The sequence below is a fragment of the Micromys minutus genome, assembly GCF_963924665.1.
Source record: "Micromys minutus genome assembly, chromosome: 32".
NCBI classification, from domain to species: domain Eukaryota; kingdom Metazoa; phylum Chordata; class Mammalia; order Rodentia; family Muridae; genus Micromys; species Micromys minutus.
The window spans coordinates 21897376-21968835 of NC_137967.1; the positions used below are offsets into that span (position 1 = coordinate 21897376).

Here is a 71460-nt window from a genome sequence, read left to right on the forward strand (position 1 = left end):
CATTCATAGGGTGTGGGGGATAAGAAACTAGAGAGCAATGCTTAAATTCTGTGTGAACTAAGATCTCCTGTCACGGAATCTCCTGTCACTGAATCTGTTCTGCTTCCAAGAAGGAGAAAGTGAGGCTCAGGAATCCTAAACCATTAAATCATTTTTTTAAAAAAAAGATTTTTTATTTATTACATCTAAGAACACTGTTGCTGTCTTCAGACACACCAGAAGATGGTTGTGAGCCACTATGTGGTTGGTGGGAATTGAACTCAGGACATCTGGAAGAGCAGTCAATGCTCTTAACCACTGGGCCATCTCTACAGCCCCTAAACCACTAAATCATTTTGTCTACTTTTACCTTTTTTCCTTGAGACGGCCTCTCTATGTAGACCTGTCCGTCCTGGAACGCTCCACATAGGCTAGATTGGCCTCAAACGCAGAGATTTTTTTGTTTTAAGACAACTCCTCATGTAGCCCAGGCTAGCGTCAAACTCCCTATGTAGCAAGGATAACCTTAACTTAATCCTCCAGTCTCCCCTTCCCAAATTCTGGGAGTACAGGTTTGTACCACTGTCCCCAGATAATGGGGTGTTAGGGACCCAACCTAGGGCTTTATACATGCTAGGCAATTTCTCTACCTACTGCGTCACTGCCCAAGCCCCATTCCAGGACTTTCTATTTACCCTTCTGCTGGAAGGCAGCGGGAAGGCACAAAAGAGGGGGGGGCTGCAAGGTTTTAGGGGTGCGCGGGGCGGGGGTCTGTCTGTGATGAGACAGCTGGGCCTAAAGCGCACACCGGAACTCTCAGTTTTATTTTTTCAGACCTAAGGTTCATTTACTCTGAATCAATTAGGGCTGGGGAGGAGGGATCTATCCCAATTGTCTGTTTCCTGATGCGTGCCTCAATTTCCCGGCTCGGCCCCTCCCAGCCACACTGTAACTGAACTACAGTTTCAACCAATTCTCTGCCTCGAGCCACCGCCCTGAGAGCTGAACCATTACGGCGTAGAGAAGGAACAGCGAGGGGCTCTCAGGTTACTGGTCCCAGGGACGCCTTCAATGGACACAACCCCGGGGGATCAAGAGAACAGTATGAAGTCTTGCGTTAAGGGTCGCACCCGTGGCCACAGTCCCCGCCGTGCTCCGGAACCTCGGTCCACGCGTCACCCTGCTCCCCCCACGCACTTGGTTTGCTCCGACTTCTGGGGTTGTGGGCTGTGCGCACTGCCCCGAGCACAGAGCTTGAGGTCCTTGTTGCTCGTGTGTCGGGTCCTCGCTTTGTGCGGGGATGCGACGAGCAGCTATGGCGCTCACCGTTCGAGTCGTGTATTGGTAAGTCCCGTGACCACAGTTTTCCCTTTTCCTGCTCCCGGCTCTTTGTGCCAGGAACTCCCTTCTCTGCTCCCCATCCTTTGTGCCAGTTTTCGCCCCCCTGCTCCTCGGCCCATTTACTAGGGTCTGATGGCCGAGTATGATGACTGTATTCCAGACCCAAAGGGTGGGACTTCCAAGCCGGTGGGATGGAGGTTACAGAGATTTGAGTCAGATTTCTGACTTCTGAGGGGTCTCACCAGTGAAAGTGGAAATCGATGCTTGGGTCCCCTTTGAACACGTGACTCGGCGCTGAAGGGAGGGGAAGGGTAGCATCGGGTTTCTCTGGGGACATTTTCCTCCGGGCAGGCTGTTTCCCTTCCCCCTCTCTGAGCAGCGCTAGGTTAGAGAAGGCCAAAGGCTGGCCTGCTGCATTTAGGGAAGTCTAAGATACATGGTGTGGTTAGGGGTTGACTCCAGAAAGCGCTGTTGGGAGGTCTGGGGATGCCCTGTACCTGGATTATAGTGTGAGTTAACAGTGGTCGCACCTCCCAGTGTGCACATGAAGAAGACTGAATCGAGTCACGGAGTGCGTGTGGTGTTGGTGCACACTTTAAATCCCAACATTTGGAGGCAGAGGCCAGTCTGGTCTGCTTGTTAGAGGCAGCCAGGGTAATGTAGTGAGACCCTGTGTCCCCAAAAGAAAAAGTAATGTGATACAGCGTTTGTCTGAAATGCACCCGGCTCTGGGTTCAGTTCCCAGCAATAAAAACAAAGCAAAACAAAAAATACTCTAGCTGGCCTCTGACCAGTGGGTGCCGGTGCTATTAGCCCCAGTCCTGTGCTTTTCTGGCCTCAGTTTCCCCCTTCTGTGGTGTGAAGAGGGTGATGATGTCGGCGCTATAATTGTGCCCTGCCAGAGGAAGGCGTAGGAAGGCCGGCCATTTTCTCTTAGTTTTTTTTTCTCCATCTGCCTCTGATACTCAGCTGACACGTGGTGATTGATCAGTGCCTGCTGAATGGCTTCCACACCCCTGAAGCCCCTTGAGGGCTTGCCATTCTGTCTCCATTTTACAGGAAGGAAACTGAGGCTGGAAATGAGGCAGGGCCAGCCTGAGGTCCTACTACTAATAACCCTGTCACTTGAATCTGGGCTCCCCGGTCCACCTAGCTGTGTGTGGTCTACTCGGGGGTGGGGGGAGTCTGGCCAGTCCCCAATTCTCAGAATGTCTTTCAAAAGCCTGCTTTGATACATTGAGGCTCCCGTGAGGCCACTGCACTAGATTGCAGGCACAAAATGGCCTGAGGTAGGGGATGTGGGGGTGGGGAGCTCATGTTTCATACTGGGTGCTGGGAGAGGTAGGGTTCCTGAGTGACAGCCAGTCGGGGGAGGGAGTGATTTGTCCTAAGTTAACTTCCCTCCCATTCCCTCCCTGCTGTCGTGATCTCTTTGCCATCCTTCCCCTCCTCCCCTCACCCTTGGCTCTCTTGTTTGGGGTGGGCTTTCTTTGTGTCTCTGCCCTGTCCCACACATCTTTGTGAAGCACGTCTTCTCTTTCGAGGGGCTTTGTCACCTCTGCATTCTCATCTGGGTCTGTCTTTCTTTACCTTTGTCTCACTGCTGTTGCCTGCCTCCCTTGGGTGCCTGTTTGGCTTTGGATCCTTGCTGCCCTGGTGGACTGTGACAACCCTGGATTCACCTGACAGTGGCGCTTGAGGCTATAAGCCCAAGGTGAGTGAAGTTTCTCAGGAGTGTCCTGAAGTAGGTCAGGGTGGGTCCGCCATCGGGGGATGTGCTGGGCCTCTGGTAACCCCACCCTCTCCTCTCCCTGTACCCTGTTTCCAGTATCTCCAGCTCAAGGAGAAGCTAGAACATGAGTTCCCTGGATGCCTGGACATCGTGAGTTTTAGAATGGGCACCGGATCGCACTGTCCCTTGTCTGTCCCTTGGGACTGGGAGGCAGTGGGAATGGGTTAGGCCATTCCTCTCTATCCTGTGACTTCCCCTCTTCACCCCCTGGGATGGGATGGAGAAGGTATTCCTGAGAGGTCATCTTAGCCCCCTCTTAATGTCTTCCTTCCTCAGTGTGGCGAGGGGACTCCCCAGGTCACCGGGTTCTTTGAAGTGACAGTAGCCGGGAAGTTGGTTCACTCCAAGAAGGTAAGTCCTGCCTCATAGGGGGTCAGTGTGGGCTGGGGTGTGTGTGTGCTAATTCAACTCTCCTCTCTCCTCAGAGAGGTGATGGCTACGTGGATACAGAGAGTAAGTTCCGGAAACTGGTGACCGCCATCAAAGCCGCCTTGGCTCAGTGCCAGTGAGCCCTAGAGGCAAGGGTAAGGGAGACTGCTGGGAGGTGGGGGTGCCACCTTGGGGTGTTGTATCTTTCCCTGTGTATGGACTCTCTGGGTAGAAAGGGGGAGATGGCCACATCCCTGGGGTCCCTGGAGCCAGGAGGAATGGGAGCCATACCCGGAGGGTTGCAGATGGTACTGGGGAGGGGATGGGGGCAGGGGCTTGCCTTAAGTGTCCTTCTTGATTCGGGAATGGAAGATGCTAAAGGAAGTCAGGCTTGTGGTTGTGGACGTGGCTCAACTGGTAGAGTGCTCACCTCCCGTGCAGGAAGCTCAGACTTCCCTCCAACGCAGACAGTGGTGCAGGGGTGAACGACTTACGCCTATAATCTCTGCACTAGAGAAGGCGGGGACCAGCATTTCCAAGGCTGAGGCAGGACTGCCATGAGTTCGAAGCCAACCGGGACCTCATGAGACCATGTCTGGACAAAACGAAACAATGAGGCTGGAGATTTGTCTCAGCGGTTAAGAGCACTGGCTGCTCTTGCCGAGGACATGGGGTCAGTTCCTGGTATTCACAGGGTGGTTCATAATTATCTACAACTCCAGCTCCAGAGGAGCTGACAACCCTTTCTGGCCTCTGAAGGCACGGCACACACATTGTGCACGGACATACATGCAGACAAACACTTCATACACATACAGAAACAACATGGAAGAATTGGCATGGTGGGAAAGGCCCGTGATCCCAGCGTCATGTCTCTTGCGTAGGCTCAGTCTCCAGCGCCACATGGTGGTTCCAGGGACTCTAATGAGTCTGACTTCCGTGGGCACCAAGCACTCAGGTTCTTACAGGCAGAACACTGAACACATAAAATAACACGAATAAATCTAACAACAGCAAAGTGCTTTGCACCTTTGACAGGACATAGGGCCGTGTGGGAGCAGGCCAAGGACCTGTGTCTAACCCTGCGTCTTCTGAGATACAGCCCTGTTCCCTCTTCACAGCACATTCTCAATTTTATTTTATTAGTACTGGGGATTGAACTCTCTGCCTCACACATGCCCTGCTACTGAGCCACGCCCCCAGCCCCTCACTGGGGGATTCTAGGCAGGGGCTCTACCACTGAGCCATGCCCCCAGCCCCTCACTGGGGGATTCTAGGCAGGGGCTCTACCACTGAGCCACGCCCCCAGCCCCTCACTGGGGGATTCTAGGCAGGGGCTCTACTACTGAGCCACGCCCCCAGTCCCTCACTGGGGGATTCTAGGCAGGGGCTCTTCCATTGAGCTAGCTTAATTTTTTTAAATTTTATTTTAATTTGAGACAGTTCTGTCAGGTTGGCTTAAACTCGGGGGAGTTTAACAAAATCTAGGGCTTCCTTTGGTTTTGTCTTTTGCCAGTTGCTGCCGCTGTGCTCTGAACTCGGCCTCCTCTGTAACCAGGTCGTACACGGTGGCCCGGTCTGAGCTCAGCTCTAGTTTCTGACTCCAAAATCTAGAAGATTTTGCATCCTCTATTCCTTACGTCCTCTCGGCCTTAATTGAGTATCGTGTCCTGTTTCCGTGGATCCTGTTTCCCGTGGACTACTTGTCTGCCCGCAGCTTGCTTTCATCGGGAATCTAGTTACAGTTTCTGCTCAGCCACACACGGTGGCTCATCTGTGGAAGGAACATTGAGAGGCAAAAGTGCTGTGACTAGGAGTTTAGGATGCTAACCACACCGGGCTCAGCCTTCCCCTTTATAGCCCCTTCTCCGCCTCTCAAGCTGACCGTTCCCTCTCTTTTCTCCGCAGTCCTGAAAAATGGATGGCCTTTCTTGGCAACCGCTTCATGACAGGAAGGACTGAAATGTCTCTAAGACCTGTGGTCTTTCCTCGATGTTCCTGCGGCCACCAAGTCAGGCCAGAGATGGATCTGTGTGTGGGTGCCTCCCCAGAATCGACCAGTGCATGCACCCTGCCCTGCCCTCCTGCCCTCTTCCTCGCCTCTCTCTGAATTCCCCCATGTCTCCCATGCTCCCTCCTGCTTTGGTTTCCCTTCTCCACCTCCAGACTGCAAGAAGATTGGCCACCGCGTTGCCAGGTGGTCCCGGTTGAATAAAGGTTGGCTGAGACAACAAGGGACATGTGGTTTGTTTCGGCTTGCAGTTTCAGGTCACAATCCTGGCTGGGGAAATCAGGGTAACAGGGACTTGAAGAGCCCGGTCACATTGCATCTGCAGGCAGGAAGCAGGGATGGGGCTGGGTGAAATGGCCCAGCAGGCAAAGGCACTTGCTGCCAAGACGTAGCTGAGCTCAGCCCTTGAGACCCACGTGGTGGAATGAGAACCGTGTGCTGACGTCCGTTGCCGGCTTTGGCGAGTCCACAGATGCACGTGCAATGTGCGTGCTCGCTCTCACACGTAGACGCCGTGCGTGCTCGCTCTCACACAGACGCCGTGCGTGCGCTCGCACACGCAGAGAAAAACTGGTCAGCAGAGTGAAGAACCAACACTGCTGCTGGTTGTTTACAGCCCAAGATCTAACTGTGGTTCCGGCCTCATCCCTCAGTGTAAGAGCACTGGCCCTCCTTCCAGACAGAGGACCTGGCTTCAATTCTCAGCACCCACAACCATTTGTAACTCCGTTCCAGAGGATCTGGTGCCCTCTTCTGGCCTTCTCGGGCACTGCGCACGCACATGGTACACATATATACAGGCAAGCACCATATATGTATGAGGATAAAGTAATTTTTTAACAGATGGTAATTCCTGTAGGCGCCAGAGGGGTCAAAGACACCACAGAAAAAATCCACAGAATGGAGCTTAGAGGGGCTCACAGAGACTGAACTGATGTTCAGGGAGCTTGGTGTTCTTGTGAAACTCCTAACGTGGGAGCAGGACCTGTCTCCCATCTTTGCTTGCTTTTGGGACCCTTTCCACCGACTGCATTGCTTGCCCTATCCATCCTTGATGTGAAGGAGGTACCTAGTGTTACCGTAACCTGTTAGGCCATGTTTGGGTGGTACCCTTGGGAGGCCTGCTCTTTTTCTACAGGGAAACAGAGCAGTGGTTGTGGGGGGGGGGAGGGGAGGGGGGTAAACTGTTGGGGTGTAATATATGGGAGAGGAGTTAAAAGGTGACCTTCCATAGGCATAGCTAGATCTCCATCTCCCAGAAGATTCTCAGTTTTCTTAAGCTGACAGACAACTGGCTGGCCTTGGATTTGCTATGTTGTCAAGGACAACCTTAAAGTCTAATCCTGCCTCTACCTGGATGGTCAGACCCCCTGGTATCTGTCACCCTACCCTCAGCACATCCCTAATGTTGACGGCTATGCAACACTTGGCCATTCTACCTGCTGCATTTTGTCACCCATTCTATGGGGACTTTATGTTTTGTTTAAACACCTGCGTTCGGTTCTTTTGGTACCAAGGCCTTGAACTGCTAACTACAGTGCCTTTCTCTCATGGCAAAGGACATGTGAAGACAGTTGTAAAGTCCACATTCTTCTGAATTGAGGGACCTAGTCCTTCCTCTTGTCAGGAAGGGCAGGGGGGCTGGAGAAGTTTACATTTTGTGTCTGAAACGGCCCAGATGCCACATATTTGGAGAAGAGGACTGGCCAGGGAGCTCGGGGTGAAGTGCTTGCCTCCAGGACCAAGACCAGCGTTTGGTCTTTAGCACCCATGTAAAAAGCTAGTCATGGTGTTGGTACATGTAGCGCTAATGCTGGTGGAGCAGTGCAGCCACGAAGTCCAGCTGAGTCGCTGAGCCCCGGGCCCGGTGAGAGAGGTCTCAGAAACAAAGCGGATAGCAGGCAAGCTGGCTGTGTGCGGAGGTGCCTGCTGCCAAGCTTGGTGGCACAAGTGACATTCCTGGGATCCATTTGGTAGAAGGAGCGCATCAGAGGCTTCTGACCAGTCCAGACTCCATGAGACAAGGACTTTAAAAAGCAGAACACAAACCTGGGACAGGGAGGCCGCAGGGAGTCGATAGGGGTGACTCTCCAAGACACCAAGCAGTGAGGATACGGAGTATACACTGGTCAGCTCCAGGACATCCAGTGGAGGGGTGGGGACAGAGACCCACACACAATGCCTTTGGCCCAAAATGTGTCCCGTTTGCAAGATATGTAGGGACAAAGATGGAGCAGAGACCGAGGGAATGACCAACCAGCAACTGGCCAATTGAACCCTATCCCATGGGCAAGCACCAATCCCTGACATTATTAACGATACTTTCTTGTGCTTGCAGATAGAAGCCTGGCATGGCTGTCCTCAGAAGAGAAGGGAAGGAGGCCGAGGTGGGGAGATATGGGAGTGAGGACAGATACTGGGATGTAAAGTGAATAATGAAAAAATAACTAACCCCACAAACCCTGAATTCTAACAGTGCCCACTTGTGGTCAGGCCTGGGAACTACATCAGAGCAGTTGGTACCACAAAGCCCAGCAACTCTTCCCTCTCCGGTCGGCCTATTTTAGAAGGCCTTGCAGTTGGAATCACAGTCTATAACCTGTTCAGATTTTCCACTTAGCAAAGGCTTCGTGGTACAGGCTTGTAATTCCTTTGGAAGCCAAAGGGCAAAGACCTCAAGTTCAAACCGAGAATCGGGCTCCAGACTAACACTCTCTCAACAGAGTAAAATGTGTTGGGGATTTAGCCATCTGACCTGGTGTGGAATACTTCCATCATTCTAGAAAATTCTTTTGGGAAGCATTCATTGATCCACATCCTAAATTTAACTTTTTTTTTTTTAATTTAAGATTTATGTGTATAAACATTTTGCCTTCATTTGTATTAACTGATTAACATGGTAACGAATGCGCCTGGTGTCTGCTGAGGCCAGAAGAGTATATCAGATCCCCTGGGACTGGAGTTACACGTGGGTGCTGGGAACTGAATCCAGGCTCCTTTGGAAGAATAGCCAGTGCTCTTAGCAGGGGAGCCATTTCTCCAGCTCAAACTTAGATTTTTTTTTTTTCCTCCCCAAGTAAAACAGAGGGCTAGTAAGATGGTTTGGCTCTTGCTGCAAATTCTGATAACCTGATACCACCTCCATGTGTGCCCTGGCTCCGGTGCTCCCCCCCCCCCCCCAGCGATAAATAAATAAAAACATTTCAAAGGAGTACTCTGGCCTCTGGGTTCCGTCCTCGGCACTGCAAACATAAAAAGCCAAATCTAAGCAAAAAGCAAACCCGAAGGACTTCCTGGTCTTCTGCCCAGTCTATAGAATCTGCTCTTGTCTCTGAGCCGATCTCAGGGTCTGTCAGGTCATTTAAGGGTTTTAGGCAAGCGCCAGTCCCTGCTCTCTTCCTCTAGTAGCCTGACACACGTTTGCCCACACCAGACCTAATTCTGTCCTCCCCCAAGCTCCCACCCCCATCCTTTCCTGCCAGTCTGGATTTAGAGGATTGTCGCATTTGCTAAATGGGACCAGACAGGATCTGAAAACCAGCTGTGGGGAAGAGCTAAGGTTGTGGAGGCCACTAGGGGGCAGCAGAGACTCTCCAGAGCCGCAAGGAGCTGGTTGTGAGAGCCAGAGCCACTTTCTGGGGTGGGGTGGGGTGTCACTGCACAAACGGACACATAAGCCATTGACTGAAGCAGCAAACACAGGGCTTACATGGATCCGCGTGTATGTTCTAGTCACCAGCTTTTAGTATGTTCATGGACCTCCCGGATGAGAGCGGGTGGGTGTCTGATTCGTGTACCCGCTCTTGGGAACTCCTGTTGGGCTGCCGAGCCCAACTTCGATGTGATAGTTTCTGCTTTATCTGATCACATTTTATTTTGTCATGTTTGGTTGTTATCTCTTAAAAGCCTGTTCTTTCTCTGTGAGAGAAAGGGGGAGGGGATGGAGGGGAGGGAACACTGGGAAGAACTGTGAGGAATAGAGAGAGGGGAACTATGCTAGGGTATATTGATACCTTGTGAGAAAGGGTTCTTTTACCTCTCTCTTTTCTCCCTCTCCCACTCTCCCCCCTTCCCCCACCCCCCTACAGGGTTTCTCTGTGTAACCCTGGCTGTCCTGGAACTCAATCTGTAGGCCAGGTTAACCTTGAACTCACACACCCACTTCCTTTTACCTCTCAAGTGCTGGGATTAAAGGTGTGTATCACCACTGTCTACTTCAGCTGGAGAGATGGCTCAGTGGTTAAGAGCACTGACTGCTCTTTCAGAGGTTTGGAGTTCAATTCCCAGCACCCACAGGGTGGCTCACACCATCTGTAATGGGATCTGATGCCCTCTTCTGGTGTGTCTGAAGACAGCTACAGTGAGTACTCACATACTCACATAAATAATTTTAAAAAGAATCTACTTTTAATAAAAGGAGAAAAATAAAATCCAAAATACTGTCAGTTATGCACACAGTGCACATAGAGACCCGTGCACGTGCAATAATAAATGCTATTGTTGTTGTTTTGAGACGGTCTTCATGTAGCTCTGGCTGTCCTGGAACTATGTAAACCAACCAGCCTAAAACGCAGAGATCTGCCTGCCTTTGTCTCTAGAGTGCTGGGATTCAAGGTGTATGTCACAATGCCCAACAATTTGTTTCTAAGATAAAATACTATAAGGCATAAATCAAGATGCTGGTCACACATGTGGGTAACCTCAGCACCGTGGAGGCCAAGGCAGGAGGATAGGGAGACCATATACAGCATCTGGAGATTGCTTAGCAGATAGATGTGTGTGCCTAAGTGGAAATCCAAGCACAATACAACAGAGAAAAACCTGTCTGCTCAAAACCCAGCTGCTACTTCAAAGAGGGCAAGAGGTGATTTATCCTGATCCAAAATTGAGTGTCAAGGCTTGGGGCTGTCTGGGACTGAGGTACAGGCTGTCTGGAAGAGTCAGGCACAAATAGCAGAAACCCTGGTAACCCGGAGGTAGAAGTGGAAGAATTCCAAATCAAGGTCACAGGTTGGGCTCTGAGACCCATTGTCACATCAATCAGAGCCACCGAACCAAACCAGACTGCTCAGAAGGACACAGCACACCCTGGAAGCAGTTATTGGAAGTTGCGTTTCTGGGGCTGTTGGTTGAACAGATTAAGCGTGACGGCCCTTTGCTTCAGCGCTGAGATGCCTCCGGAAGTATAGCTTTGCGACTCATGGGTACAGCTTGAATGCACACCGAAGGGTCAGGCCCCACGTGATGGCCCATCATCTTCCTTCCTCCTTCTTTCTAACCTTGGGCTGTCCTGGAACTTGCTCTGTAGACCAGGCTGATCTCCAACTCATAGAAGAGATCCATCCACCTGCCTCAGCTTCCCAAGTGCTGGGATTAAAGGAGTGCCACCACCTTTGAAATCTCTTCACCCTTGGGGCAGAGATGGGAGACCTATTCTAGCCAGGTATAGTTCACAATTATGGCACTGGAGGGAGACCAACCTGGGCTACGTTACAGTGTGTTCCAGGTAAGCTGGGACAGTGAGGCTCTGTACACACACACACACACACACACACACACACACACAAAGTCTTTACCGGAATGGTTATATTTTGCTTTCTTTTGAGGCAGGGTCCCATTCTTTGATTATAGACAGTCTTGTTGGTTACGTAGCCCTGGCTGGCCTAGAACCTAGACGTCCTACATTAAAAGTGTATGTCACCACACAATTGTACCCGGGAAGTTTAAACATTAAAAAACAAACAAACAACCCAAAACCAAAAATCTTTAAACTGAGCATGGTGGCGCATGAGTTTAATCTCAGCTCTGGGAATAGAGGTGGTCAGATCTCTGTAAATTACATAGCTTCTACACTAGTCAGGAATACATGACAGCCATCTTAAAAACCATAAACAAGCCCAGACCTGGTGGTGTATGTCTTTAATCCCTGTATGAAGGAGGCTGAGGCAGGTGCATCTCTAAACTCAAGGTGTTTATTCCCAGCATTTGGGAGGCAGAGTCTCTGGGAGTTTGAGACAAGCTAGGTAGGTCTACAAGAGACGTTTGTTGTTGTTTTGTTTTTTTGAGGTAGTCTTGGCTGGTCTGGCACTAACATCTGCCTCCTATAAATAAACTCTGTCTTTGTGTGTATATATATATCTGTGTGTGTGTGTACGTGTGTGTACATGAGCACGTGTGCGCGCACACGTGCGTGGATTCAAACTCAGGTCTCAATGCTTCCAAGGCAAACCCTCTCGTGCTGGAGCGACCTCCCTAGTTCCCACCGTCTTTAAACAAAAACAAATAGGTTTTATGCGGCTCACCAAACACCTGGTAATTCTCACCCTTCCTATTTCTGCGGTTCTCTAAGACAGTTCCTCATGCTGTGGTGACTCCCCGACCGTAAAATTTTATCTTTGCTACCTCATAACTGTATTCTTGCTACTGTTGTAAATGACAATGTAAAGACCTGATATTCGGGTCCTGGAGAGGTTGTGACCCACAGGTTAAGAACTGGTGTAGATGCTCTGCAGGGCCTTCCTTCCTTCCTTTCTTGTTGCACCCATCCCCCCCCAGTCCTTCTCCCCATCCCCTTTTCCGCTGAGAGGGTTGGGTCCCCCCCCCCCCCCCGTACCTCCCCACCTTGGTACATTAAGTGTCTGCAGGATTAGGCTCATCGCCTCCCACCAAGACCAAGGCAGCCCTGTTGGGGAAGGACGCACAGTCAGGCAACAGCTTTAGCGAGAGCCTGTTGCTGGGGACCCACATGGAGACCACGTGCGCTGCCGCACAATCGCATCAGCCAGAGTGGAGGGCAGTGGAGGGCCTGAGCCCACCTACTGTTCACAGCTCCTTAAAAAGGCTGGGAAGATGGGAGGACATGACTCCTGAATGACTGTCACGCACCATCGCACCATCTGTTGCTGTGTCCCAAGGCCCCCTTCGGTTCTGTGACCTGGCTGAGATTTTGCCGACACTGGCTTGGCAGGGATCTAAGAGGATTGAACTAGGTGAAGAGTTAGGCTGGGTCAAGGCCAAGGAAATGTGGTATCTGGACATCCTGCCAGCGGCTAATGAGAAAGGGGGGGAGGGGCAGGCATCAGCGTGGCTCTGTGAAGCCAAGTTTGGGGTTGTGAGCCTGTCATCCCCGCACAATGGAGGCTGAGGTAGGAAGACTGCCTTGAATTCAGGTGCAGCCCGCGTGGCTTGGCTGACTCTTCAGCCCATTGTTTTAGACTAATGTAACTTTTAAAAACTGTCATTTTTTAAATGCTGCGTTCCTCTGCAGGCGTTCCATATCGCTCCCCTGTTATTCGATGAGCACTTTTGCGAGCTAGAGGGGGTCTAAGGACCAAAGAGCTCCCGGGTGCTAGCGGTGGTGAGCAGCCTTAGCCAGAGATGGGAGAACAACTCAGTTTATCACAATTAGGAGGCCAGCCTCTCTGTCCCCGTCCATTTGGCAGTGACCTTGTTTCTGAAGGCCTTGCGGGTCTGTCACTCGGCCGAGCTGGCTGATGTGGATGAAGCCAATAGCACCAGTGGATTCATTATCACCCAAGCTCGTTCGTGCCCCAGATCTCCACTGTCCCGGGAGAGCGGGATTCTTAGCGGCACCTGCAGCCTCCCTTCTGCCCACTCTTGGTTCTTGGCAATACAGTGGCAGACAAATACCCATGTAAACTGCGAATTTCTCACACTGCCTGATGCATGGCAAAGGCTTCTGTGTATCAATGGGCACAGTTAAAAGATGGCCCCCGCTGGGGCCTTGTGGGTCCACTGGGATTTCATCCTGGCGAAGCAGCTCTCCATGATGTCAGTTCGGCCCACCCCGTGCTTGCCTGCTACTGGGTTCAGGTACATGAAGAGCTCTAATGATGTGGTTACCTTCCCAGGGAGCCCTTTTTGAACTGTATTTTAAGAATATCTGGGCTGTTCAGTGCTTTGGAAGGATCCGGGCTACTTTGTCCTTGGGGTTCTCGTCCATTCTTCGGGGGCTTTTGGGTACAATGGACATGATTCCATGTTGCTTCGAATATTATCATCGGGGCCCTGGAGGCGGGTGGTAAAACCCAGGCATCCTCCAGGGGGCAGTACTTTAATTTGGGAGCAGGGCAGTGCGTAGCAGGTGAGCCAAAAGCAGATCTGATTGCCCTCCTTTCCAATAGAATTCCTCAAATATGAGGAGACACGATCAACTCCCTCAAGCTGGGTAGCTTCCACCAGTTTGTGGGCTATACAGGGCATGGTGAGAGACTATAGGGTCGTCTATTAATCAGGCATGGTGGTTTTATATGGTGGGAGTATGTGTGTAATCCCAGCACTGAGGAGGTGGAGGCAGGAGGATTGAGAATTTACGGTCATCTAGCTGTGTGACTTTAAAAGGGGGGGGGGGGAGTGGGTCTTGGGGCCTGAGGGATAGCTCAGCAGCTGTGAACTACCAGAGGACTCAAATTCAGTTCCTAGAACCTTTAGCAGGCAACACACAATAGATTCTAACTTCAGCTCCAGGAGATGCAGCCTTCTGAAGACAGCTGCCTGCGTGCACACAACCTAACATCCCCACACACAACACCCCCCCCCCCACACACAGAAAGATTTCCTCGAAATCTCCCCAAACCTTCAATACCAGCATTCCCACAGGAGAGTCAGGGAGATCTCTGAGTTCCAGGCTAGCCTGGTCTATACAGAGACTATCTCAACAGCACACTCCTCAGTAGAAGATTGTTACGTTTCCTACACCTCAGGTTTCTCCCTTTGTCCTGTAGGTCTCTGTGACAACTGTATGTTTTTTTTCCTAGCAGGAGACCCTTATAGTAAGTAAGCAGCCTTGTCACATTGTATCTGCCACCAACCTCTCCCCAGCCTGTCACAGGTCCTTCTAAATCCTCACTAATGCGTCCTGTTTTGCTGAGGCCATGTGGCTTAAGAGGATTGAGTGTTTGCTAAATCAGAACAAGCCAGCTGTAGAGACTAAAGAACAGTCACTGGGGAGACAGAGGGACCCAGGGTCCTGGCGGAGCTGCAAAGAGAACCCAAGAACACAAGATGGACAAACCAGAGATGTAGACAGAAAGGAGAAAACTGTAATATATCTCTGACCTCCACAGAACTGCTGTGGCATGCGTTCTCACATAGAACCACCACAGGGCTCAGTTCACCCTGTGTCCTATCCAGAGACTTTTTAAAAACTCACACTGAGTGTTGTGCTTTCGAGTATGTGTGTAAACTCACACTGAGTGTTGTGCTTTCGAGTATGTGTGTTCCATGTGAACACAGCAGTTGGGCTGGAGAGGTGGCTCAGTGGTTAAGAGCACTCACTCCTCTTACAGGTCTTGAGTTCAAATCCCAGCAACCACATGAAAAAGAAGGCATCGGCCTATCTGAGAGTGGTTGGTGGTTGTAAACCAACATGTAGGTGCCAGGATTTGAACTCCAGTCCTCAGCAAAAACACGTGCTGGCAACGGCTGAGTAGTCTTTAGCCTCAGGTTTCTGCACCCCACTACAAAGGTAAGGGCACAGGAAGCGGCCACAGAGAAGGATGAAAATACGGCACTCAAACACAAGGAAAACGAACTCCACAGTGGGTAGAACTGAAAAATATAACCCAGATACAGAAATATACAGCACACGTTCTGATATGTATGTATGCAGTGTCTGCAGAGGCTAAAAGACATCAGATCAGTAACTAGAGTAACAGTTTCTAGCTGCCAAGTGGATGCTGGGGGTTTAATCTGAGTACTCTGGAAGAGCAGCCACGGAGCCATCCCCAACCCTTGTACATCTTTTAAAAAGATTTATTTATGTATGTGAGCACACTGTAGCTGTCTTCAGATACACCAGAAGCAGATATCAGATCTCATTACAGATGGTTGTGAGCCACCATGTGGGTGCTGGGAATTGAACTCAGGACCTCTGGAAGAGCAGTCAGTGCTCTAACCACTGAGTTATCTCTCTAGCCTCTGTACCAAGTTGTTGGGCATTTTCCTTATTTACATTTCAAATGTTTTCCCCTCCCCAACCCCTCATCTCATCTTCCTCCCCCTGCTTCTATGAGGGTGCTCCTCTGTTCACCTAGGCATTCCCAGGACCAAGGGCCTCTCCTCCCATTGATGTCCAACAAGGCCATCCTTTTCTCCCTGTGTACTCTGGTTAGTTGGTTGTTCAGTCCCTGGGAGTTCTGGGCGGGGGCAGGGGTTGTCTGGTTGATATTGTTCTCCCTATGGGTTACAAACTCCTTCAGCACTTTCTCTAACTCCTTCATTGGGGACCTGTGCTCAGTCCAGTGGTTGGCTCTGAGTATTAGGCTCTGGCAGAGCCTCTCAGGACACATCAGGCTCCTGTCAGCAAGCACTTCTTGGCATCAGTAGTAGTGACTGGGCTTGGTGGCTACATATGAGATTCTTCCTCACACGAGTCAGAATGGCTAAGAACAAAAACTCAGGTGACAGTCCATGCTGGCGAGGATGTAGAGAAAAAGGAACACCCCTCCACTGTTGGTGGGGTTGTAAGCTGTACAACCACTCTGGAAATTAGTCTGGAGTTTCCTCAGAAATTTTGACATAGTACTACCTGAGGACCCAGCTATACCACTCCTGGGCATATACTCAAGTCACTCCAGTGCATAACAAGGACACATGCTCTACCATGTTCATAGTAGCCAGAAGCTGGAAAGAAGCCAGATGTCCTTCAACAGAGGAATGGATACAGAAAATGTGGTACATTTACACAATGGAGTACTAGTCAGCTATTAAAAACAATGACTTCATGGAATTCTCAACCAAATGGATGGAACCAGAAGCTTTCATCCTGAGTGAGGTAACCCCGTCACAAAAGAACACTCTTGGAAAGAAGGAAGACCAAATCCTGAATGCTTCATTCTTTCTTAGAAGGAGGAAGGAAATACTCAAGGGAGGAAATATGGAGACAAAGTGTGGAGCAGAGACTAAAGAAAAGGCCAGCTAGAGACTGCCCCACCTGGGGATCCACTCTAGTTCCATTCTAACTGAAAGGAAATTAAATTCAAGGTCTAAAAAAAAAAAAAAAAAAAAAAAAAAAAAAAACTCTTGTAAGCTGGGGCAAAAAAGGTTAGTTTGTGAGCTTAAAGGCCTAGGACAGAGAACTTTGTAAAACAAGTCCTGGCATGCACAGCTAAACTCATTGTTAAAACATTTTTGTCTGGGCTGTCATTTACAACCGAGGCCTAAGTCAAATGAGCCCCTCCCGAATCTATTCTAATGTAAATTAGATGTTAACCACAGGTATCCAGACTTAGATAACCCCCTCCCTATAAAAACCTCCAGCTTTCGAACCTCATGGTCCGAACCTCTATCTCCTGCATGAGACACCAGAGACCTTACCCAATGAAACACGAGACCTTCTTGTTGCAAAAGCATGAGGTAGTTTAATGATGGAGCTCCAGGCCCATACACATCTCACTCTAGAGAAAGAGGTACCCATCACGAGGCTCAAAAGCTGGGGGATTTTATAGGTCAGAGGTTGGGAGAGAGGGTTGGGGGCTGGGAAGTACAAAGTTTACCCAACACCCATAGCCTTTAGAGCAGTTAGGAAGTCAGGAGACTGGTGGGGTGGATGCTTATCTAAGTCTGGATACAAGTGGTTAACATCTAATTTACTTTTGAATAGACTCAGGAGGGGCTCCGTTGTAAACAAAGCTTGGGCCAGCTTCTGCATTCCTATTTTATCTTTAAGGTCAGTTAACCTAGCCTCAGATGTTTTTAACCTTGGTCTTGGCTGGGCATGCCTAGACTTGTTTTACAGACTACCCCCCCCCCTTTTTTTTTTTTTTTGCCAATTTACATGAGTTTTTTTTAGACCTTGAATTTAATTTCCTTTCAGTGTTTTCCTTTGTTTAGTTTTGAGGAGACTGGGTTTCTCCCTATAGCTGCACTAGCTGACTTGGAACTCAGATTCACCTGCCTCATCCTCCTGAGATTAAAGGCAGGCACCACCCTGTTTGTGCAGCTTCCAGTGTTGAAGGACATCCAGGGTAACCTATCTACTAGGGTGTGAAAACAGAAACATAACATGTCTAACCTCAAGATCCCCAACCCATTCTGAAGTCTATCATAGGACATAAAAACTCCAGACTCTGTTGTGGAATCAGATTCAATTTACTCTGTTAGTAACGTGCCTTCCACAGACATAAATCCCAACAGCCCCCTTCCCTTAAAAAAAGCTCAAGTCAGAAATCCTGACACACGCCCTCCCTGCAGTATGAGACTCTTCAAGGGTTCCAAAGCTTCTAGGAGTCCAGGGTCACTTTGGGAGTTCTTGGGGTTCTGCTTGATGGTCCCTCTTGGTGTACAGTTCTGAGAGCACATTCTCCAATTCTTGCGGGGCCTTCCAGTCTTAGAAGGCCACTTGAGACGCATCTCATACTTATTCAAGAACCAGTACTGGAGAGCCAAGGGAACATGCAATAGATATTAAAAGAGGACGGATTGGAAAGACCATGAAAGCCAAGGCCAGCTGCCTAGGAACTCTGAGGTTGCCTGCTTGAAGTTTCTGTTTTCTTTCAAAGGGTAGGTGTATGGGGTGTGCACTGCAGAAGCTGACATCTGGAACTGCCAAAGCTGCAATCTGGGCTGACCGTTTTGGACACAGGCTCCATGGAGCCCAGGCTAGCCTACATTGGCTGTAATACCCAAGGTAATCTCTTTTCCTATTTTCAATATTTACTTATTTATATGAGTACACTGTAGCTGTCTTCAGAGATGGTTGTGAGCCACCAAGTGGTTGCAGGGATTTGAACTCAGGACTTCCAGAAGAGCAGTCAGTGTTCTTAACCTCTGAGCAACCTCTACAGCCCCGCCCCTCCCCCAAGGTAATCTTGTTTTTCTGAAAACAAACTACCCCCTCCCAACAAAAAAAAAGAAAGAAAAAAAAAAAAAAAAAAAAAAACAGAAGCTATCCCTCTTTAAAAAGCTTCTGCAGCTGGGTGTGGTGGAAGTTTCAGGACAGCAAGGACTAAGCAGAGAAACACCAAATAAAAGCCAATGAACTTTAATTCCTGGGGAATCTGTGAGTTGAAGGCCAATCTGACCCACAAAGTGACCTCCAGGCTAGGCAGAACCATACAATGTTTCTTAGAAACAAAACCTGTGTGTGGTGGATTAGACCCTTGTCCCTTTCTCAGAGCTCAGTAGGCAGAAGCAGGAATCTGTCCCTGAAGCTAGCCTGTTCTACATACAGTGATTTCCAGGACAGAGCAACCCTGTGTAAGGAAAATCATGCTCACTGATACTTCATTGTAATTTTGCTATTGTGATGAATTGTTGTGAATACCTGTGTTTTTGGTTGGACTGTTGTCACCCTTGGGAAAGGGTTGCTCAACCTTGAATCAAAGGTTGGACATCCATCCACAGGTTGAGAACTGCAGCCTTAGAATGAATGGCCACAATCTTCCCATCCCATAGGTGGTGTTGGGATTCTGTAGACCCCACCCCACAGTTTAGTTACCTGGCACTAGAAAAAAGGGGTTACTTGCCCGTCCTGTGTTCCTGCTCTTTGCTCTTGACCACCCCTTCATTCCCTTCTCCCCCTTTCCACTTGCTCATGGCTGGTCTCTGCTCCTCTATTCCTGTCTTCTGCCTTTATTGCCCTCTTACCTCCCCTCTCCATGGCCTGAATAAACTATTCTGTTACTTGTGAGGCCGGTCGCTCAGGGGAAGGGATTCCTTGCCCCCATGCCTCGAAGCCCCTCTGTGGAGGATATCCACCCTGCCTTCATCTTTTACCTAACACTAGTGCTGATGCTAGGGACATCATCTTTTTCTCAACATTCTTTTCAGGAGGCAATCTGTGTTCTCCGCATAGAAGGGTTTTTTTTTTTTTTGACCACAAAGGTTTTTGTCTGGATCTGACCTCAACTTGCTCCTGAGTCTGGTGGCCATGATCTTTCAAATCTAGATGTACAGGTATGATTTTTTTTAAAAAATATTTTATTTTAGTTATGAGTACACTGTAGCCCCCTTCAGACACACCAGGAGAGGGCATCAGATTCCATTACAGATGGCTGTGAGCCACCATGTGGTTGCGGGGATTTGAACTCAGGACCTCTGGAAGAACAGTCAGTGCTCTAACCACTGACCCATCTCTCCTGCCCAGACTTCCACACTCTTGCCTGGGCATACTGACACAGAAGAAGCAACTTTCAGGAGATAAGCCTTCCTGGCATCCCTAAGCTCTGCTTTTCCTCTTGGGAATTGGGATACCTACCCCTGCCACCAGCTTAATTTGCTTCCTTCCAGTCCCACCAAGTTAAACCTTTCAGGGGCATTATCTGAAGTCTTTGAAGAGAGCAGTGTGGAGGCAATCTAAGATTAAATCTCAGCTCCAGGATGGGCCAGCTCAGCTGGAACCCTCCCACTAGGTCTCCTTAGCAGGAAGTGGCCTCCAGCCAGGCATCCATCCTCAATCCTCTAAACTGGATGCTCCTCCTCCTCTGCCACACACCAGCCTAGCATCTCAGCCTGCTGCTGCTTCCCTTGTGTCTGGATTAACTAATTAACCAGCAACCCCAAGATCCCCCATAAAGTGCCTGGAGAGAGGGCTCAGGTGACTGCTCAGGTGACTTTGCTTCAGTTTCAAGACTGAGGTTCTGGGGACAGCTACAGATGAATCCTGGACCTTGGAAGCCAGCCCAGCCCAGCCCAGCCCTGAACTCTTGCCTCTTCCTCCTGGGTGCTGGGACTAAAGCTGTCCTCAGGCCTCCGGGGTAATGAATCCCAAGTCCAGCCTCAGTTTCCCCATCCCCACTCTCTCCTAGGATATGAAAACCCTGAACTGGACTGAAAAGTAAGAGATCTTTTCTTGGAAACAGCCAGATTTATTATTAATGTGCCATGTGTAGACATAAGACACAACAGCCCTCTGTCCCAGAAGTTGAAAAAAACATCAACAGAAAGCACACATTCTGGACATGAGGAGTGGGGAGGGGAGGGACAGCTGGGGCAGAAATCCTGTGACCTGCCACCCCTGCTTTGGTACCTAGAAGACAGCATGAGATTCCTCAGGGTTTCCAAATCTTTGGGCGCCGCTCCTCGGGCATCAGGAAGGGTGACCAAAAGACGTTGGGGCGCCGCTCCTCGGGCATCTGGAAGGGTGACCCGAAGCCCTTGGGGAACTTTTCAGGATCACACTTTGACACATCCCTTCTGGCAGAAGCACTCGGAACACAGCCCAGAGCTGGGCTTGGACAACTCCTTGGAAGGCAAAGGGAACATGGCAGTAAATATCAAAGTAGGACCTTGGTCCAGGTTATGACCCTGGAAAGGACTGGGGTGACAATGAAAGACAAGCCCAGTGACCTAGGGACTAAGGTTGCTTTCTCACACTTTTGTTACTGAGGGCTGGGGATGGTGGTGGTCTGGGCAGTTCTCAAGATCTGGAGCCCCTGCCCCCAGGCTAGGATCAGGGCTGATTGTTTTGGACACAGGATCCATCTATGTAGCCTCTATTGGCTGCAGAACCTAGGACAGTCTTCTGAAATAACTATTTCCATCGCAATAGCTTTAATAACAAACAAACAACAGGGTCTCTGTGTGCCCCTGGCTGTCCTGGAACTTGGAAATTGAAGACCAGGCTTGAAGGAACTCAAATGTCAACCTGCTTCTTCCTCTGTGCTGGCAGGTGGCTGGCACCACTGCCTGCCTTTCACTGTTTCTTAGACAAACAGCCCAGCCTACCTTCCACTTCCATTCTATAGGCCAGGAAGTGAGGACCCTGACTTCCTGGTGAGCTAGTCCCCATCTCTTTGCTGACCTGTAACTTGCTATGTAGAACAGGCTGTTCTCAAACTTCCAGAGATCTGTCTGCCTTTGATGAGAAAGATGTGGGCCACCACAGTAGTTCAAGCCCTCCTGATATTAGATCTTTGGGTGCACAGGGATAAGCGGAGGGGGGGTGGGGGGCACCCGAGAAACCTCCAGCCCCATGAGATCTCAGGGATCGGAGATGGAGTGCCACTTCTCATGTTGGGGAAGAGGAATCTCACCCTCATCTCTTCTGCTCCCATTTTGAGACGAAAGAACCCCTGTATCTTCGGGATACGGGAGGGGTCTTTCTTGACGTCATTTCTTAGTGCCTCTAACTGGTCACAGGTCAACTCAAAGCTGATATCCCTGCAGGCTGAGGAAAAAAACAGACAGATGAGAGCATTACTTTCTGCCCTTCCCAGGTGACAGTGATGACTAATCTTTAAAGGAGTCTGCCAATCACATTAACCTCAACTGGATTCCAGGGACACCGAGGTGAAAGAAACCCATACCCCTATACATGAGTGTTATTTTTAAAAACATAAATAAGCAGAATGATGTCTCAAAACCTAAAACCTTGATCCTAAGGGTGGGGGAGGGTCTTCCGGGTCTTTCTCTTCAGGGCCTCCCTTCCTCACATGAGGGTCCCTGAGCCCTCAATGGAACCCAGTCACTGAAGGGGACTGAGCCCATCAGCGACCGTGGATTTCTCCGCAACCATCGCCCTAACTGAGGGAGTGTGGTGTGGAGTGTGGAATCACTGTGGTACTCTATCAAAAAAAGTTGTCTGGTTGTGGTGCCCTGATCTTGTTTCTAAATACTCACCTGAGAAGCCAGGAGTTAGGCGCCGCTCCTCGGGCATCTGGAAGGGTGACCCAAAGCCCTTGGGGAACTTTTCAGGATCACACTTTGACACATCCCTTCTGGCAGAAGCACTCGAACACAGCCCAGAGCGGGGCTCGGACAACTCCTTGGAAGGCAAAGGGAACATGGCAGTAAATATCAAAATAGGACCTTGGTCCAGGTTGTGACCCTGGAAAGGACTGGGGAGACCATGAAAGACAAGCCCAGTGACCTAGGGACTAAGGTTGCTTTCTCACACTTTTGTTACTGAGGGCTGGGGATGTTGGTGGTCTGGGCAGTTCTCAAGATCTGGAGCCCCTGCCCCCAGGCTAGGATCAGGGCTGATTGTTTTGGACACAGGATCCATGTATGTAGCCTCTATTGGCTGCAGAACCTAGGACAGTCTTCTGAAATAACTATTTCCATCGCAATAGCTTTAATAACAAACAAACAAGCAGGGTCTCTGTGTGCCCCTGGCTGTCCTGGAACTTGGAAACTGAAGACCAGGCTTGAAGGAACTCAAATGTCAACCTGCTTCTTCTTCCTCTGTGCTGGCAGATGGCTGGCACCACTGCCCGCCTTTCACTGTTTCTTAGACAAACAGCCCAGCCTACCTTCCACTTCCATTCTATAGGCCAGGAAGTGAGGACCCTGACTTCCTGGTGAGCTAGTCCCCATCTCTTTGCTGACCTGTAACTTGCTATGTAGAGCAGGCTGTTCTCAAACTTCCAGAGATGCCTCTGATGAGAAAGATGTGGGCCACCACAGTAGTTCAAGCCCTCCTGATATTAGATCTTTGGGTGCACAGGGATAAGCGGGGGGTGGGGGGCACCCGAGAATCCTCCAGCCCTCCATGAGATCTCAGGGATCGGAGATGGAGTGCCACTTCTCATGTTGGGGAAGAGGAATCTCACCCTCGTCTCTTCTGCTCCCATTTTGAGACGAAAGAACCCCTGTATCTTCGGGATACGGGAGGGGTCTTTCTTGACGTCATTTCTTAGTGCCTCTAACTGGTCACAGGTCAACTCAAAGCTGATATCCCTGCAGGCTGAGGAAAAAAACAGACAGATGAGAGCATTACTTTCTGCCCTTCCCAGGTGACAGTGATGACTAATCTTTAAAGGAGCCTGCCAATCACATTAACCTCAACTGGATTCCAGGGACACCGAGGTGAAAGAAACCCATACCCCTATACATGAGTGTTATTTTTAAAAACATAAATAAATAAGCAGAATGATGTCTCAAAACCTAGAACCTTGATCCTATTGGTGGGGGAGGGTCTTCCGGGTCCTTCCCTTCAGGGCCTCCCTTCCTCGCATGAGGGTCCCAGAGCCCTCAATGGAACCCAGTCACTGAAGGGGACTGTGAAAGACACAACCATTCTCTAGACCAGACACTGAGCCCATCAGCATCCGTGGATGTCTCCACAACCATCGCCCTAATTGAGGGAGTGTGGTGTGGAGTTTGGAATCAGTGTGGTATTCTATCAAAAAAAGTTGTCTGGTTGTGGTGCCCTGATCTTGTTTCTAAATACTCACGTGACGCCAGGAGTTACGGGACTTCAAGTTTATGTCCTGGATTCCCTGCTGTATTTTAAAAGTCCTTCTACCAGTTTCCTCTCCCCTCCCCGCCACAATCACAAAACCAGATGCAGGAGTTTGATTAAACTCACCTAGCACACAGCAGCCAGGCTACTGCCCCGTGCATTCCTGTATTCCCTTTACCCATTAGCCGACAGGCTAGTCCCTGATCCTGGTTGAGCACAAATCATTACATTCAGTTTCCCACCTACACTTTCGTCTTTAATCTGCTCTACTGAGAGGCTCCTTTAACAAGAGGCCGATCCTCTTTCAAAAGACCCAGACCGGATATGCAATGCCCGAGTCCGGGGAACACATCCCGGCCCACCCCTCAGCATCTAGACAGTTTTCGAAGCCCAAACTCACTCAAACGTCGAGTTGTCTTCTCCTCGGTAGCTTCCATCACGACCGCAGATCACTTGAGCTCCCTCATTCAGTTCGAGGCTCTACTCTAGGATTTTAGTTTAAAGCCTACTTCCAGGCAGGGTCTACCTATTTAGGCCCCTCCTACATAAAGCCCCTCCCACAGTTATTTGCCTCTTGCCCCTCCCCTGTGCCTCCTGCCTGCCACGCCTTCCAAGGTTCCAAGGTCTTTATTGAGTAGCTACTTTGAGCTGGGAAAAAAACAGCCTTGGCCACACTGCCCTTAGCAATTCTCCAGATTCCACTGGGCAGCTGCAGGGCCCCAGCAGGATCTTGATTACATGAAATGGGCCTTCAGCTTGTCGGTTTCTTCCTGCTGTTTGCTTTATCTTTCTAAAGCTCCACTGCAAGATCAGGGACCAACTGTAGATCCTTGTCCCTGATGGCCCCTTCCCCCTTCACACACCCTTTCCCTGGTCCCCAAGGCTAGTGGGATTGTTCCTTTACATTCACAGGGTTCCCCTTGGTTTTCTGGACCTGAGAGGTTAGGAAGCTACTCAGCTTGGTAGTTTCTCTTTAAGGTGTGTCCCGGTGCTAGGGGCCGATGGGTCCTGGGTAGAACTGCTCTGTCCCCTCATGGGAGACAAATCACCTCTCTTTCTTTCATTGTTTCTGTCTGGTGTTTCAGACGGTCTCACTATGTCCCTCTGGCTTCCAAGTCTCATATCTGCCTGCCTCTAATCCTGGGTGTTTGGATCAGAGGCCATCCTAGCTTTCTGGAACTCTGGATGTAGCTGGATCCTGAAGAGCAGGTTCCCCCGCAGGAGTGCTGGCACATTCCAGGCTTGTACTATGAGACAGCGGCTATCTCTAATCCCTGGCTTCAGCTACTGAAGTTGAAAGTATGAGTTTTTGAGTGTGCTATTCAAGGGGAGACCTAGCAGTGTGCTAGGAAAAAAACACCAGTCCGTGGGTTTGTTTGGCTTTTCTTTTTTTGTTTTTTTGTTTTTTAACTTCATAAAGAGTTTGACCTGTAATTCCGGTTGAATGTGTCCTTGGGGCTGTCCTTGAACTCTGCTTGGGAGTTTGGAATTGAAGGCATGTACCACCACACCCAACTTTCTCTACCTTTTAGATAAGCTTTTGTTAAAGGCTGGAATGTTAGGGTTGTGGGTGTGTTTGCCTCTAATCTCACCTGTGGGGAGAACTGAGTGGCCAACCTCTGAAACTAAGGTCAACCTGGACCACCAGGAAACCTCGTCTTGAAAAACCATGCAAAAAGAGGTGGGGGGGGGGGTCTAGGCTGACTAATTTTAATCACAAATTTAGAATGGAGAGCCTAAGCTTCTCACAATCTAGCACATAATTATTTATGGCAGCAGTAATGAGGAGGAAGATAGAGAGGCTTAGACTTTAGGCAGGAACCCCATTTATTCACTGGGGGTTGGGGGGCTTTGTCACCACTTGTGCAGACGGCCAAAACGCCTATAGAAGATAGGATGAACCCTTTATATGGGAAAATTGACCTCCGCAGTCCAGTCTGAAAGGAAGGATGGGAAAGGTAGTCTTTCGGGAAGGTAGTCTTTCGGGAGGGAGTTATGCGTAAACACCAATCACACACGTGTTGTTGTGACACACGCGTAGGAAAGCTACCCATACACATAAAAACAAGTGAATACTGTTTTTAAAAATTACAAAGGCGTTGTGCAAGTTCCAGTACAGCAAGGGCTATGCAGAAAAACCCTACCTCAAAATCAACAAACAAAATTTTAAAAAGGGGGCTGTGAACTTTAATACCAGAAGGATCTGTGAGTTCAAGGCCAATCTGGTCGACAAAGCGAGCTCCAGGCTAGTCAGGACCACAAAATGTTTCCATTTTAGACACAAACAAAGCCTGGGTGTGGTACCACAGGCCCGAGAGTATTCCCAGCACTCAGCAGGCCCATCTGTGAGCTCCAGTCCAGCCTGCATAGACAGGGCTACAGAGAAAAAACTGGTCTGCAAAAACAAGAAAAAAAGAAGTTGAAGAGTTCAAAGTAATTTTCTGATACTTACTGAGTTGCTGCCTTGCTTGGGGCACGTGAGACCTGGAGGTACGGTTAGGATGAGTAAATACACACAAGTGAACAGGCGCAATCTGCAACTTCCTGCTTTGGTCTTACTTTGGGAGTTAGTTCAGAAAGACACAGAAATGACTTAGTTAAGGGCTCTGAAGACACTTTCCCTGCTAGATTCAAAGACGGTTGAGGTCTGATTATTTCGTCCCCACTGGGAGCATCTCCAGAGTTGTGGGGAGTTGTGGCTGTGATTGCTCTGTAGTGGGGATCACCTCACCCACAGCTGTGCTTAAAGGCTGGGTGAGGACCACTCTGGTAATTTTCAAACAAAGAAGGGGCAGCTGAGGTGCTTATTTAACACATCGAAGTTGACCTGGCCTCCAGGTTCTCCCAGAGTCCCTCAGTCCTTGCCAGGCATCCTTTGTTCCCAGCCATGACTTTCCAGCCCAGGGCCTGAGCTGCCCATTCCATTTATAATCCAGACATGTTGCTCTCTCTCTACCCCGTCTCCTCCTCTGGCTCTTCCTCCTCCTCCTCCTCTCTCCCTTCCCATGGCTATTTCCTTCCTCAGGCCAGTGAACTCCCCGCCGGAGAGCAGCCTCACCATAAACCTCCATTTAATATAATCTCATCTGGATTGAATTGATTCATATCACCAGAAGAGAAATAATTTATCATTCACCTGCAATCCCAGCACTTCTGAGGCAGAGGCAGGAGGATCACTGCAAGTTTGAGGCTAGTAGGGTCTATGTAGGAAGTACCAGACCTCCATAACAAGGCTACAGAGTGAGATTCCATCACAAAACCTGTGAGCCAGTCTAGGCTAATCCCAGCACAGGTAAAGACAAGCAGATCACTACTCATTCCAGGATCTAGACTAGCCTGGTCTACTTAGCTAGTTTCCTTCAGGCCACCCAGGGGTACGCAGTGTTGTAGAAAGTCACGGGGCACCAATGTTGTTAGAAGATGATGTCTCCGGTTTCCACACTGATGTTAGGAAAAGGCTGAAGAGAATGAGGGCAGGGACATGGCCCATGAAGGTGTGGTGAGGCCTGGGGACAAAGGAGATGCCTCTGGGGGGCCCATGTTGGGAATCCCTTTCCCCTGAGGGACCAGTCACACGACAGTATAATATAGAATAGAGTTTATTCAAGTCATGGGAGAGTTAAGAGGGTTGTAGAAGCAGAGAGAAGAGGAATAGAGAAGTAGAGGCCGGCCATGACCACGGGGAGGAGGGAAAAAGAGGAAGAAGGGAAGGGGAAGAGGAGGGATGGGGCTGGAGAGCAAGAGAGAGCAACAGAACAAGAGAGGAGAGAGAACAAGAGAAAGAGGAAGGGGTAAGCAGCCCCTTTTATAGTGTCAGATCACTGGGGCAGAGCATACCTGGGTATTGCCAGGTAACTGAGGGGTGGGGTTTGCAGAATCCCAACACCCAGAGTCACCCTGTATCAAAAAACCAAAACCAAGCAAACAGAACATCCCCGAGTCTTGAGATGGCTCAGTGGCCTAAGGCTTTTGCTGCCAGGCTGTGGCAACCTGAGTAGTTGCTGCTAGATTGGCCTGTTCGTGGAGATTTTATAGAACATAATTAGAATGAGGTAGACAAGCATAGCAGAGCTTCCCAGTGATACCATAGGAATTCCTCCGTGAAGTACCAGGGAGGTTTTCTCACCTATTCCAGCCAGCCCCACCCATTCTCTCCGCCTTCATCAGTGTCCCATTGAACACACGTGCCATGCCTGGGCCAGCAAGATGGCTCAGCAGGTAAAGGTGCTTGACACCAAGTAGCCCCAGGACCCCGTGGTGGAAGAACAGAACCGGCTTTGGCAAGTTGACTTTTGACTTGCATGTGAGCACCCTGGTTTTCACAAGCAAACAATGTAGCTAATCAAACCAAATCAGACATGTCATAAATTCATACTTCTAGTTGAGAAGACAGCTCCTATAGAGAGCGGACATGTTTCAGTTATTTGGGTAGAGGCATCTAGAGCTAAAGCAATTCAGAGGGAGAGCCAAGTTAGGGAACCGCACCCCCACTGCAGAGACTGAACCTTTTAGTCCCAGTATTCTTTAAACTTTTCTAAAACAACAACAACAACAGAAACCTAAACAAGGTCAGGCTTGGCCCATGCCTTTAATCCCAGCACTGGGAGGCAGAGGCAGGTGGATATCTGTGGGTTCAAGGCCAGCCTGGTTTAATAGATACAGTCTAGGACACCTATGGCTCTGTTACACAGAGAAACCCTGGGTTGAAAAACAAACACCGAACAACAACAAACCCAAGAAAAACCAAAATACTGCCCCCTCCCCCCAAGAAACCCCAACCATCCAAACTAAACCAGAAAACCCGCTTGTGACATGCATTCTGTAGGACTTTAGGCTAGAAATGAGGCCTCTGGCCTGAAGGATTGTTTCCTAACCCTGTCTGCATAGTTTGGCCTTCCTATTGGGCTGAACAGCAGTGGGGGCCCAACCTCCTGTCAAGCCTCAGAGCCTCAGACACCTCCTCCTTTGTGTCATTCTGCTAATGAGATCTGCTCTGATTCCCCTTCTGGCCCTGAGGTCCTCATCTCTTCTAGCAGAGGTGTGGGGAGAGGGGACGGGAGGGGAGGTCCCCTTGCGACCAGCAGTGACCCAGTGGTGAGCAGAGATTACAGTGTGCGCATGTGCATGCACCTGAGCGCACAGCCCGGTGTTCAGAGATATAAATACGCAGGGAGATGAGGGGAGGGACCGAGAGGGAGAGCGAGAGGTGGCAGAAGATGTGTGTGTATGGAGTAGCAATAGAACTTTCAGCGCAGAGATTGCAAGAAGCCAGCAGAGGCTCTGAGACTAGGCTGCAGCCTCAGGCTTACCTGGACAGGCTAAGATGAGGGAGGACCCCACAGACAGTGACAGAGTGACAAGGGAGGGAGACACAGTGGGACATGAGAGAAGGCAAACTTGCCTTACAAAGGGAACTAGTGACACAGACACAATGAAGAGCTGGAGGGATGGCTCAGTGGTTAAGAGCACCAGGGCTCTCCAGTCCCCAATGCATAATGTAATGGTGGCTCATAACCTCCTGTAATTCCTGGTCCAGGGGATCTGATGCCCCTATTCTGGTCTCACTGGGTGTGAACATGTGGGTGCAGACACAATGCCCACAGATGTACAGTCAATAAGCAAATCTAAACGGAATAGAGAGAGACACTCAGAGATAAAAAGACAGAGAGACAGTCAGAGACAGAGAGATTTAGAGAGAGTCTAACGGAGACATGGGAACTCAGAGAGATAGGGTCTGAAGCTGAGATGAACACACAGAGACAGAGATTAGAGGCGGTAGAGAAGACACAGAGCAATGGAGAGACAGCAGAGATAGAGACAGAGCTGGGGACTGAGGAAGGGAGGGAGACAGAACACAGAGAAAGAGTGAAACTGAGGCAGAAAAAAGAGTCACCAGGAACTACAGATTTGAACCCCTTCCAGGGCACAGGCCCTCTCCTCCCAGTTATTCCAATGGTGTCAGGAGACTAACAAGTTCAGCGCTTGCCTGGGCCACACAAACAATCCAGAAAGCCCCGTGCCTTCCTTTCTCAGTCCCCCCGACCCCCCAGCACTGCACACTTCTCTTTGTGCTTTTGGAGACACCTTTTTCCAGACATCTGAAGCTGGAGGGACACCCGTTAGACCTCAGGAACGACTTCCCCAAGGAGGAGTGGGGGCTCCTGGTGGCAGACAGGAGTTGGGCCTTCCCTCCCTTCCTTATCAACCCTAATTGCCAGGATGTCACTGTGGGGGTGGGGCGGTGGGATTAAGCAGACGGTGCCCTTCCCCCAGCCAATGTCACCTCCTGTTGCCCAGTGAATCCCCCACCTTCCCTGGGATTACCCTTCCAGATCCAGGCCACAATAGATGACATCACTCCCGGCTCAGGCTTAAAGTCGCCCCATGTGAGGGGACCTTCTTCCTCTAGCCTCTGCTGCCTGATGACACCTTCGAGGACCTGGGCATCCAGGAGAGTCCCCATCTCTTCTTTCTAAAGGTGAGTCTTTGCAGGAGAGGCTGAATGGACCAGGAAGAGAGGGAGAGGAGAAGGAGAGAGAGGTAGAGGGGGGAGGGGAGAAGGATATTTTATTTTCACTCATGTTTTCCAGGCCTGGTGTAGTTTGACACGAAGATGGATCTGTGATACTTTCTGAACAAATTAACATAGGGTAGAGGTTCTAGCAGGTGTTCAGGGAAACAGGCCACTTAGGACCATGGTAGGAGGGAGTAAAGTTGGGGGCCAGTGGTTGGAATGGCCAGTGGTTGGGGGCGTTAGGGTGAATGGACATTTATACTGAAGACATTCAGAGGTGGAATGTCTCATCTAAGCACACATCTATGGTGTGTGAGCATGTGTATGTGTGTGTATAAGTGTGTGTGTCCATGTGAGAGAGCACTTGTAGAGGACAGAGATAGACATACTGGGTGTCTTCCTAAGTACTTCCATTTGCTATTTTTTTCTAGAACTCTCTGTGTAGACTGGGCTGGCCCTGATCTGTTGCATATTCCTGCCCCTGCCATCCACGTACTTAAGGTTAAAGGTGCTCACCACCACACCCAGCCCATTTCAGACCAGGTCTTTCACTGAACTTGGATCTTCCTGTGGAGCTGAGGCTGGCTGGACAGTGGGGCCCTCTGCATCTGTTTGTCTCTGTTCCCCCATTTTAAGGTTATAGTGTGCCCAGCTTTTATCAGGGTGCTGGGGAATATTCACAGAAGGTGCTTTTTCTACTGAATCGTCTTCCCGCTTTCCCTGATACTTTTTAAATTTATTATTATTATTATTATTATTATTATTATTATTATTATTATATAAGTGGGAGTCTTATGGAGCATAGAGTGGTCTTGAACTTGTGCCATCACAGAGGCTGGTCTTGAACTCCTGATGCTGTGCACCACTACTCCCACTTGTATTTTCTTTAACTCTTTGGAATTTCTCTTCTCTGTCTGTAAGGTATATATTTATTATATAATACATAAATGTATGTATATACGTATATTAATTAGTATGTGTGTTTGTGTATGTGTGGTGTGTGTGTGTGTGTGTGTGTGTGTGTGTGTGTGTGTATCTTCTGACTCCTTTGCTGAAGTCAGAGGACAACTTGCTGGAGTCTGAGTTGGTTCTCTGCTTCCACCGTGTAGGTCTTAGGAATCAGACTCAGTTTCTTAGGCTCCGTGGCAAGCATCTTTATGGTTGAGTCTTCCTGTGGTCCCTGGGATTTCCTTTCCATCTGTGTATGTACCAATGCATAGATCATCCCCTCCTTGGAGAACACTGGTTCTTTTCACTGCCTGGCACTTGGGGTGCCATTTGACTATTGACAGGCTGGATCCCTGATAATATTAGATTGTTTATTAGTTAAAACATGGGCTGGGGCTGTAGCTCAGTCAAAAGCTAAGTGCCAACATGTTCCACACAGGTATTTGCTCACATGCACATGGGAGAAAAATTACACTTAACATATTTTTCTTTTTAAAAAAATATTTATACTTTTATTCACTTTGTATTCAGATCACAGCCCCCCTCCTTCCTCTCAATTCCACCCTTACATATCCCTCCTCCCATTTTCTCCTCCTCTTCTCCCTAGAGAAGGGGAGCCCACCTTGGATACCACCCCAACCTGGATCATGTCAGCAGGTCTGGGAACATCCTGTCCCACAAGCCCCATCCGGGCAGTCCAGATAATGGGGAAGGGGGTTAAATGGCAGGGAATAGAGACTGAGACAGCCCCTGTTCCACTTGTTAGGAGAACCATATAAACACCAAGTTGCACATTTGCTATAGAAGTGTAGGTCTAGGTCCAGCTCCTGCATTAAGCTTAACGTTTTGAGGCCAATGTGGCTGCTAATTTCTGCTCAATGCCAGCTCAACATAGTAAATTAGAATTCTTTCTCTGAAGTTGAGAACAAGGCTAGTGTTTCTAAGAACTAATCTAAGTTATAGAGGTTGAGTTTTGAAGGAAAACACCAATATTACCAACATTTTTTTCCCTCAATGCCTGCAGCGACTTTTCTAGGGTCTGTGTTCATCCAAATGAAATTATAGAGACATGTAGGAGGGGCATAGTGGCGTATGCCTAGAGTCCTAGCATTCGGGAGGCAGAGGCAGGCAGATCTAAGTTTGAGGCCAGCCTGGTCTACAGAGTAGGTTAGCCAGGAATGCATAAACATTATATCAAAGGGAGACCTTGTCTTAAAAAAATTGTGGTGAGCTGGATAGCTCAGTGATTAAGTGTACTGCCTGCTCTTCAGAAGGACTGGGCTTTTGATTCAAAGCACCTCACAGCTGATTATAATTACAGTTCCAGGGTACCCAATAACCTTTTCCGGCTTCTTCTGATGGCACCAGGTGTTCATATGTGTTCATAGAAATACATGCAGACGAAACACCCACATAGTATTAAAGAAAAACACCAACACAAAGAAAGTAACAAAAAAAATCCCAAACAAGCAAAGTTTGATATTACTGCTGCATCTGTCTACATGTCTGTCTGTCTGCCTACCTCTCTATCTATCTATCTATCTATCTATCTATCTATCTATCTATCTATCTATCTATCCATCCATCCATCCATCTATCTTTTTATTTATCTATCTATCTATCCATCTATATATCTATCTGGTTTGGTTTTTTGAAACTGAGTTTCTCTGTGCAGCCCTTGACTGTCCTGGAACTCATTCTGCAGCTCAGGCTTGCCAGGAACTCAGGAACCCATAGAAATCTGCCTGACTTTGCCTCCCAGGTGCTGGGATTGAAGGCCATGGCCCTCATGCCTTGCTGGGTATGCTAAATAGTTGAGGATGACCTTGAACTCCTGGTCCTTCTACTTCCACCGGATTAGAGGAGCAAACCATCTTGTTACTGTTTCTTCTCAAGTGTGTGTGTGTGTGTGTGTGTGTGTGTGTGTGATGTATGCATGTAAGTGTGTATTTATATTTGACTATACCTGCATATGTGGAGGCCAGAGGATAATAACAATATCAATGTTTTCCCCCATTCCCTCTACCTTGTTGCTTTGAGACAAGGTCTCTCATTGAACTAGGTGTGGCTCTTGGGCTTCACATGTTGCTGCTTTTCCTAAGGGTATAGTTACCTGCACACAAAGCTGCTACAAATGTGAACTCAGGTCTCATGCTTTTGCAGCAAGCACTCTTATCTACTTAGCCATTTCTTCGGTTCCCACCCTGCCTCGATTTTGAGACAGGTCTCCTGTGTCCCAGGGTAGCCTCTAACCTGATAAGTAGCCTAGAATGTCATTGACCCTCCAAGCCTTCATCTTCTGAATTCTAGAATTACAGTTTATGTGATGTTGGGGATTGAACCCAGGGGCTTTGTACGTTAGAGGCAAGTACTGTGCCAGCTAACCTGTACTCCAAGCCTCTGCTTGTGAATCCCAGGTTGGCTTTGAATTTGAATCAATCATCCTGCCTCATGCTCTGAGTGCTGGAATGGCGGGTGTGAGCAAGCCTCCATACCCAGATAGAGAGGGAGGAAGAGTCAGCAGGGGGTGGGGTGGGGGGTGGGGGTGGCAGGGTGCTGGTTAGAGGTCAGAGAACAGCAGCAGCTGTCAGTCCGCTCCTTCCATCTTGCAGGTACTGGGAAACAAATTCAGGTTGTCTGGCTTAGCAGCAGGTGTGTTCATCCATTGTGCCCTCTCCCTGGCCTTATTATTGTGTGTGTGTGTGTGTGTGTGTGTGTGTGTGTGTGTGTGATGGCACCTACACTGCCAATGTCCACTCTGAAGGCGACTCTGAATCTGGTGAAGGCCAGAAGATTTGAAAGAAAGACATGACCCGGGTCATCCGAGTTAGGAGAATGCCCTATGAATCCAGCTCAAGTTACGTGGTACATAACAGTATGCAAATCCCCTAGCTCCAGGTGGAGGAGAACACCCCCTGGGTCAAACAGAACACCCCCTGGGTCAAACAGAACACCCCCTGGGTTGAACCTGAAGCCTCTGGCAGTGTAAACAGGAACAAAGGTGTGAGCCATCTGCTTGAGACTAAGCCAATCTAAACTTCAAGGGAGGGGGTGTTTTCCCAAAGTCTAGGCATACCAGTGGGCGGTTGTCTAACCCCTGGGAGTGAGGGTGGGCATCACTCCCAACTTGTGTGTATGTGTGTGGTATATATATATTCATACGTTTGGAGACGTGTGCACAGCTATTGGGACATAAGCTGACTTACATTCCACACTATTATTTTGAGACTTGTTCTCTCGCTGGGCCAGGATCTGGGCTGATAGTCAGCTCTGGTGATCTCTTGCGTCTGCCTCTCACAATCTTAGGGTTCATGTGGTCAAGACTGACTCCCCCATTTCTTATTTTGAGAAAGAAGAATCCCTCTCTGTAGCCCTGGCTGTCCTGGAACTCACTATGTAGAAGGAGCTGGCCAAGGACTCAGGGGTTCACCCACCTTTGCCTCATGGGGACTGGGATTTAACGCATGCAGAACTGTGCCCAGTACAGCCTCGGGTGCTGGATTTGAACTCAGGTCTCAGTGACTGTAGTGACAACTGTTCTTATTCACTGAACTACCTTTCCAGCCCATGTACAAGCATGTATTATTATTATTGTTGTTGTTACTACTATTATTATTAAGATTAAAATGTTACTGTGTATTTGCACTTGAGTGAGAGCACCCACCCAGGCCAGTGGAGGAGCTGGAGTTACAGGCAGAGATGAGCTTTCTGATGTGGGTCTGAGGATTGAACTTGGGTTCAATAGCACCGGCTTTTATTCTTTGAATATACAAAGTATATAGTAAATATGTTCATAAACTTTGTATATTAAATAACACTAAATACAAATATAACGAACTTTTATATGATCTATTATCTGTAATTTGGACATACAGTATGTGTAACACATGCACTTAGTGTCGAAGTGTGACTTTGAATGCAATCTCAGCCTTTGGGAGGTGGAGGGAGGAGCATTGCTGAGTTTGAGGCCAGTCTGGGCTATGTAGTAATTTCCTGTCTCATTAGTGGTACATCCAAAAGATACACCTTATTCAGTAATCTGCTGGCTTTGCAAGTATGAGGATCTGAATTTGTTCCCTAGAAGCCAGGTTAAACAAATGGCTATGGTGCAGTTTATAATTAGAGAAGCAGTACCAGCTGAAACCCTGTGGCTTGCGGACAGCCATCCTAGCTTACGTGGCGATTTCCAGACTAGTGAGATACCTGATCTAGAAAACCAAGGAAGAAACAGGGGATGTAGCTCAGGAGGTAGATTGCTTGCCTAGTATTTTCGAAGACCTGGGTTCGGTATCCAGCACTGCATTAACCAGGTATGCTGGTGCTGACTCGTGATCTCAGCACTTGGGAGCTGGAGACAAGAGGATAAAGTTCAAAGTTATTCTCAGCTATCTGGTAAGTCTGAGGCCAGTCTGAGCTATGGAAGACCTTTTCTCAAAATTAAAATGAAAAAAATGAGGTAGGTAGCCTAATGAATAAATTTGGGGTTGGATTTTAGCCTCCCCTTCACTTACACACACACACACACACACATCATACACATATACACACACACCCTCACCCCCATACACATACACACCCTCACACACAAACATCCCTTCAGGCTCCCTTACAAACACCCTGCACACATACACACAACACTCACAAACACATATACAGAAGCACACAAACGCACACCACACCTACCCTCTGGGAGTGATGGGTAATACCAGTGGTCTCAGCACTTGTGAGGTAGAGGCAGGAGAGTCAGAAATATGAACTCAGCTTTGGCTACAGCCTTGGCTAGTTTAAAGTCAGCCAGGGCCCCATGAAACACTGGTGCACAAAATCAAAAGAGTTTGGGTTTTTTTTTTTTTTTTTTTTTTGTTTGTTTGTTTTAGGTTTTGATTTGGGTGTTGAGGCTTGGTCTACAATTGAGTTTCATACCAGCAGCCAGGGCTCTAGAGGAATTTTGATCTAGCAACATGGCTACTCTGGCAAGGGATCATCCCCAAAAAGATAGGTCTGTGTGATCTTGCTGGATTACAGACACACACCCTTAGCACACACCTTTAATTCTAAACAGTGATGTCTGAGTTGAGAGGCTGACAAAGTGATGAATCACAGAAAGATTTGACAGAAGAAGTCAGAGGTAGGATACTGCAGTTTGGTGCAGTTGAGTCTGGTGCAGTCCAGTTGAATGCTGTGGAGTCTAGTTGAGTTAGTGCAGTTCTGTCCAGTTTGTGCAGTCACTGAAGTCAGTGCAGTTCAGTTTGTGGAGTTCAGAAGCAATTTTTTTTTCAAGCAGAGCAATTCAGTCAGAAGCAGAAAGAAGTCAGTCTGAATGAATCAGCTTGTTGGAGCCAGCCAGAGTTCAGAAAGAGCTAGAAAGGGTGAGCCTATTCAACAGTATGTCTCAGAGGCTGAAATGTTCTAGGCCTAGGTTGAACAGATGGAGGCTAGAAGCTATAGCTTTCAAAGTCTGGGCTTGCAAAAGATTGGGTTGAATGAAGGCTTGAAGCTTCCAGGCCTAGGTCTAGGGATACTTCGGTAGAAACACTCTGGGCTCAGCCCAGGTTGTGTATTCACACAGCTTGGGTACTTCTCTCATCTTATTACTTCATATCTGAGGAAATAAAAGTGACAATTACACAGGGCTATATGTACTGAGCCCCTGAAACTCATTATGTAGAGCAAGATACCAGGATGGCCTCAAAGTCTCAGAGTTCTGCCTCCTCAGCTGAGAGAAAATGAATGTACCTCAACACTTGGCCTTTAAAAATGTGTGTGTGTGTGTGTGTGTGTATGTGTGTGTGTGTGTGTATGTGTGGGAGAGAGAGAGAGAGAGAGAGAGAGAGAGAGAGAGAGAGAGAGGGAGGGAGGGAGGGGGGGGAGGGAGGGAGGGAGGGAGAAAGAAAGAAACTTGGTTTTGATGGACCAGGTTGGTTGGATCCCAAAAAGACCTGAAGCAGGATGTGATTCTCAGTTTGTAAATGCCCAGGCATTGAGAAGAGTAGTCTGTTGGACACCCCATTCTCTTGTAGGTGCGCTCATCTGGGCCCTAGTCTCTGAAGATCATGATGGCGTATATGAACCCGGGGCCTCACTATTCGGTCAATGCCTTGGCTCTGAGTGGCCCCAGTGTGGACCTGATGCACCAGGCTGTCCCATACTCAAGTAAGTGTGTTCTCCTTCTCACCTCCAGTCTTTTTAAAAGAACCTCTGAGGTTCATTGCCCTAAGAATAAGAAGCATTCCTGGGGGGGGGGGCAGTGGGGCCTTGTACCAGCTCTCTGTCCATTTGCAAAGGAATTTGGCATTTCAGGGACTTTACAAGTTCCTCAGGAATTCAGAGGAGTATCTAGTCATGACATTGATTCCCTTTGGAGGGAGAGAAGGGGAGGGAACTGGTCTGGAAGCAGAATCAATTGGATTTTTATCTGTTTGTAAAGCTTCTTTTCTTTTTCTCTTTTTGGAGTAGAGGTTGTTGGGCTGGAATCCAGGGCCTCCTGGCTTCTAGCTAGCCACATTAACATGGAACTTATGCCTCACCATAACTGCAGGATTCTAGGCAGGGACTCTACCTCTGAGCCACACCCCTGACCTTCACTGGGGGATTCTAGGCAGGGGCTCTACCACTGAGCCACGCCTCCAGCTCCTCACTAGCAGATTCTAGTCAGGGGCTGTATCACTGAGTCACACCCTCAGACCTTCTCTCTATAACTGAGCATGTCCCAGCCTCCTCTCTTGACTCAAGATGCTCTACTATGATGCACTATTATTTAACATCTCTCTCTTTGTCTCTCTTATCTGCCTTTCTCCTCTCTCTCTCTCTCTCTCTCTCTTCATCTCTTTTCTTTCTTTCCCTTTCTTTTCCCTCTCTCCCTCCCTGCCTTCTTCCCTTCCTTTCTTCTTTCCTTTCAACAGGCTTTCACTATGAAGCCCTGGCCTAGAATTCACCATATAGATTTCTTTGCAAATTCACAGACTTCTGCCTGTCTCTGCCTCCTGAGTGCTGGGATTAAAGGCACACACCCTGTGATCTAGCCTTTCTCTTTCTTTGAAGAACAAATAAAACACTATTTTTGCATGAAGGGTAGGGACAGGGGGCATGTTTGTCATGGATCCCTTGCAGAGGTCTGAGGACAACTTTTGGGAGTTGTTTTTTCCCTTTTACCATTGGGTCCCAGGGATTGAACTCGGGTCCTCAGGCTTGTCCACGAGTGTGTATACATGCTGTACCATCTTGCTGCCCCCCTGTCTTCTTTCACATTAAGTTGAACCATGGAGACTTACCACTTTTAAAAGCAGAGGTCTTGGTTATTGACAATGTCATGTTTCAACTAAATATATCTTTGAGCATAAAAAGTTTCAAGAGCGGAGTCTGGTGCAGCGACCCCTGCCTGTAGTCCCAGATATTTGGGAGGCTGAGGTAGGAGGATCTCTTGAGTCCATGATTTCAGGGCTAGCCTGGGCTATGTAGTGAAACCCTGTTGTAATGAAAGAGAGGGGGAGGGACAAAAGGGAGGGGAAGAGGAAAGAGAGGATAGAAGAGAGAGAAGGAGGAAGAGAGGAGGAAGGGGAGAGAGAGGAGGAGAAAGAAGAAAGGGAAGGAGGGCGTAGGAATAAAACAAGAACAAAATGAGAGGCAAATTCTTGTAGGGCTAAAACCAGTTCCCTCCAGTGAATCAATGACTGGAACACATCTCTTAGTTCCTGTGGGGACTGAGCCACCAAGAGGAGGCCAGGGAATCAGTCAAAACCCCTTGGTTAAGCTGATGGATGTGCAGAAAGGACATTGGGACAGGCATTCCTCTGTACCTCATGGCCTCTGGAAAGCAGACCTAGCTAACTGGAGAGTTCTTTAATTTGCCCCCACTTAGGTGCCCCTAGGAAGCAGCGGCGGGAGCGGACCACGTTCACCAGGAGTCAGCTGGAGGAGCTGGAGGCCCTGTTTGCCAAGACCCAGTACCCAGATGTGTATGCACGTGAGGAGGTCGCTCTCAAGATCAACCTGCCTGAGTCCAGGGTCCAGGTAGGATGATCTGCTTCTTGGACCCCTTGTACTCTCACTGTAATGTTCTGTGGGCCCTTGTCAGATCCAGAGAGGATGAAAGAGAGGTCAAAGGTAGCAGCCATATTTATGAAGCGGCCTAAACGTCCCTCACTTTCCTTATGTCACTCTTATATGATGCCTTCTCACCACACTGTCCTTCAAGAGTTCTCCTAGAACTCTTTTTTATTTTATTTTATTTTATTTTATTTTATTTTATTTTATTTTGCACTCTGTTTCCTTTCAGGGTCTCTAATATGCACAAATGACCTACCACTGACTCACATCATCACCTCTTATTTATTCTTTAATCTTAAAATTACTTATTTTGATATTTATATGTGTGTTTGTTTGTTTAGCTTTCTGAGACAGGGTTCTGTTGTGGAGCTATGACTGCCCTGGAACTCACTGCGAAGGCCAGGTTCACAGAGCTCTGCCTGCCTCTGCCTCCTGAGCTCTGTGATTTAAAGGGATATGCCACCACTACCTGGCTAAAACTAGTTTTGAGACAGGGGTCTCACTATGAACTCCAGGCTGGCTTTGAACTTACCAGTGATCCACCTGCCTGTGTCCCAAATGCTGAGTGTGTGTGCATGTTTTATTTTTAATTATGTTCACATATGTGTCTGTGCATGAGTACAGTTCCTGGGGAAGTCAGAAGAAGGCATTAGATGCCCTGGGTTTGGAGTTACAGGCGGCTGTGAGCCATGCACTGTAGGTTCTGGGGACTGAACTTAGGTCTTTAGCAAGAGCAATATGTGCTCTTGAACACTGAGCCATCTCTGTAGACCATTTAGTCATCATTTTAAAAAAATTATTCTTTGGTTTAGAAGAAGGGAAAGAAATGTGGAAATGATGTATTGTAATTTCAAAAAAAACTAAGTAAGCAATGAAATTTTATTCTTTGGGTAATTTCATACATGGATACAATGTATTAAGGTCAGATCTACACCCTTTCCAATGCCTCCAGTAGCCTCCATTTCTCTTCCAGCTTCATTCATGTCTTTTTTTCCCTCCTCTTTTAAAACCCTTTGGGTGAAATTTGTGCTGCTTCTATGCACATGGGGTGGTACTATCCACCTGAGATTGTGAGACAGACTCAGTTACCCAGGCTGGCCTTGAACTCCCTTCGCAGCTCAGGCAAACCTTGATTCTCATATCTTCTTGTTTTATCCTCCTGAAGAGCAGGATCTCTACAGGTCTGTGCCCTTAAGCCTAGCTTCCGAGGACTTGTCCCATTGTCATGGTTACTGAGCAACCAGTCACATCAATCAAGTTATCTTATCAATCAGGGAGACTCACAGGGATCACAGTGCTCTAAATTCCAAACTGCAATGCCAGTTTCCTGTCTGAACCGCTACCTCCTATCCATCTTACTTGACAGCTTCTTTCAGTACGTCCAGTTCTAGAACACCACACTAAACATGGTAGGCTCACACCTGTAACCCCAGCATTTGGGAGGCTGAGGAAGGAGGATTGCTTTGAGCTTGAGCCCAGTCTTGCTACATAGAGTGAGCCTTCACCCCAACTGTAAGGTTTGCCCACTTAGGCCAACACTAATCTTACTCACCAAAGTAGAATACTAACCCCTTAGATAGTTAAGTAGCAAACACTGAGTGATGTATGATTATAAGGTAACCTAGAGGATTAGTGGGCAAGAGAAATGTGTGTGTGTGTGTGTGTATGAATATGTGTGTGTGAATATGTGTGTGAATGAATATGTGTGTGTGAATATGTGTGTGAATGAATATGTGTGTATGAATATGTGTGTGTATGAGTGTGTGTGAATTAATGTGTGTATGTGTATGAATATATGTGTGCATGAATGTGTGTGTGTAAGTGTGTGTGTGTGTGAGTGTGTGTGTGTGTGAGTGTGTGTGAATGTGTGTGTGTGCACATTCTGCAGTGTGGGGGATTGAACCGAGAGGTTCTTGTATGCCAGGCAAATGCTCTACCACTGAGCTACATCCCTAGCTTTGGTATTATTATATCTATACGTAAAATTGCATGCATGTACATACTATGAAATTGGCTGATGAGCACACATATGTGTACTAATACATAGATACATGATTGCATGTATGATTTGTGAATATAATGCATACATATACGTAGTCATGAGTAGGGGCATGTTAATATAAATGTGTTTATATGTGCATGACTATATGTGAGTATAATGCATGTGTTCATAAGCAGGAACAGATAAATATAGTATGTTCATATGTGTATGATTGCATGAATCATATTTTCCAATTGCATGGACAATGCACAATTGTATTACATATTCATGGGGTCAGGTAAGTGGCTGAATGCATGTAGGTATGTATGTGTTTATGTGTGTAACTGCATACATATTATGTGAGAATGATGTATGATTGTGTGCATGCACATGTGATCAATCAGGTAGGTAGATGGTACATGATGTCTGATATATGCATGTATGTATGATTGCCTACATGTATGATATATGTGTGATCAGTGCATGTAGGTTGCTGTGTCCATGTGTGCATGCATGATTGGGCAGGTACACAGATCATGGACAGAGCTGCCCTATCATTGTATGCAGAGTCATGATGTGTGGGTTTTAACCATTCACTTTGTCTTCTCTTGGCACGTGAATTTACCCCCCTCCCCCCAATATTCCCTCTCTCCATCTAGGTCTGGTTCAAGAATCGCAGGGCGAAGTGCAGACAGCAGCGACAGCAGCAGAAACAGCAGCAGCAGCCCCCGGGGGGACAGGCCAAGGCTCGTCCTGCGAAGAGGAAGGCAGGCACATCCCCGAGACCCTCTACAGATGTTTGTACAGATCCTTTGGGCATCTCAGATTCCTACAGCCCATCTCTGCCTGGCCCCTCAGGTTCACCTACCACAGCAGTGGCCACCGTGTCCATCTGGAGTCCGGCCTCAGAGTCTCCTTTGCCTGAGGCCCAGAGAGCTGGCCTAGTGGCTTCAGGGCCCTCTCTTACCTCAGCCCCTTATGCCATGACCTATGCCCCTGCCTCTGCTTTCTGTTCTTCTCCTCCAGCTTATGCGTCTCCAAGTTCCTATTTCAGTGGGTTGGATCCCTACCTTTCTCCCATGGTGCCCCAGCTAGGGGGTCCGGCTCTCAGCCCCCTCTCCGGCCCCTCTGTAGGACCATCCCTGGCCCAGTCCCCCACCTCCTTGTCAGGCCAGAGCTACAGCACCTACAGCCCTGTGGACAGCCTGGAGTTCAAGGACCCCACAGGCACCTGGAAATTCACCTACAATCCCATGGACCCTCTGGACTACAAAGATCAGAGTGCCTGGAAGTTTCAGATCTTGTAGAAGAGGCTTTATATCCCCCCTTCTGGTGGAATCACCCTCTCTGGACTCCAGCTGCCTCCTCCAGCTTAGATTCCAGGAGAGTAGCCCTCTGCAAGCGACAGCAAGTAGCAGTCCTGCCAAAGGCTGTGAACAATTCAGCCTCAGGCGTAGTTCACCCTTAGCTCCATTAGAGAGCTTAGCCCCTTCACCGCCTGCCCCAAGCAATGAGATGAACGAGGCTCCTTCCTCTCTCAAGACGGTCCAGCGGCAATCACTAGACGTCCTGACTGATATGTAAATCTGTTGCTTTCCCCGTCATCAGTAAAGGTGCTGAGAACTTGCTCCGGAAAGAAGGGAAATCTGTCCTGCAAGTGACTTGGAGAATGTTTGGGTTAGAGCTCCCAGTACCATAAGCCAGGTGTGGTGACTCATAATCCCAGCATGGAAGAAGCTGAAGCAGGAGGATTGCAGGAACTTGAGGCTAGCCTGGACTACGAAGTGAGACCTCTCTAAATTCACTTGGAAAATGTATACAGTCAAAGTTAATAAACATCAGGTTTACATGGTAGGTTTAGGGGCTTGTTCATTTGATTTATGTGTCTGTATGTACGTTACAGGCGTGAGCCACCAAACTGAGCTGGGAGATGCTGTGGTTTGTACAAAGACAAAATGCAACAGAAGCTTTGTAAATATTGGGGAGGACTTGAGAGACAAATAGGATGTTCTAGAACTCAAGGTCCCCCAGTCAGAGGTTCCTAGGGTCACACTGAGGGGACACAGCTGATGAAATCTTCCAGATGTCTATAGGAGCTGAATCTCAAGAGGCTGGAAGTCCTGTTCATGAGCACACCTGGGTCTAGCCTGGACTACGAAGTGAGACCTCTCTAGACAGCCATAGAGTGTGTCCCAGATTTTTGTTTTAATGATTTATTTTATTCATATGAGTACACATTAGCTGTCTTCAGACACACCAGAAAAGGGCATCAGATCTCATTACAGATGGTTGTGAGCCACCATGTGGTTGCTGGGATTTGAACTCAGGACCTCTGGAAGAACAGTCAGTGCTCTAACTGCTGAGTCAGCTCTCCAGCCCTTGGACAATATTCTAGGAGTGGTGGCACATGCTTGAGATCTCAACACAGGGTCATTCTAGGCGACAATGCTAGTCTGAGGCCAGCCTGGGCTACATAAAGCCCTGTTGCATTCCCCACCCCTGCAAATCCTACTTTCCAAGCCTGGAGACTAGTAAGGCAAGTGGACATAGAATGACGAAGTCAGGGGTCCCCTCGTCTAATGTTAGCTTCTCTGTTCTCTCCTTTCCTACTTACTAGCCTCTTAGGTCTCCCTTCCCTGGCTACCCAGAGCGAAACCGATTAAAGATGTTGGATCCCACTTAAATTAGGGTGTTTTTTCCTCTTTGTTTCTGCGTGATTTTTTGTGAGGGGAGGGGCAAACTTAGGTAGAAAGACATTAAGATTTGCTTTGACCTTTCTGCCCATACTGTATGTACCCCTGGATATTTTCCGTGTGGCAATGCTCTTCTCCGTATCTTCTAAAAGTCAGCTAAGGAGGAACACGGGAGCAGGGCAGGTAGAAGGCCTGGAATCCCAGTACTTGGGAGCTGAGGAGGAGGATCTCAAGTTTAAGATCTGCTTAGGAAACTTAATCACAGATACCTTTAAGAGAGGCTGACAGTGTAAGTCAGGATACAGCCCCTGCCTAGAATCCCCAGTGAGGGGCTGGGGGCGTGGCTCAGTGGTAGAGCCCCTGCCTAGAATCCCCCAGTGAGGGGCTGGGGGCGTGGCTCAGTGGTAGAGCCCCTGCCTAGAATCCCCCAGTGAGGGTCTGGGGGCGTGGCTCAGTGGTAGAGTTTTTGTCTAGAATGCTGGAGCCCTAGGTTCAGTTCCCTGTACAACAAAAAGAATATAAGTCAGTCCTAAATTGTAGGCATCACCACAGCAACGCCCAAGATGGGCATCATAGGTGAGAAAACTGAGGGCTCGGGAGTCAGTTCCTTCACCATGTCCTATATCTGGTAGAACTTCTTTTTGGTTCCTTCTTGGGGTGCACAATCCCTTCCATTAAAAAAAAAATTATGTGTATGTGTACTTTTGCCTGCATATATGACTGTGTGCCATGTGAAGGAAGTGCCTTTGGAGACCAGAAAAGGGCACCCAACTCCCTGGGACAGGAGTCACAGAGGAGAGTGTAAGTGGCTGTGTGCATGCTGGGAATGAAACCTGGGTCCTCTGGAACAGCAACCAATTCTCTTAACCACTGAGCCATCTTTCCACCCCACGCCCTTCTTTTAAAGGCAGGATCTTGCTACAGAGGCATGGTTGGCCTCAAACGCATAGTAGAGTGCCTCCCATCTGCTGGGATTACAGATATGTGCTTGGTCCTCTGTACTTTCTGGCCATCTTTCCATTTCTGTCCTCACCCCTGTAGCTGTGTCCCCTTTTCTTGTGTCCCCTTCTACCCCAGGCATTCTGTTTCCTGTGTCCCTGGACGGGACTAATTTAGTAAATGCTCCAATCCTCTTAGGACAACAGTCCAGCCTCAGCAGAAAGGCAGGGGAATTATGGAGGATTAGGCTCAGCCTCAGGACCTGTGGGGGAGGGGACTCTGTGGGGACAGCCATTTTCTTTTTAAACTATGCGACATCTGTTCATCCCATCAGTCCCACATAGACACGGCTCTGTTTGCGTGCATCATAATGACACAACCACCGGTTTACTGCTTATTTGTGTGCGTGTGTGTTTGCGTGTACACGTGTGTACATGTCCTGGTACTTGCACATGCAGAGGTCAGAGGAAGACATGGGATGCCTTCTTCTTTCATTCTGCCTCCCCTCTTTTCATCCCTTAAATTTTCTTATCTAATGCAACTGAGTGTTTTGACTGCAGGTAGGTATGTGTGCTATATGTGTTTAATGCCCTCAGAGGCTAGATCAGGCCCAGACAAAATTTAAATTACATTGGGGTGTGTGTGTGTGTGTGTGTGTGTGTGTGTGTGAGTGTGAGTGTGGACATCAGAACACAACTGGAACTAACTTTATAGAACATAGGTCACAGCTAAGGTCACTCTACCCTGAATGCAGCATATCTTGTCTGATTCTTTGAAGCTAAGCTGGTAATTAGTATTTGGGAAGGAGATCACACAGGTCTCATCAGCTTGGATTCTAGAAAGGGCATAGATGAGACCCCCAGCTCCCGAGTGCCTGGTATGGTGGGTGCACCTTTAATCCCAGCACTCGGGAGGCAGGTGGAACTCTGAGTTCAATTCCAGTGTGATCTACATATGAACTTTCAGGACAGCCAGAGCTTTGTAATGTAAAGACAAAAGAGCCAGGCAGCTGTGGCCCAAGGCGAAGATCCCAGCACTGAGTGGCAAAGGCAGGTGGATAGCTGTGAGTTTGAGGACAGCCAAGGCTACACAGAGAAACCCTGTCTCCAAAAACCCAAGAAGCAAAAACAAACAACAAACCAGATCAAGTATTCGATTTTCTTGTATTTCTTTCTTTGATGTCACTGTTGGTAATTGAACTCAGGTTGTTTCCCCAAAGCTGGGCAAATGCTCTGCCACCCAGCCACATGCCAGGGAAGCTGTGTGCTAGATTCTGTACCGAGTCTTCAGTCTCTGTGGTGTCTTTCCCCCAGGACGTGCTACAGAGAATATGGCGTCTCTCTGCCACAGGTTTGCAGTCATGATCAAGAAACCGAGCCTCCTCTTCCCCTCTTTGTCCAGCTGAGAGGAGACTCTTGAGCAACAAGCCAAGAGGTTCTAGAAGATGTCATTAGCTGTCACCCAAACACCCATTTATCCCAGGGACAATTTGCAAATATAAACCAGGCCACCTTCAAGGGAATGCTTTGAGCCCTCTGTGTAGGACCTTGGGGAAAATTTTGGGTGGAGACCATGGAAGCTCCAGTGATCTTGGGGAGCAGAGTGGGGCTCTGAATGACCCAGGTAGTGGGAGGGTAGCCAGAAACGGTGACAGTCAGGTAGATGGAGGACTGAGCAGGCTCTTGCCATTCAAGGAGGGGTGCCCAGCAATGAAAGGCAACGAGGAGAATCCCTGGGCAGCAGACTGAGTAGAGGCCCATTTCCTGAGATGCTCACCAGCCAGTGGAGATCAAATTTATTATGGGTTAGAGTCTCCAAAGGGCAATGCTAAGGCTGCTACTTTCCCATCTCACAAGCCAAGCACCACTGAATATACCTGCTCAATAAAGAAAGATGTCCTCAACAGGGCCAGGTTTTCATAGGGTGCAGCTGCAGACTGAGTGGGGCCATGGGGTGGGAGGGTCTGCTGGCTGTGAGGGTGTTTAGTTGAGGTTACTATTGCTGTGTGATGAAACATCATGGCCAAAGCAATTTTGGCGAGAAAGGGTTTATTTGGCTTAGGTTTTCATATCGTTGTCTTCCATCATCAGAGAAAGTCAGGGCAGAAGCCTGGAGGCAGGAGCTGATACAGAGGCCTTGGAGGGTGCCGCTTTCTGGCATGTTCCTAATGGCTTGCTCAACCATCAGCCCAGGAGCCCAGGGCTTCAGGGATGACAGCATCTCACTAAAGGCTAGGCCCTCCCCTCTTCATCTCTAATCAACAAGATGCCCTGAAGGCTTGCCTTCAGCCCGATTTATACAGGCATTTTCTTAATTGAAATTCCCTCCTCTTAGTGACTTTCGCTTGGGTTGAAATAGAACTACACGGCACAGTTTACCCCCTGTGAACTTGACACACAAGCACGCCGCCATCAAGCTACGGCCTTTCCTTCCTCATTCATCCTCACGGTCACACATTAAAAACATAAAGCACCTTACAAGTCCCGCAGCCTTCACAAATTCAAACACATTAAAAGTTCAGTTACGGTAGCACTTGTGAGTTAGAGGCAAGTGGATCTCGACGCAGGCCAGCCTGGTCTACAAAATCAGTTCCAGAACAGCCAGGACTGTTACACAGAGAAACCCTGTTCTGGGGGGTGGGGGGGGGGAGGGGGAAAGCCACTTTAAAATATTCAGTCTCTTTCTTAAAAATTAAAACAAAACCAAAAGCCAACAGTTTCCCTTCCTTTCTTTCCCCGCAAACTCCATCTTCTCCCACCTTTTCCTCATCCACTCCACCTCCATTTCTCCTCAGAAACAGGCAGGCCTCCCAGCGGTCTCAAACAGCCACTGCATATCAAATTGCAGTAAGACTAGGCACCTCTGCTCCTCTCAAGGCTGTATGAGGCAGCCCATTAAGAGGAAAGTGTCCCAAAGACAGACAGCAGAGTCAGAGTCAGCCCCTGTTCCCACTGTCAGGAGTCCCACATATAGACCAAGCTACATGACTGTAACATACGTGCAGAGGGCCTGGGTCAGCCCCATGCAGGCTCCCTGGTTGGCGGTCCAGTCTCTGTGAGCCCCTATAGGCCCAGGTTGGTTGGCTTTATGGGTTTTCCTGTGGTGTCTTTGACCCCTCTGGCTCCTACAGTCCTTCCTTTCCCTCTTCCATAGGATTCCCCAAACTCTACCCAGTCTCTGCATCTGTTTCCTTTAGTTGCTGGATGAAGCCTCTCTGATGACAGACAAGTGCACTAGGTACCAATCTATGAGTGCAGGAGAACACCGCAAGGAATAATTTCCCTAGAGTTTCCTTCCCCACAATTTATATTTGGTTCTCTACTAGGTCTCTGGGTAATCCAGCCTCTGGGTCCTGGCCCTGCAGGCATTGTCAGGACTTGGATCCCTCTAGTGGCATGGATCTAAATATCCAGTCTGCTTAAAAGTAGACAGTGGGTTCCTGTAAAAATCAATATTAAGTTAAAACGTTATTACAAAAGGAAAGAAAGAACCAGGGCATGCACACACACACACACACACACACATAAAAGAAAAAAAAAAAAAAAAAAAAGAACCAGGGCACAGTCATAATCAGACTACAGCAAAACCAAACTCTCAACAACGTAAATAACAAACTGTCTTAGCCTCATCCCTAGCTCTGTAGAAGAATACCTGCTGTGGTCTCCCCTTTAGTCTCTAACCCCATCCCCAGTGGATCGTAGAGACCTTTCATCAAATCGTCCCAGTCTCCCGGCCTCCAACACTAGCAGGCACGGCCTGTGCACATACCAGCTGAACAGGCCATGGTAACAGGTAAGCTAACTGACGCTCTTCACCAATCTCTCTTCTATTCAAAATCTATCTCCCCACTCATATTCTTAGCTCTGCAACAGACACCAGTCTCCACACTTACCAGGTCCTCAGAAAAATTTCTACCAGGCAACACACAGCTATCACAGTTGTGGAAAATCCAAAGAGGAAGCAGGAACCAAGGAAGAAGACACCCAAGCAGCAAAGACAAATCCAGAAATCAGCACCTGGACATATAATCAATTCAGTCTCAAATGCACCCCAGTGCATTTTACGCCTCAGTGTAAAAGCACATCCAATAACAGCCAGGGCAATATGTTTACATGAGCCCAGATACTCTATCACAGCAGGCCGTGAATATTCCAACATAGCTGAAGCCTAAGAAAAAGACTTTGATACCACTTGTATGAAGCTGATAAAGGTCCTTAAGGAAGAAATTAGCAGTTAGTTGATATTGTTCTTTGTATGGGGTTACAGTCCTCTTCAGCTCCTTCAGTCCTTCCCCTAGCTCTTCCTTTAGGGTTTCTGGACTCAGTCCGATGGTTGGCTGTATCTGCATCTGTGTTGGTCAGGTGCTGGTAGAACCTCTCAGGGAACAGCCATACCAGGCTCCTGTCAGCAAGGGCTTTTTGGCATCAGCAATAGTGTGGGGGTTTGGTGTCTGCAGACGGGATGGATCCCTAGGTTGGCATGGCCTTTCCTTCAGTCTCTTCCATTTTTTGTCTCTGTCTTTTCTTTGAACAGAACATTTCTGGGTTAAAAATTTTGAGCTGTGTGGGTGGCCCCATCCCTCAACTGGGGGCTGTGCCTCTCTACTGGAGGTGGTCTCTACAGGTTCTCTCTCCCCTTCGTTGGGCATTTTGGCCAAAGTCATTGCCACTGGGTCCTGGGATCCTCTTGCTTCTCTGGATTTTCTAGTGGCCATCCCCATTTTCCCACCCCTACCACTACACGTTTCTATTCAATATTCTGACCCTTGTACTTCCGTACCACCAACCAAAGAGGATGCGTGGGAGGTGCCATGAGTCTAGATACATATGTAGCATACATCAGTGTGAGGGTAGGAAGGGTTGGTGTCCCAGTGTAGGGGATGAGAGAGGGGTGAGGCAGGAGTGGGTGAAGGAGCACTGTCAAAGCAAAGGGGAGGGAGGAGAGGGAAATGGGATGGGGGGGCTATTGAGGGGGAACCGGGAAGGGAGACATTATCTGAAATGTAAACAAATAAAATGATTAATAAAAATAAAAAAATCTACCATTTTAAAGGTAAAAGAAGAAGAAGAAGGAAGAAGAAGAAGAAAAAGAAGAAGAAGAAGAATAAAGAGGAAGAAGAAGAAGGAGGAGGAGGAGGAGGACTTTGGTCCCCACTCTCACAAAAAGACAGGTCATCCAAATAAAAAATAATCAGGAAATGCTATAGTTAACAGATGTTACAAACCAAATGGACCCACTAGATATCAGTAGAATGTTTCATCTAAACACAAAAAAACCCATATCTTCTTCTCAGTAACTCATAGAACCTTCTCCAAAACTGTCTATTTACCTGGATACAAAGCAAGTTTTAACATATACAAGAAAATGAAATAATCCCACGCATCCTCTTGGACCAACATGAATTAGAGCTGGACATCAACAATGGAAAGTTTACAGATCCACGGGAACTGAACAACTCTCTACCAAATGGACAAATGTGTAATGGGATGTATAGTAGAACCTTTATGTCTGGCTCTAAATGAGACATATAGTAAAGCATTTGTGTCTGGCTTTGAGTAAAATGCCTCAGCAAAGCTATGTTTGGGTCAAACAGTAGAGGCTGAGATGAAACTGAACCTTGAAGGAATGTTGCCTCCCTGGAAAGTCTGTACTCGGTGCTACATGAGAGCTTGCAGCTGCACCAGTCTTGATCTTAAGACTAGATGATGCCTAGCCGTAGTCAAAAGGGACTGGGATATGTGTGGGTTGTCTGCTTTCTTGGGCACAAGGGCAAGATAACTTTGGAGGCTGGAACCTTTCCCAGCTCTAATTAACCTTGTATGATGCTTGACTAAAGTAACTGTGGTGAGCTAGCTGGGTGTCAATCTTCTCTGAGAAGTTGTACCCCTCTGCTCCTTTGGAAAATGAAGACTTAGCATCTTGGTGAGCTTTTCTTTCTACTGCAGCACCTTTAACCAACACCCATAGGAATGTGTCAAGACAGAGATAAAGAAAAAACATGAAAGACTTTCTATAATTGGATGGAAATGTACACAAAGTATAACTAAACTTATGGGACACAATGAAGGTGGTTTTCAGAGGCAACTTCCTAGTACGAAGTGCCCACATCCATCAAAAGAGTAGAGAAATCTCATCTCAGCAACTTAACAGCACACCTGAAAGCTCTAGGGAAAAAAAAAAAGAGGTAATCACACCCTAAAGGAGTAGAAAAGAAATAATCAAACTCAGGGCTGAAAGCAAAATATAGAAACATAGAAACGAAGAGAATAATAAATACAGAGACTCAATAAAACCCTAAGTAGGCTTTTTGAGAAAATCAACAAGATAGACAAACCCTTATGAAAATTAATGAAAAGATGCAGGGTGGGGAGTGAGGATCCAAATTAATAAAATCAGACATGAAAAGGGGGGCATAAAAAGGAAATCTAGAGAAGCATTAGGACATACTTAAAAAACCTGGGCTCCACCAAATTGTAAACTCTAAACGAGATGGATATTTATTCCCAGTAGCCATCACCAAAGTCGATCAAGGTCAGATATGCAATGAATCATACCAATAACTCTTAGTGAATTATTAAAAGTCCCCCACAACCTCCTCACATCAGATGGTTTCAGCTCAGAATTCCACTAGATTATCAAAGAAAAGTTAATGACAAGAGTCCTAGAATTATTCCAACAATATAAACGGAGGTAACACAGCCCAGCTCATTTTACAAGGCCATGACCACCCAGGTACATAACCACACAAACTACCCAGAAAGATAATTACAGACCAATTTCCCCTATGAACATAGATGCAAAAATACTCAGTAAAATATGTACAGACTATCTTAGTTAGGGGTTCCACTGCTGTGAAGAGACACCATGACCAAGGCAATTCTTACAAAGACTAACATTTAATTGGAGCTGGCTTACAGTTGCAGAGGTTTAGTTCATTATCTTGGGAGGAAGCATGGCAGCTTGTAGGCAGACACAGTGTTTGGGGAACCAAAAGTTCTACCTCTTGATCTGAAGACACAGAGGGCGCTGGATTTGTTTTCTACTGGGCATAGCTTGAGCATAGGAGACTTTGAAACCTTACCCAGCAGTATCAAACTTCCTGTAGCAAGGCCATGCCTCCTCCAACAAGGCCTCACCTTCTAATAGTGCCTCTCTCTATGGTCCCAGCATTCAAACCCATGGGTCTATTGGGGACAAACCTAGTCAAACCACCACACAGGCCATATACAAGAATACATCTAAAACATCATCTACCATGTTCAAGTAGGCTTTTCACCCCAGAGATGCAGGGGGGTGATTCAATATAAGAAAACCAATAAATGTAACACACCATAAAAACAAACATACCAAAACAAAAAAAAAAAAAAAAACAAAAAAAAACAAAAAAAAAACACACATGATCTTCTCAATAGGTGCGGGAAAGGCCTTTGACAAATCCAACACTTCTTCATGAGAAAAGTTCTGGAGATTAGGGATAAGAGGGACATACCTAAACATAGTAAAGACAGACTACAAAAAGCCTATAGACAACATCAACTTAAATGAAGAGGAAATCAAAGCAATTCTATAGAGAATATCTTGTGTACTGTATGGATGTATACGGTTACACCATCTGTCAATTAAAAAGCACATGACGTATGACTTAGGCAGGAAATTGGAGGTGGGACATCTGGGAGGCAGAGAGGATTCTGGGTGAAAGCCAAGAGGGAAGATCTGCCAGGGAAGATGTGGGGACATAGACACATAATACCTGAACACAGGTAACTTTTTTTCCCCAACACAATGAATTGCCTTTATTTCGGTATGCATCCACATTTCAACATTTAGTGGAGGACATGGCAATGAGCCAGGAGGCCAGGCCCACCGATCCGCAAAGGATCTGCAAACATGGTGACACAGAGCTCCTCTGGGTCCCTGCTGAGGGTCTGAGGAGCAACACTGAAACCTGATCCCCAGGGTCAGGGCCTAGTGTCCTGCTGTCAGACTCACATCAGACCAAATGGTGGCCAAAGTGACTGAGAGACCTGTTGAAACCTCTTCAATGTGTAAAAGCAAAGCAATTATGGGAAAAGAACTGTGTGCGCTGAGGACTCTCTGCATGGCCTTTCTCTAGGCATATATCCAAGGATCCTGAGCGCTGGCGGGTCTGAGTCACCCTGTGACTGCTCTGTTCACCTCTAGACCTGAGCTCAACACTCAAGCACCGATGGTGGCGGCAGGGCCAAGGACCCGGCGCTCTCTTTCCAGGCTGGTGGCAGGTGAAGGAGTGTGGTCCGGAGCTAAGTGAGGAAGGCCAGGCTCTTCCAACCTCATCTGATGGCTTCTGGCCACAGCAAGTGTTGGGTGGTGATGGACAACAGGGGACTCGAGGAGGGGGAAAGCAGCACCCCTTGATAAAGGTGGGGAGATGGAAAGCCCTGAATTCCTCACCTGCGGCCAATTTCAGTGGGAGAAGAGGTTACAATCTAAACTTTGGCCAAGGGTAGGAGTGGAGGAGTACGGACCATGGCTTGGGTGGGGCATCACTTAAGACTTAAGAAAGCAGGGGTGCAGCCAAAGCGCCCCAAGCACAGCAGTGGTCAGTTCCACGGCTGCTACCTGAAGCCTCCAAATCTATTCTAAGGGCCACCACACAGCTGTGGTGGAGGGAGGGGCGGGCAAAGGCAGACCCAGGCCATGTGCCAGCAGCAGGTGATTGTGTGACGTGTCTGTTCACAGTTGCGTTAGCTGTGCCCACCGCTCCCAGAGGAAACAGATTTAAACACACCTTCTTGATCCCAGAAGTTCAACCGGGTAGACAGTGGTTACACCCGATAATGACGTTACACAGCACAACTTAAGGTATTTCAAATGGACAAGAAGTTAGTGTCAGAACAGTGTCTCAGGATGAAGTCTGAGTGGGGCTTCCTCTCCAGCACTTTGAGGTCTGCAGATGTATCTAGAAAATTCACTACTGTGGGAAATGAAGACTTGGGTTGGATGGGGAGGGGAGGCTGGGGCCTTGGTGACTAATTGCTGTAACACTGTCCTTCTGGTGGCGGTGGCAGCTTCATGTTCTCTATTGACATCATCAAGCACCACAATTCCTGCAGGGTGACTTTGATGCTGTGGGAATGCTGCCACTTTGCCAGCACTGCTGTGACTCTCAAATCCACCACTCCACTCGAACTGCTCACACCGCTCATATTGACCCTTGTTACAAATCTGACAGACAGGGGTGCTTCCGGGTACTTAGGCCCACATTCTATTTGAAGGCTGTATATCTGGTTCTCATAATTGTCTGAGCCTGTGGTGACTGCCATCTTGCTTTGCTGTCCCTCGAAGGCCGGCCCCTTCCTCACCCCCACAGGTAACTATTAATGTGGCAGAATGTGGGTTAAAATAATTGGGTTATCTAAGTTATGATCTAGTCAGAGAAGAGCCTAGCTATATGGCTAAGGTATTTGTAAACATATTTTGAGTCTGAGTTTTTATTTCTGGGAGGATGGGGCTGGGAGGAAGAACCAGGCATAAGTTTTACACAATTCCACTAAAATCCAGAACAAGGCAAGGCTGCCACTTTCTACATATCTGTTCAATACACGGAGGAGGTAAAGTGGATACATATGGAGAAGGAACAAGTCAAAGTATCTTTATTTACATCTGATGTGATGATGTTCAGATGTGACCCTAAAAATCACACTGGTGAATGCCTACGGTTGATAAACACTTTCAGCACAGTAGCTGGATTCAAAATTAACTCAGAAAAATCACTAGCCTTCCTATATACATACAACATACTAAGAAAAGATTAAGGAAACAATATCTTTTACTGTTGCCCCAAATAATATGAAATATCTTGGTGTAATTCTAACCAAGCACTTAAAACACTTTCACTTGCACATCTGATAGAGGCCTAATATTAAAAATATAGAAAGAACACAAGAAACTAGATATTCCAAAAAACTCAAATAATCCAAGTAAAATGGGGTATAGATCCAAACAGAAGTCACAATAGAGGAACATCAAATGTCTGAGAAACAAAGAGACATTCAACATCTTTAGCTATCAGGGAAATACAAAATGAAATCTCAAAAGCTTTGAGATTCCATCTATGCCTATCAGGCTAGCTAAGATCAATAACACGGGTGATAACTCTCACATTGGTGAGGATGTGGAGCAAGGGGAATACTTCTCCATCACTGGTGGGAGGGAAAACTTATACATCCAATATGGAAACCAGGTGGAGCCGTTTATCAGGAATATGGGAATGGGTCTTCCTCATGATCTAGTTGTGCCACTTTGGGCATATATACAAGGGATGCTTTTTTCTCCAAGGACACTTGATCAGCCGTGTTCATTGCTGCTTTGTTCCTAATAGCCAGAAAATGGAAATAATCCGGGTGTCCCTTAAGAGAGGAATGGATAAAGAACACACAGTACGGACGGATCATCTAAGGGTGGAAACCATTTTGCTGCAAGGTCAGAACAAGTTCATTTCTGTTGGATTTGAAATTCAAACGGACAGTGCTTTAACCTGTATGCGGAATGTGACATGCTCCCTATCCTATGGATTTTAACTCACAGTGTGAATATACGCTGATAAGATTTTCTGCCAAATAATTTTAAAATGCTCATCTAGGGGCTGGAGAGATGGCTCAGTGGTTAGAGCACTGACTGAGTGCTCTTCCAGAGGTCCTGAGTTCAATTTCCAGCAATCACATGGTGTTCACAACCATCTGGAATGGGATCTGATGCCTTTTTCTGGTGTGTCTGAAGACAGCGACAGTGTACTCATAAAATAAATAAATCTTAAAAAATATTATTTAAAAAAAAATGTCTATCTGAATTCTATGTAACCAAAATACATCTGGACATCCCCTGACCCTTGAAAACTCTGTAGCCTTGCAGTGCTGTGTTTTTGTATTTGAGAGAAGGTCAGGAAACCTAGAGCAGTGGGAGGTAATAATAAACTGACTCTTTTTTTAAAAATACCATCTTTATTTTTTTAAAGATTTATTTATTTATTCTATATAAGCACACTGTAGCTGTCTTCAGACACACCAGAATAGGGCATCAGATCTCATTACAGATGGTTGTGAGCCACCATGTGGTTGCTGGGAATTGAACTCAGGACTTCTGGAAGAGCAGTCAGTGCTCTAACCGGTGAGCCATCTCTCCAGCCCCCAATAAAGTGTCTCTTAATGGCATTTTGCTATATTTACAGATTGGTGCCTTGTTCAGCCATCATAAGAATGTCTCCCTCAGCCTGGCAGTGGTGGCACTCACCCTTAATTTCAGCATGCAGGAAACAGACAGTTGGATCTCTGTGAGTTCAAGGCCAGTATAGCTACATGGAAAAGCAAGCAAGAGTGACTTTCTCCTGCAGCAAATGGGAACAAATTTGAGACCCACTCCCAGACAATATGCAGAAAGAGACAGACAGACAGAGATGGGGGCAGGCATGGCGCATTGCTATACATGCAGTGGGTCTCTGGTTCTTGTGCCTGCTCTTGGGGCTCTTTTATTTTTCTGATGGCTTGCCATGTCTAACTTGGATACGATGGTTCTTGTCTCATCCTGTTATATTTCACTGTGCTTTGTTTTGCGTTTGTCTCTTAGAAGCCTGTTCTTTTCTAATGAGAGGTGGAAATGGAGTGGATCCTGATGGAATCAGAATGTGTGTGTGTGTGTGTGTGTGTGTGTGGGAGGACTGGGAGGAGTAGAGGGAGGGAAATTGTATTCAGATTATATTGTATAAGAAGAGGATCTGCTTAATGAAAAGGGAAAAAAGACAACTAAAGTTGCAGTTTTTTATGTCTGGAATCCACGCACAACTTCTTCAGCTCCGGCCTGTGCAGCACCGTCTGTCTTTTAGGTTCTGACTGGCTCCACCCCATGGTTGCTGCTGCTGCTCTGGATAATCTCATGGTTAGTGCTGAGTTCTGCTGCAACTGGCCTGCAGCTGCACCAAAAGCCTCACCTGGACTGCCTTCAAGGACCCCAGCTCTGCTACAGCTGCCAATCCTCAGCTGTTCTTCATGATCCCTTCAGACCTCCCAAACCAGCACCACGTGGGTGAGCACTTCAAACCTACAAAACCAGCACCCCGTGGTGCCTTTTCTGTAGGATGACTAGCTAGTTTCGGTGGCCAGTTTAACTCCCTGCCAGCCCTCCTCCCACTTTCCAGCCCAACCCCTTTAAATGTTTCTACCAATCGTCCCTCCTTCAGTCCCTCAACAGACTGCTTAAATAATCCCTTCTCCCAGTTTTCCTAACACTTGCAGCTCCAAACTGTAGACTGGTCTAGCCTAACTGCTCAGCTTAGCTTCTTCTGACTCTCTCCTAACACAGTCTTCTGCACTAACCGCCTTCTCTCTCTGCTAGCCCACCCCCTTCCCCCTTTTCTGTTCCTTGCCTGGCTTTTTTAAAAATAACCTATCCTGTTCCCAGAAATCCAAGAGGCAAAGAACTCTGAAGGCCTTGGGAGTCCAACAGTTCTAAGAGGTAAGAATTCTTAAAGGGTCAGTACACTAGCAATTGGGGCTCCTTTAAAGGCCCAGGTGCACAAGATAAATCATATGCACTCTTATGTTCCCAAGTTCAGCTGCTAACACACGGTATAACCTTGGGCAAGTCTTGACCACAGCTTGTTCATTGGCACAGCCTCCAGAATCCTGTGGTCTCATCACATCTGGAATCTCAGGGGGGCTGGAGAAGGGCTCAATGTGCAGAGCTTCAAAGGCATCATCTGCTCGGAAGGCCAGGCCCACTGTGGCTGGAGCCTGTGGCTGTGTTGTCTGGCTTGTGAATCCACACTCTCCCAGTTCCGTCATCAAGGAGCTGGTCCTCTTTGTACAGCCTCTGCCCCTCCTGAAGCTTGAGTATGGCCTCAACAATGGGTGTCAGCTCGAACACGGGGCTGGACTCCTTGGAGTCTGTGAAGATGGTGGTTGTCTTAGTCAGGGTTTCTATTCCTGCACAAAACATCATGACCAAGAAGCAAGCTGGGGAGGAAAGGGTTAATTCAGCTTACAGTTCCACATTGCTGTTCATCACCAAAGGAAGTCAGGACTGGAACTCAAGCAGGTTCTGATGTAGAAGCCGTGGAGGGATGATACTTACTGGCTTACTTCCCCTGGTTTGCTCAACTTTCTTATAGAACCCAGGTCTACCAGCCCAGGGATGGTACCATCTACAATGGGCTGGGCCCTCCCCACTTGATCACTAGTTGAGGAAATGCCTAACAGCTAGATCTCATGGAGACATTTTCTCAACTAAGGCTCCTTTCTCTGTGATAACTCCAGCTTGTGTCAAGTTGACACAAAACCAGGCAGTACAGTGGTCTTGTGGCACTGGATTATGAGAAACACATCCTGAGGACTTTGGGTTCATGTCAGCACTAGCCTGTGGCCCGGAGCCTCTGCAGGCCCCTACCCCTACAGGGTCATTTATGTTTTATGTTTTTATGTTGTATGCATTGGTGTTTTGCCTGCATGTCTGTTTGTCTGTATCAGATGGCCTGCAACTGGAGTTATAGACAAGTTTTGAACTGCCATGTGGGTGCTTGGAGTGGAAACCCAGGTCTTCTGGAAGATCAGCCAGTGCTGTTAACCCCTGAGCCATCTCTCCAGCCTCTGCTGTTTTTTTTTTTTTTTTTCTTGATCACTGATAATTTCTCAGTTCCAGCTGATCAGCATCATGTATCACAGCAAAGCAAAAGGGTTTCATCTAATGGACTGGTTGGTATCTTGTGAACCACAGCTGATTCTTCAGCCCTCACTTAACAAGAAGGGAGAGGCTGCCGATATCCAGGGTGAGTTGGTCAGTAAGGATCCTCTGTAGATAAGAAAGACCCACCAATAATGAGCATGTATTCCTCTTTTCCCATGAGCATAAGATCTTGTTGAATTTAATGACCTTGCCCATTCAGACCAGGTAAGAGAGATCCCCAAAGTAGTTTTCTGATGGCTAAGAATATTTATGGTTTGTTTGTTTGCTTCAACACTCATTTTTGTGAGACCAAGTCAGTCTATATATTGCTGGCTGTCCAAAGAAGATCAGGCTGGGCAGGACCACACAGATAGTCTCCTGTGTATCTTTTACTGAGGCTGCCTGAGTAAACCCATTTAGGCGAAAGGGATCAAAGGCAGGCAATATAGTCAGAGACAGCCCCTGTTCCCCCTTTGGGATTTCCAAATGAAGACCCAGATGCACAACTGTTTGATATGTTCAGGGGTCCTAGGTCCATCCCATGCATACCTACTTGTTGGCAGTTCAATCTCTGTGGGCCCCCAATGGGTCCAGTTTAGCTGATTCTGTAGATTTTCTTGTGGTATCCTTGACCTCCCTGGCTCCTTCAATTTTTCTCCTTCTACAGGATTCCTCAATGTTCGGTTGTGGGTTGCTAAATTTGTTTCTATCAATTGTGGGGTACTCCCGTCCTGTCTGATGATAGTCTTGCTAGGTTCTTGTCTGCAAGTGCAGCAGAGTATCATGAACAGTGTTGGTGGGGCTCCCTCTTCTTGTCATGCACCTCAAGCTGACTACAGGGGATGTCCGTTTCTGTTTCCATACCCCACATTCCTAGGAGTGCTAGCTAGAGTCTCCCTGATAAATTCCTGGGTGTGTCCATTGCCCTTGGTTTCTAGCTCCTCCCAGATATACCACAGCCCCTTTCCAGTAGTTTCTCCCAGTACTATCTCAGTCTGTCCCCTCTACCTGATCTCTACTGTTTCAATCTCTACTTTCCCATCCACTCCTCTCTTCCTCTCCACCCAAGATGTCTCCTCTCTTTCTGTTCCTCACTGATAGTCTTCTCTCATTTAGTCTTTCTTATTAGCTTCTTTGGACTGTGGATTGTAGCATGATTATTCTTTAGTTTTTGACTAATGTTTACTGATAAGTGAGTACATACCATATTTTCTTTCTTGGTCTGAGTTACCTCACTCAAGATGATACTTTCTAGTTCCATCCATTTCCCTAAATTGTCATGATGTTCTTGTTTTTAATGCCTAAATAATACTGCATTGTGTAAATGTACTACATTTTCTTCATCCATTCTTTGCTTGAAGGCACATCTTGGTTGTTTCCGGTTTCTAGCTATTACGAATAAAGCTGCTATGAACATAGTTGAGCAAGTAGCCTTGGGTATGGTAGAGCATCTTTTGGGTGTATGTGCAAGAGTGGTATAGCTGGATCTTGTAGTAGGTCGATTCTCAATTTTCTGCAAAACTGCAAAAGTGATTTCCAAAGTGGTTGTGCGTGTTTGCACTCCCACCAGCAACGGAGAACTGTCCTTCTCCACAATCTCAACAGTGTGAGTTGTAGTTTGAGTTTTTGATCTTAGCCATCTGACAGGTGTAAGATGAAATATCAGAGTCATTTTGATTTACATTACCCTGATGACCAAGGATGCTGAACATTTCTTTAAGTGCTTCTCACCCATTAGTGATTCCTCTGTTGAGAGTTTTCTGCTTTGCTCTGTACCTCATCTTGAAAATTGGGGTTATTTGGTTTTTTTAATGTCTAGCTTCTTGGGTTCTTCATGTAGTTTTGATATCAGCCCTCTCTCTGCTGAATCTGAAGCTGGTGAAAAATCTCTTCTCATTCTGTAGGTTGCTGTTTTGTTCTCTTGATGGTGTTCTTTGTTTTACAGAAAATACCTTTTTGGTTTCATGAGGTCCTATTTATTAGTTGTTGATCTCAGTGCCTGGGCTATTGGTGTTCTGTTCAGGAAGTTGTCTCCTGTGTCAGTGTGTTCATGGTTATTCCCTACTTTCTGTTCATCAAGTTTAGTGCATGCAGTTTTTGTTTGAGGTCTTTGGACTTAATTTTTGTGTAGTGTGATAGACATGGATATATTTGCACTCCTCTTTATTTACACACCTAGTTAGACTAGTAACATTTATTAAAAATGTTTCCAGTTTTCCACTGTATAGTTTTGGTTTCTTTGTCAAACATCCAGTGTTCATAGTTGTGGATTTACCTATGAGTCTTCGATTCAGTTCCATTGTTTTAAGTATCTGTTTTTAAGCCAGTAACGTGTATTTTTTCTTTTCTTTTTCTCTTTTAATTGGTATGGCTCTGTAGTAGAGGTTAAGATGCCTCCAAATACTTTTATTGTACATGATTCCTTTGGTTCTCCTACGGTTTTTGTTTTTCAATATGAAGGTTCATATTAATCTTTCAATGTCTGTAAAGAATGTGTGGAAATTTTGATGGGAATTGCATTGAATCTGTAGATTATTTCTGGCAGGATAACTATTTTTTTTTTTTTTTACTGTTAATTTTACTAATCCATGTTCATGAGAGATCTTTCTATCTGCTGATATCTTCTTCAATTTCCTTTTTAAAATACCTGCTTGGTTAGAATTATACTAAGATTTATTATTATTATTAGGAAGAATTCCCTGGCAGGCTTATTTAGGACCACTCATGTATATTATCATATTGTCTGTGAATAGTGATATTTTTACTTCTTTCTTTCCAATTTGTATCTCTCTGATCTTCTTTTGTTGTTTCTTGCTCTATCTAAAATGTCAAGTACTCTGAAAATAGATATGGATATTCCTTGTCCCTGAATTTGTGGAATTGCTGTAAGTTTCTTTCAATTTGATTTTTTGTTGGCATTTGACTTTCTTGTGTTTGTGTTTGCACCTTGCACCTCTAATCTCTCCAAGACTTTTATAAAAGGATGTTGAAATTTGTCAAAGGCCTTTTCAGCATCTAATGAAAATACTGTTTTTTCTTTGTTTGTTTATAAAATGAGTTTTTGATGAATTTTTATATATTGAACCATCCCTACATCTCTCGTATGAAGTCTGCTTTACTATGGTGGATGATGATTTTGATATGTTCTTTAATTTTTTTTTTTTTTTTTTTTTTTGTATTTTGGCATTGGTGTTCATAGGGGAATTGGCTTTAAATTCTCTTTGTTGCATCTTTGTGTGGCTTAGATATCAGGGTGACTATGGCCTCAGAAAGTAAATTTGGCAGTGTTCCTTCTGTTTCAATTTTGTGGAATAGTTTTAAGATTGTTGGTATTAGTTCTTTCTTGAAAGGCTGGTAGAATTCTGCACAACACCATATGGTGCTGCTGTATTTTTGGTTGGGAGATTTTTTAACGAGTACTTCTATTTCCTTAGGGGATATAAGCCTATTTAAATTGCTTACCTGATCTTGATTTAACTTTGGTAGGTGGTATCTATAAAAAAATTCTTCCATTTCATTTAGAATATACAATTTTGTGAAGTACAGGAATTTGAAATAAAACTTAATGATTCTTTGGATTTCCTCAGTGTATGTTATGCTATGCCCACCTCTCTCTGATTTTGTTAATTTTCATACTGTCTCTTTGCCTTTTAGATAGCTTGGGTTGTTGATTTTTCTTAAAGAACCAGATCTTGGTTTTGTTAATTCTTTGTTTTGTTCTAGGTGTTTCCAATGATTGATTTCAGCTGTAAGTTGAATATTTACTGCTGGCTTCTCCTCTTGGGTGTGTTTGCTTCCTTTTAATTTTTTTTCTAGAGTTTTCACATGTGCTGTTAACTCACTAGTATGAAATCTCACTAGTTTATTGAAGACACTTCATACAATGGATTTATCTCTTAGTACTGCTTTTCTTGTGTCCTTTAAGTTAGGGTATATTGTGTATTCATTTTCATTGAATTCTACAACATCTTTGAGTAGGAAGTTGTTCAGTTTCCATGGGTTGTAGGCTTTCTGTTGTTTCTCTTGTTGAAATCCAGCTTTAATCCATATTGGTGTGGTAAGATACAAGGTTCTATTTCAATTTTCTTATATCTTTTGAGACGTGCTTTGTGTCCACATACAAGTTTAATTTTAGAGAAAGGTTTTGTGAGGTGCTGAGACAAAGATATATTCTTTTGTGTTTGGGTGAAATGTTCTGTAGATACCTGTTGGGTGCATTTGATACATATAATCTATTATTTTTTATCATTTTTCTGTTTAGTTTCTGTCTGAATGACCTGTCCATTGGTGAGAGTGGGGTGTTGAAATCTCCTAATGAAATTAAATATGTGATTTAAGTTTTCATAATTTTTCCTTAATGAATGGGGGTGCTCTTGCATTTAGGGCATCAACAGTCAGCACTGAGATGTCATCTTGGTGTATTTTTCCTTTGAGGAGTACAAAGTATCTTTCTCTATTCCTTTAGATTACTTTTGGTTGAAAGTCTACTTTATTACGCTTTGCTCCTAAATCTTTTTCTATTCCTTTATTCTAAGATAATATATATTTTGTTGCTTAGATGTTTTTCTTTTTTCTTTTTAAAAAAGATTTATTTATTTACTACATATAAGTACACTGTTGCTGTCTTCTGACACACCAGAAGAAAGCATCTGATCTCATTACAGATGGTTGTGAGCCACTATGTGGTTGGTGGGATTTGAACTCAGGACCTCTGGAACAGCAGTCAGTGCTGTTAACTACTGAGCCATCTCTCCAGCCCCCAGTTGTTGTATGTTCTATGTTTGAAATTCTGTCTTCCATCTCTTGTATTCTGTTAGTGATGCTTGTATCTGTAGTTTCTGTTCTCTTTCCTAGGTATTTTGTCTCTAGTACTCCCTCAGTTTTTGTTTTCTCATTGCTTCTGTTGTTGCTTGGTAGTTTTTTCCTTTCCAAGCTAGAACTTGTATATCCTAGGCAGGTTTGCAGCTGCTATATAGTCAAGGCTGACCTCAACTCTTCCTTCTTATTTTCCAACTCTAAGGCAAAACAGACTTCTGAAACTACTTGGCATGGAGAGGAATTATATGACCCTAACTTCTATAATGTTTCAAAGATCTGGTAATGAATTTTAATTGCCATCAAACTGGGCAATATGTGGATCCCTAATTTCTCTGAGCTTCAGCCCCAAGAGGGTAGGATCAATGTTCTTTTACATTCCATTCTCCACACAATCCTGTCACTCAAGAAACGTTCTGTAAAAAATGATTAAACCTTGCATGATCCTGATTAACCATACCTTTAATGGTAGTACTCTAGGAAGGTGAGGCAAAAAGAGTCTGTGAGTTTGGAGTACATTTTAGAACAGATTAATACAAATGAAGAAAAGCAAAACAAAACAATTGTGATTCAACCAATAAGACTACTCTCTGGAATGGAGTAGAAATCTGAGTGGTACCAAAGTGTGTACATCCAATGGATTTGAGGTTCTGCAGGGTTGGAGGAGTCAAAAAGTAGGGTGAATCTTTGAGTTTCTCGCCTGGAGAGAATTTGTAAGCCCTGCTGTAGAGGAATTTTGATCCAGCCACACGGCTGCTCTGTTCATATCCAAAGACATTCTAGGTCTGTGATCTGGTTGGAACACAGACATGCCAAACATGTTAACTACTCTAGCTGGAATCCTTTAGTGTGATTCAGTTCTTTGCTTCTTCCCTTCAAGTGTTCTGGTGCTGCTGCATACTAGGTAGAGAAGGAAGGAATGCAGCTGTTTCATGGTGTGCTTCTTTCCTTGGGATATCTGGGAGCTGATGCCCACCAGGTAGAAAAGAATGAATCAAAGTTCAGAATGTGTGGGTCAGCAGGATTATGTGACATTCCTCAGGTTAAAGATTGGGGGTCAGGCTCCCCAGATCAGGTAGAGAAGATGAAACCTTGATAAGAAAAGGGAGACCTCCATTTTGTGCAAAGCTTAGGAAAGCTGTCTGGACATGGCTTCATAAGACTACAACCTTACAAAGATGTGCGGTATAACAGTTTAGTATACACCTTTAATTGCAAACAATGACATCTAATGAGGGGCAGACAAAGTGATAAGTTAGAGAAAAATTTGACAGCATGAGTCAAATATAGGATTCACCAAACTCTCAGGTCTACCAAGTCAACAGCTTTTCTGACATCCCAAGTGCCTCAGGTGTCACAAGTTTCTCCAAATGATTCAAGGAGGCAGAGGATAGACCCAACTGTATTCATCAAGGAAAAAAGCTAGTCCTAGGAGAATATATTGATATGTGCAAGTACCCAACTAAGGAATAACACATGGCACTGGATCAAAGGCTTAGATTGATGAACCAGAAGATCAAGGTCTGGTCCCTCTTGTCCCTCTCCCTCCTCTAGTGAGGTGGACATTCTTCTACAAGCCAAGTACACAGTTCCCTGACTGCCCCATTCCCAAGAATGGCTGTGAAGGTATATTTAGCCCCTGTAGGCTCTCAATGCAGAATTCTGGTACACTAGAGAATGCATATTGGTTCCACACACTGTCAGAGAGGCATAGATATCAGGGCACTCTAAATTTCTGACTCTTAGGTACACACCCTTAATCTGTGGGTTTCACGTGCAGCTCATTCTGCTTCTATTGTTCTGGGTCCAGGAATCTTAAGAGTTCTGCGATGTGTTCTGGGTAGAGGCAAATCCAAGACTTTTCACTCAGCACATTCAGATTTGGTACCCAATTAGTAAACTAGGCCTCTCCTAATCTCTGTTCTTTCTTTTTCTTTTTCTTTTTTGATTTTTCTAGATCTGGTTCCAGAACAGATGTGCTAGGGAGCAGAAGAAGAATACTCAAAATACTACCTAAGAAGCCTGTACATGGAACTCAAGATAGGCCTACAGACCCTCAAAGCTGGAAGCATACTGTTTTCTCTGCCAGCATTGTTTCTTTGTCCCAGAAACCTTTAAACATCTGCTGTCCTCAACTCAGTCCACCGAGTTTCTTCCAGACTAGACACCCAATTTCTCCACCACTGCAAAGATCTGCCTCAGGAAGAGCCAAGTTAGTGGTCCTCAACAGATGCAGAAGGATCAAGAGCTACCTAGGGGCTTTTGAACAGGTAAGAGAATGGAGACAAAATGTAGGTAGTAAAGGGTCCTGGTTCAAGTGGCAGATCCTTTGGAATTTGCTACCAGAGGATTTGTGGGACCATGCTCAATCCCACACAGCTCGTCTGAGGGAGTGCAGCTTCTGTTGCTTCAGGCCAGCATGCAGGAATTCAAGCTGAGAATCCTGGGAACAAATCCCAGTGGGGCACTGATATCGATGTGGAGTCTGGGCTTGTGAACTCTGAAAGGTCAATGCTCATTGGGGCAGGGCATGTTAAGCTTGGCCTTACTCTCAGAGGCAAAGCAGAGCTGGTGATAGGGTGTTCACTGGTGACAAAAGGAGCCCAGGTGGAGAAGATTTCAACAGGTGTGCTTTATTTTTTGCTCCCTTCTTTCCTTTGTTCTGTCCTTTTAAAACACCCTGGGACTCAACCACCTGCTTCCTATTTGTTTTTCTCTGAGATCAGCCATAGTTGTTTTTCTAGGACTACGTGTTTGTGCAGGGGACGGACTTAGAGAGTAGCTGATCTGGCTAGAGTCTAAGTCAAATGTCACCTTCTCCTTTGGAGGTGGGACTTGGGGCATGGCTAGAGCTTTGTACGAATGTCCCATTATGGTGGAGTTAAGGCAAGGTGGGTTCCCAAATCTGGGAGTTCAGAAAGCATCTACCATTTCTTTCTTTCTTTTTTCAGTGCAGAATTTTATCAGACATTTATTGACAATATAATACCAATACACTCCAAACTATTCCACAAAATAGAATCAGATGGAACACTACATAACTCATTTTTTGTGGCTAAAATGACTCTTGTTTTTTTTTTTTTTTTTTTTTTTTTTAGACTTTATTTTAAAAAACAAAGATAAAAAAATTTTAAACATTTTTGCATAAATGTATATAAATACAACTGTGTCAGTGCTTGGTTTTTTTTTTTTTTTCTTTTTTTTTCTACAATGGGCAAAAAGTACATGTAATACAGGGTGTAACCCAGAATTTGTCAATGTGTTCTTGGTGTGTAAGGATTGAGCATGACTTTTTTTTTGTTGTTGTTGTTGTTTTGTTTTCTTCTCTTCTTGGACTTCACACAGTCTGTAAGTTGTTTCTGGGGCAGTGCGAGCCTCTGGGGTTAGCATCCCACTATCAGCGACTGCATATTATGTCTGTTCTTTTGTGACTGGGTTATTTCACTCAGAATGATATTCTCTAGATGCAGCCATTTTCTTAAGAATTTGGTTAAGTCATTGTTTCTGGTGGTATTCCATTGTGTAAATGTACCACAATTTTTGTATCCATTCATCTACTGAAGGACATCTGGGTTCTTTCCAGCTTCTGGCTATTATAAATAGAGCTGCTATGAACATTGTGGTGCATGTATCTTTGTTGTATATTAAAGTGTCTCTGGGGTATATGCCCAGAAGTGGATAGCTGGGTCTTCAGGTAGTACTATGTCCAATTTTCTGAGGTATTGCCAGACTGATTTCCAGAGTGGTTGTATCAGTTTACAACCCCACCAACAGTGGAGAAATGTTCCTCTTTCTCTGCAACTTCGCCAGCATCTGCTGTCATCTGAGTTTTAGATCTTGGCCAATCTGACTGGTGTGAGGTGGAATCTTAGGGTTGTTTTGATTTGCATTTCCCTGATGGCTAAGGATGTCGAGCACTTCTTCAGATGTTTCTCAGCCATTCGATATTCCTCAATTGAGAACGTTTTGTTTAGCTCTGTACCCCATTTTTTAATAGGGTTGTTTGATTCTCTGGTGTCTAGCTTTTTGAGTTTTTTGTATACCTTGGATATTAGGCCTCTATATGATGTGGAGTTGGTAAAGATCTTTTCCCATTCTGTTGGGTGCCGTTTTGTTTTCTTGACAATGTCCTTAGACTTAAAGAAACTTTGCAATCTCATTAAGTCCCATTTGTTAATCTTTGACCTTAGAGCTTGAGCCATTGGTGTTTTGTTCAGAAAATTTTCTTCTGTGCCTATGTGTTCTAAGGTTTTCCCCTACTTTCTCATCTAATAGTTTCAGTGTATCTGGTTTAATGTGGAGATCTTTGATCCACTTACACTTGAGCTTTGTACAAGGAGATAAGAAAGGGTCTATTTTCATCCTTCTGCATGCTGAGTGCCAGTTGGACCAGCACCATTTGTTGAATAGGCTGTCCTTTTTCCATTGAATGTTTACGGGTCCTTTGTCAAAAATCAGGTGACCATATATGTGAGGGCTCATTTCTGGATCTTCTATTCTATTCCATTGATCCACATGCCTATTTCTGTACCAGTACCATGCAGTTTTCAGCACAATTGCCTTGTAATATAGCTTGAGGTCAGGGATACTGATTCCCGCAGATGTTTTCTTGTTGTTGAGGATGGATTTCGCTATTCTAGGTCTTTTGTTATTCCATATGAAGTTGCACATTGATCTTTCCAATTCCATGAAGAACTGGGTTGGAATTTTGATGGGGATTGCATTGAATCTGTAGATTGCTTTTGGTAGGATGGCCATTTTTAAGATGTTGATCCTTCCAATCTATGAGCATGGGAGATCTTTCCATTTTCTGAGATCTTCCTTGATTTTCTTCTTTAGAGGTTTGAAGTTGTTGTCCTACAGGTCCTTCACTTGCTTAGTTAGAGTCACACCAAGGTATTTCATAGTTTTTGTGACTATTGTGAAGGGTATCTTTTCCCTAATTTCTTTCTCCACATGTTTGTCCTTTGAGTACAGGAAGGCTACTGATTTGTTTGAATTAATTTTGTATCCAGCCACTTTGCTGAACTTGTTTATCGGCTGTAGGAGTTCTCTGGTGGAATTTTTGGGGTCACTTAAGTACACTACCATGTCATCTGCAAAGAGTGATGTTTTTACCTCTTCCTTTCCAATTTGTATCCCCTTGATCTCCTTTTGCTGTCTAATTGCTCCAGCCAGGACTTCCAGTACTATGTTGAATAGGTAGGGGGAGAGTGGGCAGCCTTGTTGAGTCTCTGATTTTAGTGGGATTGCTTCAAGTTTCCCACCGCTAAGTTTGATGTTGGCTGTTGGTTTGCTGTATATTGCTTTTATTATGTTTAGGTATGGACCTTGGATTCCTGTTCTTTCCAGGACTTTTAACATGAAGGGGTGTTGAATTTTATCAAATGTTTCTCAGCATCTAGTGAGATGACCATGTGATTTTGTTCTTTGAGTTTGTTTATATAGTGGATTACATTGATGGATTTCCTTATATTAAACCATCCCTGCATCCCAGGGATGAAGCCTACTTGGTCATAGTGAATGATTGTTTTGATGTGTTCTTGGATTCGGTTTGCAAGGATTTTGTTGAGTATTTTTGCATCAATGTTCATAAGTGAGATTGGTCTGAAGTTCTCTTTCCTTGCAGGGTCTTTGTGTGGTTTAGGATCAATGGTTATTGTAGCCTCAAAAAATGAGTTAGGTATTATTCCATCTGATTCTATCTTGTGGAATAGTTTGGAGAGTATTGGTGTTATGTCCGCAATAAATGTGTGATAAAATTCTGCACTGAACCCGTCTGGACCTGGGCTTTTTTTGTTTGGGAGGCTTTTGATGACTTCTATTTCTTTAGGTGTTATGGGATTGTTTAGATGGTTTACTTGGTCCTGATTTAACTTTAGGATCTTGTATCTGTCTAGGAATTCATCCATTTCCTCCAGATTTTCCAACTTTGTAGAGTATAGGTTTTTGTAGTAGGATCTGATGATTTCTTGAATTTCCTCAGTTTCAGTTGTTATGTCTCCACTTTCCTTTCTGATTTTGTTAATTTGGATACTCTCTCTTTGCCCTCTAGTTAGTATGGCTAGGGGTTTATCAATCTTGTTGATTTTCTCAAAGAACCAGCTCTTGGTTTTGTTGATTCTTTGAATGGTTCTTTTTGTTTCTATTTGGTCTATTTCTGCCCTAATTTTGATTATTTCTTGCCATCTACTCTTCTTGAGTATATCTGCTTCCTTTTGTTCTAGGGCTTTTAGCTGTGCTGTCAAGTTGCTGATGTAAGCTCTCTCCAGTTTCTTTTTGGAAGCACTTAGGGCTATGAGTTTGCCTCTCAGTACTGCTTTCATTGCATCCTGTAGGTTTGGGTATGTTGTGTTTTCATTTTCGTTGAATTCTAGAAAATCCTTAATTTCTTTCTTTATTTCTTCTTTGATCCTGCTATCATTTAACAGAGCGTTGTCTCGTTTCCATTTGTATATGGAATTTTTGTTGTCTTTGTTGTTATTAAAGACCAGCCGTAGACCATGGTGATCTGAGAGGATGCCTGGGAGTATTTCAATCTTCTTATTTCGATTGAGGCTCGTTCTGTGTCCAATTATGAGGTCAATTTTCAAGAAGGTGCCATGGGGTGCTGAGAAGAAGGTGTATTCTTTTACTTTAGGATGATATGTTCTGTATATATCTATTAATTCTAGTTGGTTCAAAGTCTCTGCTAATTTTACAGTATCCTTGTTCAGTTTCTGTTTCCATGATCTGTCCATTGGAGAGAGTGGGGTATTAAAGTCTCCCACTATTATTTTGTGAGGTGAAATGTATTTTTTGAGCTTTAGTGGGGTTTCTTTTATGAATGTGGGTGCTTTTTTATTTGGAGCATATATGTTAAGGATTGAGAGTTCCTCCTGACAGATTTCCCCTGTAATGAGTAAAAAGTGTCCTTCCTTATCTTTTTTGATAACTTTTGGTTGGAAATTTACTTTATTCGATATTAGAATAGCCACTCCAGCTTGCTTCTTGGGGCTGTTTGCTTGGAAGTTTTTTTCCCACCCTTTTACTCTGAGATAGTGTCTGTCTTTGTCTCTGAGATGAGTTTCCTGTATGCAGCCAAATGCTGGATTTTGTTTATGTATCCAGTCTGATAGCCTATGTCTCTTTATTGGGGAGTTGAGTCCATTTATGTTAATAGATATCAAGGAATAGTTGTTTCTGTTTCCTGCTATTATTGCTTTTGTAGGTTGAGTTGTGTCTGTGTCTTTTTCTTCTTTTGGTTTTCTTGCTTAGGAGTTTTCTTGTTTTTACTAGGATGTAGTTCCCCTCATTGTATTGGGTTTTCCACCTATAATTCGTTGTAGTGCTAGGTTTGTGGTCAGATATTGTGTAAATTTAGATTTGTCTTGAAATATCTTCATCTCTCCATCTATGGTGATTGATAGTTTTGCTGGGCATAGCAGCTTGGGCTTGCACTTGTGCTTTCTTAGGGTGTGCATGATGTCTGTTCAGGCTCTTCTAGCTTTCATAGTCTCTGTTGAGAAATCGGGTGTGATTCTGATTGGTCTGCCTTTATATGTTACCTGACCTTTTTCCTTTACTGCCTTTAGTATTCTTTCTTTGCTTTGGGCACTTGGTGTTTTGACTATTATGTGTTGGGAAGTATTTCATTTCTGGTTCAACCTTTGGAGTTCTGTAGGCTTCTTTTATGCTTGTGGTCATCTCATTCTTAAGGGCAGGGAAGTTTTCTTCTACGATTTTGTTGAAGATATTTACTGTGCCTCTTAGTTGATACTCTTCTCCCTCTTCTATTCCTATTATCCTTAGGTTCAGTCTTCTCATTGTGTCCTGGATCTCCTGGACATTTTGGGTTAGGAGCTTTTTGTTTTTTGCATCTTCTCTGGCTGTTTTGTCTATGTTTACAATGTTGTCTTCTGCCCCCAGGATTCTCTCTTCCATCTCTTGTGGTCTATTGGAAATGCTTGCTTCTGTGACTCCTGATTTCTTTTTTTAGGTGTTCTACCTCTTGGGTTATCTCTTTTAGTGTTTTCTTTATTGTGTCAATTTCTGTTTTAAATTCCCTCTTCCATTCCTTAGTCTCTTTGGTTGTGTTTTCCACTAGTTCTTTGAGTTCTTTGAGTGTTTTTCTTGTTTCCTCTTTAAAAGCTTCTGATTCTTTTTGCTTTTCCTCCCATTCTTGTTTAAGTATCTCTATCAGCGTCTTGAGGTAT

The 71460-nt window shown here is 46.2% G+C and overlaps 3 protein-coding genes across 3 annotated transcripts; 2 read left to right on the forward strand and 1 right to left on the reverse strand.

The window, feature by feature from the left end:
* The first annotated feature begins 1198 nt into the window (after window positions 1–1198).
* Window positions 1199–5715, forward strand: SELENOW (selenoprotein W). The gene is made up of 6 exons (XM_080909136.1): window positions 1199–1323; window positions 3010–3034; window positions 3149–3202; window positions 3389–3463; window positions 3538–3636; window positions 5390–5715. The coding sequence occupies exons 1-5, from the start codon at window positions 1280–1282 to the stop codon at window positions 3619–3621; spliced, it is 282 nt and encodes a 93-aa protein (XP_080765262.1). The 5' UTR covers window positions 1199–1279; the 3' UTR covers window positions 3622–3636; window positions 5390–5715.
* Window positions 5716–9720: 4005 nt separating this feature from the next.
* On the forward strand, window positions 9721–42433 carry CRX (cone-rod homeobox; the record flags this gene model as incomplete). The annotated part of the gene is made up of 4 exons (XM_080908578.1): window positions 9721–9789; window positions 37141–37252; window positions 38958–39109; window positions 41786–42433. The coding sequence occupies 4 exons, from the start codon at window positions 9721–9723 to the stop codon at window positions 42431–42433; spliced, it is 981 nt and encodes a 326-aa protein (XP_080764704.1).
* An 11333-nt stretch (window positions 42434–53766) lies between these two features.
* Window positions 53767–54060, reverse strand: LOC308413657 (ubiquitin-conjugating enzyme E2 variant 1-like; the record flags this gene model as incomplete). Its single annotated transcript, XM_080908703.1, has 1 exon — window positions 53767–54060. The coding sequence occupies one exon, from the start codon at window positions 54058–54060 to the stop codon at window positions 53767–53769; it is 294 nt and encodes a 97-aa protein (XP_080764829.1).
* Between the last annotated feature and the right edge of the window lie 17400 nt (window positions 54061–71460).